This window comes from Neomonachus schauinslandi, chromosome 10 (genome assembly GCF_002201575.2).
Source record: "Neomonachus schauinslandi chromosome 10, ASM220157v2, whole genome shotgun sequence".
NCBI lineage: Eukaryota > Metazoa > Chordata > Mammalia > Carnivora > Phocidae > Neomonachus > Neomonachus schauinslandi.
In genome coordinates, this window is record NC_058412.1 from 110,914,837 (window position 1) to 110,985,662 (window position 70,826).

The following is a 70,826-nucleotide window of genomic DNA, read 5'->3' on the forward strand; positions in this document are numbered from 1 at the left end:
ATGCAAAGAGGTGGCATCCCAGAGCCTCTTTCAGGAAGAAACAAAATGCCAGGCTTGGACCAAGGCCAAGCACCTGAGACAACCTGGATGGTTCTCACTTGGCTGAGTGCCCAGGTTCAGTGTGGATGAGGCTCTGGGACCTGAGGAAGGCTCTACCAGCTGAGCATCAAGCTAATGCCTTCTAAATTCCCATCTTTGATGTTTTCTGAAGAAAATCAGATGGGAGTTGGCTGCTAATTGCTTCCTCCTCAGGCACTTAACTGACTGTATGACCTTGGGCAAGTTAGTTCACCTTTCTGCACCTCATTTCCCTATTTGCCCCCTGGAGGGGCGCTGTGAGAACTTACCCAGAGAATGGGTGGGAAACTGCTCTCCCAGCTATAAGGCACCATAAATCATGGGGGATGAAGAAAAAACAATGATAACTAAACTCTCAGAGCCCAAAGGAGGTCATAGATGTGTGGTGACTAGGACCAGAATCAATGTCCCAGGACTGGGTTTTGTCTTACTTATTTGTATCCTCTGGGCATAGCACAGTGCCTGGCACATAGCAACACACAACACACTATTAAAAAACATATATTATTGGGGCATCTGGGTGGCTCATTAATATATGGGGATTCTATTATATATATTCCATTATATATGATGCTCATTAAGCATCTGCCTTCGGCTCAGGTCATGATCCCAGGGTCCTGGGATCGAGCCCCACATCAGGCTCCCTGCTCAGCGGGAAGCCTGCTTCTCCCTCTCCCACTCCCCCTGCTTATGTTCCCTCTTTCACCTGTCTCTCTCTGTCAAATAAATAAATAAAATCTTTTAAAAAATATATATTATCAACATTCATATTTCACATTAGCAGATTTAGAAGCATAATATTCAATGTTGGCAAAAATAGATCACTTTTATCCCACTGCTGATGGGATGAAATTGGCACAAATTGTAAGGAAAATTAACATGATGACTAAGAACCATCTGAGTCAGCCCATTCCACTTCCAGGAATCAACTGTGAGAAAATAATGAGAGATGCTCCTAAAGATTTAGGCAGCAGTATGTTCATCCTGGCTTCGTTTACAATAGGGAAATATTGTGTCCAAAATTAGGAGAATGAATAGATAAACTAAGACCTGTCAGTAAGAAGGAATATTAAATGATGTTTTTGAAGAGCATCTAATGATATAGAGAAATGTTCATGAAAATATAATAAGGGGAAAGGTATATATTACTATCTATCAGGAAAACTTTCAATGCTCCATGGTGGTCACTGAGAAAGAGTCTCTTATACAATTAATTAGCAGAATGAAAAGGCAACTTACAGAAAATAATATTTGCAAATCATATCCAGTATATATAAAGAACTCCTACAATCAACAACAACAAAAAACCGGGGTGCCTGGGTGGCTCAGTCAGTTAAGTGTCTGCCTTTGGCTCAGGTCATGATCTCAGGGTCCTGGGATCAAGCCCTGCATTGGGCTCCCTGCTCAGTGGGGAGTCTGTTTCTCCCTCTGCCTCTGCCCCTCCCCCACTCATGCATATGCTCTCTCTCTCTCTCAAATAAAGAAATAAAATATTTAAAAACAACAAAAAAACCCAACTTGATTTAAAAAAAAATGGACAAAGGACTTGAATAGACATTTCTCCAAAGAAGATCTACAAATGGTGAATAAACACATGAAAAGAAGCTCAACACCATTAATCATTAGGGGAAATGCAGATCTAAACCACAATGAGATCCTACCTCACACCCATTAGGATGGCTATTTCCAGAAAACAGAAAATGACAAGTGTTGGTCAGGATGTGCAGAAAGTGGAATCCTTGTGCACTGTTTGTGGGAATGTAAAATGGTGCAATCACTGTGGAAAACAGTATGGTGGTTCCTCAAAATACTAAAAATAGAGTTATCATATGATCCAGAAATTCAACGCCTGGATATATACCCAAAAGAACTGAAAGCAGGGTCCCCAAAAGATATTTATTTGTATACTCATGTTCATAACAGTATTATTCATAATAGCTAAAAGGTAGGATCAACCCAAGAGTCCATTGGATGGATAAACAAAATGTGATATAAACATACAATGGACTATTACTCAGCTTTAAAAAGGAAGGAAATTAGGGGGACGTACCTGGTTCAGTCAGTAAAGCATGCGACTCTTGATCTCAGGGTTGTGAGTTCAAGCCCCAGGGTAGGCATAAAGCTTTAAAATAAGGAGGTAAGTGTGCCTGGGTGGCTCAGTCGGTTAAGCATCTGCCTTCAGCTCAGGTCATGATCCCAGGGCCCTGGGATAGAGTGCCTCATTGGGCTCCCTGCTCAGCAGGGAGTCTGATTCTCTCTCTACCCTTCCCTCCTGCTCACACTTTTTCTCTCTCAAATAAATAAATAAAATCTTTAAACAAAAAATATATAAAATAATTTAAAAATTAAAAAATAAGTAGGTAAGTAAATAAAAAAGAAGGAAATTCTGACACATGCTACAGCATTGATGAACCTTGAGGACATGATGCTAAGTGAGGTAAGACAGACATAAAATGGTAAGTACTGTATGATCCCAAGTATAGGAGGTACTTAAAGTAGTCAAAATACAGAGACAGACCATGGAGTGGTGGTTGCCAAGGGCTGGGGGGGAAGGGGTTATGGGGAGTTATTGTTCACTGGGTAGATAAGCTCTGGCACATCCAGACCATGGAACATTATTCAGCACTAAAAAGAAATGAGCTAGTAAGCCATGAAAAGACACGGAGGAAACTTATTACTAAGTGAAGAAGCCAAACTGAAAAGACTATGTACTATATGATTCCAACTGTATGACATTCTGGAAAAGGCAAAAGTATGGAGATGGTAAAAAGATCAGTGGTTTCCAGGAGTTGGGTACAGGAAGGGATGAATAGGCAGAAGCCAGAGGATTTTTAGGGCAGTGAAACTTCCCGGTATGATACCATAATGATGGATACATGTCATTATACATGTGTCCAAATGCACAGAATGTACAATATCAAGAGTCAACCTTACTGTAAACTTCTATGGTCTCTGGGTGATGATGATGTGTCAATGGAAGTTCATCAACTGCAACAAAGGTACAGCTCTGGTTGGGGAAGGCCACACATGTGGGGAGAGACAGAGTATGTGGGGAATCTCTGTACCTTCCCCTCAGTTTTGCTGTGATTCTAAAACTGCTCTAAAAGAATAAAGTCTCTAAAAAAAAATAACCTAAGTAGGTATTGTGATCTTAATGAAATCAGACATTAGCAATCCCACTATCCTGGTGCTGATGATTAGAGTTCCTGGGGTGGCCACCACCTGGAGGGTCATGAAGATCCATCAGGACAAGATTATTTCCCTTTCCTTTCCCTGAGCAGCAAGGCCATCTCTGGTACTGCTCACAACCAGACCCAGTCTCTGCGTCAAGTTGGCATCTGACATAGGGTAGCCAACCACCCATCAGGAAATGTTTACTTAAGGTGTGGTGTTTGCACTGAGCTAGGACTCTGGAAGTACAGGGAGTCTTGGATATACCAATTCTGTGTGGCCTTGGGCAAGTCGCTTTCCCTCTCTGAGCTTCAGTTCCTTCATCCACAACCTGGACGTGACTGCGGCCAGATGACCTCACAGAATTCCTACAGGAGAGTTGATAATGAAGTGCTATAGTCAAATGCTTCATTACTTAATGGCCAGATGGGAGAAGCATGGTGACTATTCTAAAGGGCAACTAAGGATTCCGTATGAGGACAGGGGAGCGCGGTGTAAAGGAAAATCACCAGATGTGGAGTGAGGTAGATCTGGATTTGGATCTCAGCTCTGTCATTGATGCTGTGGGGTCTTGGGCAAGACACTCAATCTCTCACAGCCAGCGAGTGTCAAACCCAAGGAGCATGGTGTGGCATCAAAGTTTATGAACTGGAGAGTCAGTCAGACCTGGACTCAAGACCCATCTCTGCCATTTATTAGCTATGTGGGATCTTTTGGCTCTTCCCAAAGAGCATCAGAAGGAAAGAAATTCAAAGACACATTTTTGACCAGTAGGAAAGTGGGATCAGGGATGAAATGAGAAAGAGCAGATGGAATGGGGAGACAGATAATCCACAGATACAAGGTGGTGGCCTATGGTAAGGAGACAAAGGGGAAGGCCACTGGGAGAGCTGAAAGTCCCAGAAGGGACATTTATGGAGCACTTACAATGAGTCAAGAACGTCAATCCTTACAATTCCCTAGTATGAAGGTACTATTACATCCCCACCCTACAGATGGACAAACTGGCCAAGGGGACATAGCTACCACCTGAGCCCGGAGCCCACACTTTCCTCTCTGCACACAGCCAAGTAGCCCAGTGCAGGCCCTTCACTCTCTCAAGTCCTCTGCAGAGAATGGGTGTGTCTCTAGAGCAGCAAGATTTAAAAAAAACATTCTACTCCCCCCCTTCCCCAGAGGCTCCCAGACTTCTGGACAGGAGACGCAAACTCTACTCTGATTTGGGGTAAGGCCTGTGGAAGCACATTCAGTGACTGGCAAACCATGATAATTCTGTTATCCCTGACCAACCCCTGCTGACCTGCCTGGCCCACACCTGTCGGATGGCTCCTCACCTCCTGGAGGAACAGGCCTGAGGCTTCTCCTGCCGACGTGGACCCACCTTGCTGTTGGCCGTGTTTCTCTTTTTTCTCTGACCTGGCTCCACGAGCTCACAGGCCTCTCTGTGCCTTTGTTCTAGGGGTTCTCCCCACCTGGAATGCCCTCTCCCCGGGATGCCCTCACACACACACAAACACACACACACACACACACACACACGGGCATGGCACATTTCTGTCCCTATCCATTCATCACCACCACCTGGACATAGGAATATGCTGCATGTTCTAGCACCTAAGAGGAAAATGTGAACAATTAAACAATTAAAATAATTAAATTACAATTACATTAAATTAAATTTAAACAGTTAAATTAAAATGAAAACAAAGTCCCCTAAACTTTGGAATGTACCTCAAAAACCCTTATCAAAAATCACCTTCACAGGCAGCGGGATCAGTGGATGGGATCAGTGGACGGGATCAGTGGACGGGAACCCACAGAGGCCCTCATAGTGTGTTTATTTATTGCATTTATTTAGCATTGCCTATTTATTTATCAGTATTTTTTCTTTGCTCCTTCCTCCCTCCCTCCCTCCCTCCTTTCTTCCTTCCCTCTCTCTCTTTTCTTCCTTTCCTTCCCTTTCCCTTTCTTTCTTTTCTTTCTTCCTTCCTTCCTCCCTCTCTCCCTCCCTCCCTCTTCCTTCCTTCCTTTCTTTCTTTTTTCTTTCTTTCTTTCTTTCTTTCCTCTTTTTTTTTTCTTCCTTCCTTCCTTCCTTCCTTCCTTCCTTTTTCTTTCTTTCTTTCTTCCTTCCTTCCTTTCTTTCTCTTTCTTTCTTTCCTTTCTACAGCACTGCATTTATTGGGCACTTCCTATCTGCCAGACACTGTGGTAAGTACCTTACAGTCTATCTTGTCACATATCTATCTCTTTAAGAAGCAGGACCTATTATTATCCCCATTTTACAGATGACAACTGAGGCTAGAGTGATTACCAAATGAATAAGGGGCAGAGCCACAAAGTCTGTTCTAACCCAACTTGAAAGCCCACAACTTTGGCCTTTTCTGGACTCACAAAGTGGTGGATCATAGGCAGCATCTGCCTGCAGTTATGTTTTATTTGGCCTACTCAACGTTTTATAATTAATTGCCAATATTTAAAAACCAGATTTCCCATATACATTGGGATATCCAGCTTCTCTTGAAATACCCAAGGACTTGACCACACTGGACCTGGGTTTCCACGTGGCGATCGTTAGCTAGAGGGAGTGAGAGTTGCCCCAGATACAACCAATGTGTGTGTTCCACTTGGTCATATGTTCCCCAGCCCCCACAGACCCACCTCATTCATTTTTATTGCCTGTCTGGTTCCCGGAAGTACTTGAGTTTATGACTCCTGGGTTCACACCTTCTAGTGGCCAGGTTTGCCTTGGGATATCATGAGCTCCCCATCACCAGAGGTGTGCAAACTGAGACTAGCTGGCTACTCGGTAGGGGTGTTGAAAAGGGATTTTAAGATCCACTTGGGGAATTGGGTCAAATAACATATAGTCCCTTGTGGCCCTGCAGTGCCAAATATTTACTTAAGACTTTGCAGCATATAGTGTTAAGAACTAACTTACCCCCTGGTCTCAACTTACTGTTTCAACTTTCCCTTCACCTTGGTTTCTGATTTATTTATATAATTTGATCATATGATTATGCTGTATGAATTCTTATAAGCTCCCTCAAACCCTTTTTGGAACAAGGCATGGGGAACAGATAAATCTAGAATAAATATTTACATAAAGGGCTTGGTTCCAGGAACAGAAAAGAAACAACAACAACAAAAAAGAATTGTAAGTTGTGTAACTTGTATAGCTTGTAAGCTGTAGGAGTTGTTAACCGCCAAGTTATCTCAGTTTCTCTGGAATTCTCGAGCTCAAGGTCATAAAGAACAGAAAGACCTAAGAGTCTGGATGCTATAGTTACGGGTTTGTGCCTAGGTCCTCCCAGGAAAGGGAGCCTCAGGAAAGGCAGCCTCAAAGTTTTATTTCCCTTTTTACCTGAAATAGATTTTAAAATTATAAAATGGAGGGGTGGGGCACCTGGGTGGCTCAGCTGGTTAAGTGTCCAACTCTTTTGTTTTTAAGATTTATTTTTTTATTGGACACAGAGAGAGACAGCGAGAGAGGGAACACAAACAGGGGGAGTGTGAGAGGGAGAAGCAGTCTTCCTGCTGAGCAGGGAGCCCGTCAGGGCTCATTCCCCCTGAGATCATGACCTGAGCTGAAGGCAGACGCTTAACAACTGAGCCACTCAGGTGCCCCAAGTGTCCAACTCTTGATTTCAGCTCAGGACATAATCTCAGGGTTGTAGAATCAAGCCCATGTTGGGCTCTGCACTCAGTGGGGAGTCTGCTTGGGATTCTCTCCCTCTCCCTCTGCCCCTCTCCTTACTTGCATGTGTGTACTCTCTCTCTCTCTCTGAAATAAATAAACAAATCTTTAAAATTATAAAACTAACTGTGGGGTTGCCTGAGCGGCTCAGTCACTGAACGTCTGCCTTCGGCTTGGGTCATGATCTCAGGGTCCTGGGATCAAGCCCTACGTCAGGCTCCCTGCTCATTGGGGAGCCTGCTTCTCCCTCTGCCACTCCCCCTGCTTGTGCTCTCTCTCTCTCTCAAATAAATAAATAAAATCTTTAAAAAATTAAAAAAAAAAACCTTAAAAAAATAACAAAACTAACTGTGGCAGGGTTTTTTTTGTTTTTGTTTTTGTTTTCCCACTGCATATTTGTTGACACTCCTCCTATTGAGAGGGGGAATCCATGTCCTCTTTCCTCAATTCTGAGTGAGCTCGGGGATGATTTAACCAATAGAGTATGGCAGAAGTTGCGCTATGTGACTTCTGAAATTGGGTCATAAAAGACACACAGCTTTGCCTGGTTCTCTCAGAATATCTTCTCTCCAGATGCTTCCTTCAAGGACACTTTCTCTTGGAGCACAGTTTCAATTCTGTGAGGAATCTCAAGCCACACTGAGAGGGCATCTGTAGGTATTCTGAACAGTGGCCCTATCTGAGCCCAGGTGCCCCAAATGAAGTCACCTCACACTGTCATAGTCTCCCAGCTTTGGAGCAGAAACAAACCAGTTCTGCTGTTTTTCCATCTCATAGGATCCGTGAGCAGAATACAAGAATTGTTGTTTTGTATCACTAAGTTTGGGGTGGTTTGCTCCCAGTTACAGAAAATTGGAATAGTAACCCAATGATCCAAACCATAAAGAAAAATATGTGTAAAAGTGGTAAGTTCCATTTCATGACATTTCTTTCATGTCACTCCCCAGAGGTAATGCTGTTAGCAGTTTTAAGTGTATCCTTCCAGACCTTTTTCTATCCATTTACATATGTATGTATAATAGAAATATATAGGTTTTGTGTTTCTTTTTTCTTTAAGTATGATTATATAAAAAGGTAACTTGCTTTTCTCTCAATAACAAAGTCTCAGTGATCTTTTTAAATTTACAAAAGAACCTGAATTGGTAGTGATCCATTCACATCCATTCACATGGAAGCCAGCTTCCAAGGTCACCCTCAATGACCTCCCCCACCCCACTATATGCAAATCTTTGTATACTCCCCTCCCATACTGAACTGCAATGGCTTGTACGACCAATAGAATATGGCAGAAATGTTGGTGTGCCGCTTCTAAGATTAGGTTCTCAAAGGCACTGCAGCTTTGGCTCAGTCTCTTATTCTCTCTCTTTTAGATCTTTTATTCTGGGGAAAACAACTGTCCTATCATGAGCAGCCCTGTGGAGAGGCCCACATGGGGAATAACTGAAGCCCCTTGCCAACAGCCACGCGGATGAGCTGTCTTGGAAGTAGGCCCTCCAGCCCCGGTCAAGCCTTCAGATGAGTGCAACCCTGGCTGATATCTTGGCTCAACCTCATGAAAGACCCTGAGCCAGAACCACCCAGCAAAGTTGATTCCAGATTCTTGACTCTCAGAAACTGCATGAAGTAATAAATGTTCATTGTTTTAAGCTACTGAATTTAGTCATTTACTGAGTAATTTATTTGTAACAATATACAACTATATGTGGTTCAAGTTTTTAAAAAATATAAAAAAGGATATAGCAAAAGTTCTTTGTCACTCTGACCTCTAAACTCTCACCTGGCCCACCATCCTCTCCCCCCACCCCTACTTAGCTTGGAGTAAGCCCTTAGGAAATATTAGATTTATTATCTTGGATATGGAAGCAGACATGCCCTTGGCCCCTCTCACAGATCATCTGACCCAAGAAAGGCTGCAGCAGTATGGCATTCCCTTTCAGCAGCTGTAAACTGTGCCCTTCTTCCTCCACAGGAACTGGGCCATTGGCCTTTTCGGCCTAGATGCCATTTTTCCCTGCTAAGGCCTCAGACACCCACATGCATCCCCACATCCTGTCTCAGGTCTGGGGGTGGGGGCTGCCTTTCTGTGCACACTAGTGGAAAACATTACCTGGCCTTTTTCTTCAACCCACAGAAATCAGAAACCAACCATTCACCTCCCAACTTGTAGTCCCAGCCTATTCTCCAGACTTCTCTCCCATAATGCTCCCCCTTCACCCTGCCTCAGTCCTGCAGCCTTCACCCCAGACTTGTGATCTGCTCTGAAACCCCTCTAAGACAGCGCTCACGCTGATCCCTCTGCCTTGCATGTTCTACCCCCCACCCACCCTTCTGAAAATAACCACTGATCTTTAAGACTCAAACGAGGGGTCATCTCTATGACTCTTCCCCTTTCAATCCCACAGGTCTCCTTGCTTCCAACCTAGCCCTGTGGGTCCATTGTGTGCTTGACAGCCTGAGGGATTGATGTGATGAAACCCAGGATCATGCTTCCAGTTCCAGGAAGATGGGTGAACAGTCTCCACCCTACCTCTGCTGCTGAAGGTAGCTCCAAATTCTGGTCAGAAGGCATGGAGCAGTTAGGTCAGGCCTCGAAAAGTCAACAGTAGCAGGCAGACCAGGGGGAAGTACCACCAGTCTGGCAGTGGGTTTACACTTGTTTTTCCCTCTGGTATTCCCTGGGCTGTGTCAGTGTAGCCTTGAACCTAGGACAGGGCATTGGCGCAAGTGGAGGGAATATCAGGAGATACCCTCTAGTTCTGGCTCCAGAAACAGGAATGAAGAATGAGGTCTCCTAACCTTCAGAGAGAGTGAAGAGATCCCCATTTATCCCCCCATTCTCTTTTATCCTAGCCCCCAGGCCTCCCAGGTGGTGGAGGTAGTGGTGAGTGCTTTCAGGAACCTGAAACTATGAGGAAGGAGAACCTTCCACTCTAACTGAAGAAGCTATGGTCCCAAGATGGTGGGATGAGTCCATATTGCTTTGGCCCCAGATGTGGGTGCAGCTGTGGGAAATGCACATAGAGTCTGCTAAATAAAGCCTCAGGGAACCACAAAGTTGCAGGCAGCTGGCAAGGAGAGAGGAGTTTGGGAAAGTGACCCCACAAAGTTATGTACGGATTTCTGGACTCACCCCTTAGGTGCGCATGAGTAGATCTATCCTAAACAGCTTACCACAGACTTTGAGAAGCTGAATCACAAAGGCCAATGCCTGAGTTCGGGCCAATGAGTGACACTCACAAGGGGCAGATGCACATGGCATCACACAGGATTTGAAAACAGGACTGACCCTGGAACCACAACCCAGAGAAGGTAGGCAGAGCTTGCAGCTTGAACCCACTTTGCCAATTACCTGTGAAGACAAAAATATCAATATTTTCTACAGGATTTAAACGTGGCCCAGAGCATTTAATATTAAATATTAATTAAAATTAATATTAACATAATATTAAAAAGGTCCAGGGCAAATTACTTGCAAGATAAAGAAGTAGGAAAATTTCAGCTAGCTTGAGGAAAGACAAGGAAAAGATGCCAATTCTAAGATGTTGGAATGATCTGAAAAAGCCCTTAAAGTAACTGCTGCAAAAATCCTCCAAGGAGAGCACGGGGAGTTAGTGCTTGACGGGGATGGAGTTTCAGTTTGGGAAGAAGAAAAAAGGGCTGGAGGTGGATGGTGGTGATGGTTGCACAACAGTGTGAATGCACTTACTGCCACTGAACTGTATATTTAAAATTGATGAAAATGGTAAATTTTAGGGGGGCCTAGCTGGCTCAGTCGGTACAGCATGCGACTCTTGATCTCGAGGTCATGAGTACAAGCCCTATTTGGGCCTGGAGCCTACGTCAAAAACAAAAACAAAAACAAAACTCCAAGAAATAAGGATGAAGACTCTGAGCTTTCTTCAGCTTTTTAGTAAATAGAAGATATATATTAAAATTTTCATTTTCACTTGGTATATATACCAAATATGTATTTGAAATTGAAAAATACAATAACCCAAACTGAAAAGCTCAGTGGATGGGCTAAACAGCAGAACGGAGATGTCACAGGAAAGAAAGAATCTATGAACTCCAAGCTGGGTCAGTAGAAATTACCCAATCTGAACAACAGAGGGAACAAAGGTTGAAAAAAAAAAAATAAACAGGGTCTATGGGACCTGTAGCACAATAGCTCAAGGTCCAACAGAGCTATCGTCAGAGTAACAGAAGGACGGGAGAAGGAGTCCAGTGCACAACTCAGATGAGTCTCAATGGCATCATGATTCCATTTATGTGACATTCTCCAAAAGACAAAACTATAGTGATAGATCAGTGGTTAACACAGGTTAAGGGTGGGGAGAGTGTGTCACTACAATGGGAAACACAAGGGTTTTTTGAGAGGTGATGGAACTGTTCTGTTTCCTGTTTGTGGTGGTGGTTACGCAAATGTACGTGTGTTAACATTCGTAGACCTACATACCGAAAAAAAAAAAAAAGAGTGAATTTTACTCTATGTTAATTGAAATAAACAAAAAAACTTGTGGTAGGGGCACCTGGGTGGCTCATTTGGTTAAGTGCTTACCTTCAGCTCAGGTCATGATCTCAGGGTCCTGGGATCGAGCCCTACACTGGGCTCCCTGCTCAGTGGAGAGTCTGCTTCTCCCTCTCCCTCTGCCCCTCCCCCTGCTCATGCTCTCTCTCTCTCTCTCATAATAAATAAAATCTTAAAAACAAACAAACAGGGCGCCTGGGTGGCTCAGTTGGTTAAGCGACTGCCTTCGGCTCAGGTCATGATCCTGGAGTCCCTGGATCGAGTCCCGCATCGGGCTCCCTGCTCGGCAGGGAGTCTGTTTCTTCCTCTGACCCTCCCCCCTCTCATGTGCTTGCTCTCTCTCATTCTCTCTCTCTCAAATAAATAAATAAAATCTTTAAAACAAACAAACAAATAAACCTGTGGTAGTCAGGCTCCAAGATGGCCCACAATGATCCTCACCTCCTCATATGTCTGCCGTTGTGTTGGAGAGGGCTGGTCTGTGTGACCAATAAAAGCGGCAGAAGTGATGGGTATGATTGAAGAGGCCAGGTCATAAAAGCCTTTGCAGCTTCTGTCTTGGTCTCCTGAATCACTCACTCTCGGGGAAGCCAGCCAGTATTGTGAGGACACCCAAACAATCCTGTGAAGACAAGCTGAGGCATCTCACCAACAAATTCCACTGCTGGAAACATATCCTACTGATGTATTTGCCCATGTGGGGGATGGCGCCTGCGCACTGCCGCTTTGTTTATGGTGACCGAAACATCACACTTAAATACCTCACAATAGGCTAAATGCATTATAGTCCATTCATGTTGTGGAATATTCGGAGGAGGGTAAAAAGAATGAAAAAGATCTGCATATCTGCTATTGAAAAAACTCTAATTGTGTTATGCGAAAAAAGCAAAAGCCAGACAGTATGATTTTGTGGGTTCTTTTTTTTTTTTTAGAGGATATACACATGGATGTATTTCTAGAGAGAGTATGAAAAATTTCTGGAAGACATACAGCGTTTGCCTCTGGGAACGTTCTGGGCTAGAGCAGGCACTCATTCTTCACTCTACAGGTATATTCTTTTGTACTTTTTTCAATGTTTTACCTTGAGCGTGAGTTTCTTTTCTTTTTTTTTTTTTTTAAAGATTTTATTTATTTATTTGAGACAGAGAGAATGAGAGAGAGCACATGAGAGGGGGGAGGGCCAGAGGGAGAAGCAGACTCCCTGCCGAGCAGGGAGCCCGATGCGGGACTCGATCCCGGGACTCCAGGATCATGACCTGAGCCGAAGGCTGTTGCTTAACCAACTGAGCCACCCAGGCGCCCGAGCGTGAGTTTATTTTCAATAAAATGTTTGAATAACTTACACAGTCAGAGCTCTGCCTTTGGCACTGCCCTCAAGGGGCACCACGGGGACCCTTCCCTCATAGAGGGCTCAGAGGAGCCCTGAAAAGCCCCTCCTTCCACCATCACCATCTGCCCTTGACCCAGAGATAAGATCTGATTAAAATCCGATCAGGGGTGCCTGGGTGGCTCAGTCAGTTAAGCGTCTGCATTCGGCTCGGGTCACGATCCCAGGGTCCTGGGATTGAGCCCCCTGTCGGGCTCCCTACTCAGCAGGGAGCCTGCTTCTCCCTCTGCCACTCCCCCTGCTTGTGATCTCTCTCTTTCTCTCTCTCTCTCTGTGTCAAATAAATAAATAAAATCTTAAAAAAAAAAAAATCAGATCAAACACTCTAGGTTTCAGAACCTTCTCTGGCTCCCCAAGAGAAAAGCCACACTTCTTAGTTTGGTATTTTAGGCCCTTCACACACACATGTGCAGCTCATCTCCGGTCTCCACCTCCCTGGATCCCCGCACGGCACTGCTCACTGCTCCCCACAGACTTAGCTCTCTTTCTGGTTTTCACTTTAAGTCTTCCCTCTCAGTTGTTCTAAACCCACAGTCACATCAACCGCCCCAACGCCCAGCTCTGCCAGTGCCACTTCCCTTGCATCTCTGGGTCCCTGACGCTCCCAGGAGTACAAGCTCTTCACTCTTGTCTTTGAGCACTGCCCCCCGCCATGTTCCAACAGCAAGAATTTTCCAAACTCTTCCCCCAATCCAACTAAACTAGACAAACTGTGGTCTCCTCTTTGTATCTTTGCTCACATGGTGTCCTCCATCCAGAATTTTTTCCTCTTCTGTGCATGCACCTGTTGATAACACAGCCGTCATTCAACTCAACGCCAACCTTCTCCATGAATCTTGCACGAGGTCAGAAGTCATCGCAGCTTCCCAGACCACTTTCTCTGCGTTTCAGTCATTCAACCCATATTCAGTGGGCACTCTTCAAAGCCGCGTACCAGGTCAGGTGCTGGTATAGGGAGATACATCAGGCATGGTCCCTGCTCTTGGGGAAGCTCCGGTCTAGCTGGGGAAACCAAGAAGCAAATGTCCTCAGATAAGTGACCCAAGAGGCAGCGCAGCTCGGGGGTTAAGTACATTGGCTCTTATCTCCTACTTCCAGCGTTCAAGTCCCAGCTCTGCCACTCACAAACTGCGTGACCTTGAGCTAGTTGCTTTACCTCTCTGTGCCTCGGTGCCCTTATCTGTAAAATGGAGATAATAGGAGGACCAACTTCACAGGATTATTCGGTGAGCTAGATGGTTTAGCTTATATAAAGTGCTTAAACACAGCCTGGCAAGTGGTAAACAATACATACTGGTTATTACCACAATTTCAAGGTGCTATGGCAGCTCAGGAGAGGAAAATTTCTTAGAGTAAGATCTAGAAACACTAATGAGTATGATATAAGCAGAGAGAAAGTCTAGACAATAGTGTGGAAATGTGAAGGGGAAGTGGCGTATGAATGCACAGTAGAGTTAATTTCAAGACTAGCTCCCCCCTCTGACTGCCTCCTGGGTCTTGTTCTGGGGGTCTTCAGGGCCTAGCAGAGAGATCTGCTCTCTCAGATTTCATCTTCATAATCCACACCACATCCTTTACTTAATAAACTAAATAAACTAAAATCAACTTGCTTTTTGTAAACTAAATTTCTTAGAAGGAAACTGTAAACCACATCTGTAAATGAAAAAAACGCAAATACAAAGCATCTCCAACAGAAATATAATGAAAGCAAAACAGTGTCACTAAATTCAAGCTGATGTCTGACTCTGAGGTCTGCTCTCTGTTACCAGGACAGATTATTAGCAAATGGTAGAGAAATTAATGACATGTTGGCATTGAACTGAGACTTTCTCTTTGGCATTGTTAGCAGGACTGAGAAAACAAAAAGATAATTCTCTCTTTTTTGCTAGTGCCCTAAAACATCACACGCATTGTTAGAAAGGGAAATATCCCCCCTCACAAGACAGTACGTGTGAAATGGTTTGGCGTGTTGCCAATTTTTTTTAAATGTTAGAGAGGCAGATTTTCAGAGAGGGATGGGGCATCCTCCCAGTCTCCCCCTCTGCCACCCTGGGTGGACACTGTTCCCCACTTCTGCTGAATCACTGTACTTGGGGAAGGAGGCAGTTTCTGGGGAATGCCTTTTGTCCCTCTCCATGTCCCTCTTGCTGTTTACCTGGTTGGGCTTGGTGTCCTGAGCTGATGATCAATAAAGGATTAGATGTAAAAAAAAACCAAACCTGCTTGTCCTTAAATAATGTTATTTCAGGGTAAACGTCTCAACCCTGAAATAAACCAGGTTTCAAGTAATATGAATTAATTCTGACAACATGATCCAGAGTGCAGGATTTGCCTTCCGGCTATGGTTTTTTGTTGTTTTTTTTTTCCTGTCAACTCCACTAATGAAAGAGAGAAAACGGAAGAGGAAAAGGGACCTTGATTTCGGGCCAGGGAAATCTTATTATTCACTAAGCTTTTTTGAAGTGATCGGAACACAGAAATGAGAGCTCACTTCTTCCTTCCTCCCTCTATCTCTTCTCTCCTTTCTTTTTTTTTTTCTTTCCCCCCACCTCTCCCCTCCGATGCGTGTTTCTGAAGGATCTATGATGTATCAGGATAGCGTTTCCCAGCCTTGGTTCCTTTGAATACCAGCTTCTCCATTTCTGCCTAATATATAACCCACCTCTACTGGTAGTTACTTCATTTTTTAAAAATGTAATTCCCATTGTTTTACTTATATAAAATTGGTCCCATCCTAAAACAGTGAAATCCATTAAATCAAATTCTGTCTAGTTCTACATTTCCCCCAACGCACAGTAAGAGAAAAAAAAAATGTTACAAACCAAACTGAACACTACCAGGTACCTAAAGCTACCCCACTGACTACGGTTGGAGGAACCTTCAAGGCTTGCCAGGGAGGGGCCTGGAGAGAAGGCCCTCCCTGAATGCTTGCTGGCTGATCACAGTGCATAGTGTTGCACAAACTTTAGGTCCTGGAGAGATTGTTAAAATATTCCTGGGCCTCATCCCAGGGTTTCTGACTCAGCAGGCCTGGGGTAGGGCCTGGGAGTCTGCCTTTCTAACAAGCTGCCCCAGGTGATGTTGATGCTGCTGGTCTGAGGAGTCCTACTGCTGGTCCTACTCCTACAAGATAAGTAGGTCTTGGGCCACTGGGCATCAAAATCACTTGTAGGTGCTTCTTAAAATGCAGATACCTGGGGTGCCTGGGGGGCTCAGCTTGTTAAGTGTCTGACTCTTGATTTCCGCTCAGGTCATGATCTCAGGGTTGTGAGATCGAGCCCACATGAGGCTCTGGGCTCGGCACAGAGTCTGCTTGTCCCTCTCCCTCTGCTACTCCCCCTGCTTGCTCTCTCTCTCAAATAAAATCTTACAAAAAAAAAAAAAAGATGCAGATACCTGGGCACTACCCACAAAATGTTCTGATTCTTCAGGAGGGTGGGTCCCTGGACTCTGCCTTGTCAACCAGCTCTCCAAGGAACATCTGAAGACCACCTCTGACACTCTTTGGACACCATTAGCATCTGGAGCTTGGAGGGAGGTGGCCCCACCTTCAAAGTCAGTCTGCAAATCAGGGACAACTTCCCATTGCTTGGGCCCTAAACCTTAGAGCATCCTGGACTTCCCGGTTTCCTTCCTAGAGCCTCCATTCAGTGGGTCAGCAAATTCTATTGGCTCTTCTTTCAAAACATATTCAGATTTTCTTTAAAAGACTCTAGTACATGGACTTGGGGATGGAATGGTAAATGAAACAAGACTGGTAAAATGCTGAGGATTGTTGAAATTGGGAGTTCACTTTATTACTCACAAATTTTATGCAGATTTGAGTTTTTCCATAATAAAAATTGTTATCTTTAAGTCTTTGATCTAAAATCCATTTCTGGGAATTTATCCTAATGAACATGTTAGATACAGAAAAAAAAGTGCAAATAAAAATATTATTCAAATAATAATAGTGAATAATTGGGAACATACTAAGTTCTCCTAATAGGACAATAAACTGTGGGACACTCCTCAATGCAATTTTGTCATTAAAAACATTTAGTCAGGCCATGTACCACCATGGAAAATGTGATATACTATTAAGTGAAAAACAAGACATTAAATTGTATATGTTGTATGATTAAAACTATACAAAGACTCCTGTCCTTAAAAAAGATTGAAATTTAATGGGGTGCCTGGCTGGCTGAGTCAGAACATCTGACTCTTGACCTCGGGGTTGTAGTTTGAACCCCACGTTGGGTATACAGATTACTTAAAAATAAAATCTTAAAAAAATAAAAAAGTTTGAACTTTAAAAATAATTTTATATATCCAGAATCTGCCCACTTCCCACTACCTTCAACGCTACGACCTTTGCCTGAGCCCCACCATCTGGCCTGCATCCCTGCATCAGCCCCGCACTGGTCTCCCTGCTTCTACCCCTCCCATCTTTTTTCCATGTGGCAGCTAGGGGGGTCCTTCAAACTATAAACAGATCATGACCCTCCTCCGTTCAGAATCCTGCAAAGGCTTCCCATTTCTCCAAATAAAAGTCTTGACATTACCACCACTACCCTCCAGGATATAGGACCTTGACTGCTCTGTTCCCTGCCTTGCTCTGGCTCCTCCAACCAAGCTGGCTTCCTTGCCATGCTTCACTCACTCACTCCAGCTTCAGGACCTTTGCATCTGCTGTTTCCTCTGCCTGGAATGTGCTGCCTCCAGGTATCTGAATGAATGGCCCCCTCCTTCCTCCTGGTGACTCTTCAGAGAGGTTTTACCTGAACTCCTCATCCAAAACAGCACTGCTCCCTCTCTCAACTCCCCCATACCCTTTATTTTTCTTCATAGCAGTTAGTCAATACCCTCCCTGATGCGTTTGTTCTTTGTGTCCTATACTTAATACAATGCAAATCCCTTGAGAACAAAGGCTTTCTGTCTGATTCTCTGCTGAATCCTCATACCTAGCACAGTGCCTGGCACACAGCAGGTGATTTGAATGAAAGAATGGTGGACTAAACACTCAAAAGAACTGTAAGTTTCATGTGGGCTTTCCTTCCTGGGTGATCTCTCCTTCTCCCAAACCTCCTGGCAGTGACAGACCCATACACAGCAGGAGCCCAGTGGGAACTAAAGTGGATGACGGGTCTCCCACCCGAGGCCTACACCCATACTCCGTGTAAAGTGCATCCTGTGAAGTGGTGGCAGTAGGGCGTGTGGCTAACGGTAATGGCTTTGGGAGGGCAGATGCTGGCTTAACACCACCAACTATGTGGCCTTGACAAAATGATGAGAATTTTCTGAGCGTTAGTTTTTCCCTGTGCAGAAGGAGAAGGATATTAACAGCTCCTACTCCCCAGGGCTGGAGTTAGGTCTCAAGTCCCATAAAGCACTTAATAAGCACAGTGCCTGGCACAGAGTAGGTGTGCGACAAGAGGCCATCAAATTAATCAACAGCCATATATATACGTGCCTTTGGCTCTTTTCAGTTTACAAAGTGCTCTTATGCCTGTTTTATCTAATGGGAGCCTTTCAACAACCCTGTCGGTTTTATCATCATTTTTATAGGTGAACACCTATAACCAACTGAGCCATCCAGGCACCCTAAGCTGAACACTCTTAAATGGTGCCCTACTGGGTCCATTTAAGAGTGGCAACTGGGTCAAAGGCAACTGGGTCAAAGAGGAGCAAAGTGCTTGCCTATGGAACACAACTGAATCTGACTACAACCCGGCACCCTCTTGTCCAGAAACACAGCTGTTATCACTGCCAATGCTAATCAAAGTGGTCTGGACAGCCCGTTAGAGCCCCAGACTCTAAAGCATGTGCCTAGTGTGAGCCTGTGATCAGCAAATGAATTCAGCCAACAAAATCAGCCAATGAGCCACACCTTCCCAACGACCCCACGGAGGCAGGGGTGCTCAGGCTCCCGTACCTCTGAATGAAGCTTGTGAACAAGTCCAGACAGACGAGCCATCTCTCAGAGTCCACCCAGGATTTAGAATATTTTAGTTTTCCCAAAAGGGAAAACACAAAAGTCCTTTCTCTAGTTTCTCTGCTTCAAGTCGGGCGACAGCTCTGAGCAGCAAATGCCACCTTTAGTGTTTGAGATCCTTGTCGTTCTGCCACCTCTGGCCCAGTCTGCCTCGACAGAGACAGTGTTTCTTCCCAAAGGTAATCCGAGGGGGAGGCCCTGCATGGAGCTCTGGGCCTGGCTCTCATCAGTTTCCTCTACCTTCCCAGGATTGAAGGCCAAGGGAAGTCGCATGGTAGGGAAGAGAACAGCAGGTGTTAGACATGAATTTTAGAACCACAAGGCCAAAACATCACAGACTCTTAGGAGTCATGGATTATCACAACTCTAGCATCTGAGAGACAGAGAAACTCACGATTTAATACCTTAAGCCTCATGGGGCTGGCAGAGATTCCACTGGATGGGAAGGGGCAGATTGGGAATCTGATGGCTTCTGGGTCAGAGGCTTAGCAAACATGCCCTGGTGAGAATATGGCCTGAGGGCTCCAGCCCCAGGAGGGAGGCTCGAGGGATAGGCCTTGGATAGCAACTTAATGGCAAAATTCTACAACCAGGCCCCTAGGGAGACAGGTAAAAGGGGAGAGGGCAGCCTTCAGAAGGATGCCACCAGGCCATCCAGCCAGGCCATCCAGCCCTGGGCCCTGGTGCTCCAAGATCTCGAGGGAGCCAGGTTTGTGGCAGGCTACCAACCACTAGGAGACTCTGACAGCGATACCATGATGGTCTGGCTTGATGGCACTTGCTCCTTGCTTGGAATGTGCTTTGTGAGCAGCACTCACTGTCTGCAGAGCATTGCACAGCATCCTGATCAATAACTTCCATTTGCACAGTGTTTATAATAGAGATGAGTGCTCATGCCCCAAACCCTGGAAATGGCCTCGGAAGACGGGCTGACAATGGCTCTGGCTAGGCAGTGGGGATGGCTCTGGCCTGCTCTAAGGGCTACTTTGGGTCATCTGGAAAAAGGGTCAATACAACCACTCTACCCCTGGCCTCATCCTCATTCAAGGTCACTTTAGGTATTTACGTTAATGAACTTCACTGATTTTTAAAAATGAGGGAGAGTTCTCGGATAATCATGATCTCATATCAAAACTATAAGAATCTCTGTTTCTCTCTCTATAAAAAAATCGCTGAAGAGATTAGCCCCCCAGGCTGCTCAGAGCAGGGCAGACCAAAAGACAGAGGTTGGACTGCTTTGCCAGTGTGCGAAATTCCCAGGAGAAACAGCAGGAGGCACACAGGGAGCAGAGATGCTCCGGCTCCAGGAGCCTGAAAGCCCTGTGCCCTGGGAGATGGAGTCCTTCTCCTCCAGAAGTCCCTGGTGCTTTTCTGTCTCTAGCGGGGGAGCAGAGGAGCTTGTACTCTTGGGAATCCATGCTGGGAGCACTGCTGGCTGCCAGGCCTGGCAAGTGGGACCAGCTCAGACTGGTGATGTGCTCCAGCCAGGATCAGAACTCATCCCGCAGCTGAGGGGGCTTGTCCATGCCGAAGAAAGAGGACAGCCTCCCCTGGAGGTCCCGTTCCCGCTTCACGAAGGCAGTGAAGGAGGAGACACAGTTGCCAATGAAGTGGTCAGCTTGGCCAAGGATGTACAGGTCGATCTGGGCCACTTCAGGCTTCAGGCTCACCACCTTCACCTGCATGAGGAAGGGAAGAATGTTTTCACCAGGGTGGTGACCAGTTCGGCCAAGGCCTGCAGCCATATCCTCAGCTCTCTTCCCTCGTGCAGAAGTGACAGACACAGAAGGTGGGGCAGACAGGATTAGGACATGGGGTCAGGCATTCTGGCAGCAGTATTGCCCAGCGGCTGCGGAGAGGCAGAGGGAGAGGGGGAAGCAGGCTCCCTGCTGAGCAGGGCTCGATCTCAGGACCCTGGGATCATGACCTGAGCCAAAGGCAGACACTTAACCAACTGAGCCATCCAGGCACCCTAAGCTGAACACTCTTAAATGGTGCCCTACTGCTCTTCAGAAAAAGATGACAAATCTTGAATGGGGCCTACAAAGCCCTGTTCAAGTCACCTCTCCACCTCTCCCCATCTCCCCTTGAGCTCCAGCCACTACCCACCAGGCTCCCTCCTGCCTCAGGACCTTTGCATGCACTCCCTCTGTTCGGGGTGCTCATCCTTTTGTCTGGTTAGTTCTTTTTTTTTGAAAAGATTTTATTTATTTATTTGAGAGAGAGAATGAGATAGAGAGAACATGAGGGGGGGAGGGTCAGAGGGAGAAGCAGACTCCCTGCTGAGCAGGGAGCCCGATACGGGACTCGATCCCGGGACTCCAGGATCATGACCTGAGCCGAAGGCAGTCGCCCAACCAACTGAGCCACCCAGGCACCCTGTCTGGTTAGTTCTTACTTAACCCTCACTCTGCAGCTCCAGTCTCACCTCTGTGGACCCCAATCTAGGCCAGAGTCCTCTGCTCTACATTCTCCCAAACCACATTCCTTTACTTTGCAGCACACACCTCAGTTTGTAGTTTCTACTCTGATTAATATCCGTCTCCTGAACCTGATGGGGTCAGGGCTGCGGCAGCCTTCTGATCACTGCTGGCTGGGGCCTGCCTCAATAAACATCTATTGACTGGACAAGCGAATGAGTGAGCCCCTGCCCCTACTCAAGCTCCTGGACCTCTCGTGCAGCATATATTAGAGTTCTGTGCAAAGTCTCTTTTCCTGAGTCTAGACTGGGAGCTTTACAGGGCAAGACCACATCTTATTTATCAGTATTCCCAGCTCAGCAGGGCCCCAGCTTAAATGAGGTGCAAGGGTGGGCTCTGAGCCCATGAGAAAGGGGCTGAGGAGTGGGGAAGGGCAAGAAGAGTGGCACAGGAACAGGAAATAGAAAATGGCAAGAGGCTCAAGGTGTAACAAATATATCAACTCTAAAAACTCACAAAAAAACTCCCTGGGACTCTCCAAATGCTTCAACTTAGTACAGAGGTGGGGGTGTGGGCAGAGCTGGGGCTGAAAGTGCTTTGCTGTCACACAGAGATTTCTGATGTAACAAAAATCATCATCTTGCTCTGTGGATGGTAGCAAAGAAATAATACTAGTTTAATCATGGCCAAAATCCCCGAGCAATTCCACCCACGCTCTGAAACTTACCCGCTCTGTGTCAGGCCCACTATAATTAGCTCTGAGACCTCTTGGGTAAATTCTATCCCTTCTTGGTTTCCTCAGCTATAAAATACAGGGGTTGGGTTAGAGGAGTCCCAAGGGCTCCCGGCTCTGATGGTCTTCTTTAGCGTGGGTGGGTGGGAGGGAGGCCAGGATGCTCGGCTTCAGCACCTTCTCTACACGTCAGGGCTTCCAGCCCGTGTCTGGAGTAAAAGGGAGAACGGGGCCCCTCACATAAAGCCAAGGGTTCTCACTGCTAGAAAGCCAACCTTTTAAGGTCTCTGCAAGCATTTAGGGCTTTCATTCATCCACGAAATCTTACTGAATGCTTACCATTAATTCAGTCATTTTATCGATACATACTTATTACCTACTCTCCACTGATAGAGTACCAAACACATCCACTCTTTATTCACACACTGAATATTTACTATTCACCACTTCCTTAAGCACTTACTAAGCACAAAAGAGCCTTCCCTTTATTCATCAATCACCTACTCCTACTACTGGTGACTGCTAACATTATTGAGGACTTGTTTTGTCCTGGAACTGTTTGTTTCTTCATATCTGATCTGCACTACCACCCAATGAGATAGGACCGCTCTCAGTCCCACTTTACAGAAGAGGAAACAAAAGCACAGAGAGCTAAAGTACCTTGCACAAGATAGCACAGCGAGTAGTGCTCACATTCTCCGGCCCCAGAGTCCAAGCCCTTAATCTCTCTGCTACACTGGATTTCTCCTGAGGGCCCACTCTTTACGTCCTTATTCGACAGTTACTGAGCATCTACTGTGTTAGGCACTGTCCTGGACATTGGTGATGGCAAGGCCCCCAGATGCTGAGGAACAGAACCCCAGATGCTGAGGAACAGAACAGTGAGTCAGCCTTGGACTCTGCCTTTAAGGAGCCATAACTCTTGGGAAATGGGCCGTGTCTCTGGCCTCATGCAGACTAGACAGTGCCTCCAGAGCAGATGTGATAAAATGCAGTGATGGCTTCAGTAGGAAGCTACAAGAGTGCAGGGAAATCTGGAGGGAATGTGCCAAGGTGTTTGGGCTGGGGTTTGAAGGAAGGATAGAAACTGGAGCAGAAGTGGACATCTAGGGGCGCCTGGGTGGCTCAGATGGTTAAGCGTCTGCCTTCGGCTCAGGTCATCATCTCAGGGTCCTGGGATCAAGCCCCGCATCGGGCTCCCTGCTTGGCGGGGAGCCTGCTTCTCCCTCTCCCTCTACTGTTCCCCCTGCTTGTGCGCTCTCACTCTCTCTGTCAAATAAATAAATAAAATCTTTAAAAAAAAAAAAAAGAAGTGGACATCTAAGTGTCGGGAGGACATGAAGCATGTAGAAGGAGCGGTGGGACCACCCTGGAGCTTTCTTGGATTCCCTTCCCCCTACACCCCCACTGAGACCATACACACCTTCCCTTTGAAGAGCTCTTGGATCTCGGGCATGTAACTCTCGGAATCCGTGGCGATGTAGACTGACTGGGCATTCAGCGCGTCCACCCAGAGCTTCACAGCCCGTCTGATTTCCTTCAGGTCAGGGAGGCACATAGTCAGGGTAAGAGGGGTGGCCGTGCTGCGGCTGTAGCCCACACACTGCGGGGAGGCCATGAAGTGGGAGCCTGCAGTCCCGTCCTTCAGCATGGCACAGGCATTCTTCTGCAGGGTCGTGGGGGGACAGGGTTAAAGACAGCAGCTGGCCCGGGGCCCCAGAAGCAAGAGCCACTAAGTGGAAAAAGGCTATATAGAAGCTCAACTATGTTTTTAAAAAAAAGTATTGAGGGAAGAGGGAAATGCATCAAGACAGTAACAGCGGCTGTTTCTGTAGAGTGGATACTGGCTTTTTACAAAATATGTTTTTCTTAGTCTTACTGGGTTATCTGGGACCTCCAGCAGAATTCTGAACCATGGTGGTGATAACGGGCAGCCTTATCTGATTTCTGACTTCAGTGGGAACACTTCTGGTAGCTCCCATGAAGTACATGTTTGCTGTGGGTTTCGGAGAGATAGCCTTTATCAAGTTAAGGTGGGTCCTTTCAATTCCCAGTTGGTTAAGAGGTTTTTGTTTTTAATCATGACTGAGTGTCGGCTTTTATCAAATGCTTTCTTGGCCTCTATTGAGATGATTATATGATTTTTCCTCTTTGGGTGCTAATATAGTGAATTTCATTGCATTCCTGGGATAAGGTTTACTTGTGTTGTATGCTCTTTAATATGTTATTGGAGTTTACTTGCTGATATTCTACTTAGGATCTGTACATTTATGTTTGTGAGAATGAGCTCTACTCTTCTGAATTGACCTTATCCGAGTTTGGTTTAGTGTTATGCTAGCTTTGTGAAAAATAGCATCTTATGTCTTTTTATGTTCTAAGCATGTATAGATGGAAACTGTTTCTTAAAGGTTTGGCTAAAACCACTCACAAGATATTCTGAGCCTGCAGTTGGTTAAGCGACTGCCTTCGGCTCAGGTCATGATCCTGGAGTCCCGGGATCAAGTCCCACATCAGGCTCCCTGCTCAGCAGGGAGTCTGCTTCTCCCTCTGACCCTCCTCCCTCTCATGCTCTCTGTCTCTCATTCTCTCTCTCTCAAATAAATAAATAAAATCTTTAAAAAAAAAAAGATATTCTGAGCCTGGTTCCTTTTCTTTATGGAAGGAGGGCAGGAAGGGAGTCAATGTGTGACTATAGTTGACCCTTGAACGACACAGGGCGTAGGGGCCGCCATCCCCACCCCGTATATAATTTTTGACTTCCCCCAAACTTAGCTACTAATAGCCTACTGTAGACCAAAAGCCTTACTGATAAAATAAACAGTTGATAAACACATATTTTGTATGTTATATGTATCACATACTGTATTCTTACAATAAAGGAAGCTAGAAACAAGAAAAAGTTACTAAGAAAGTCATAAGGAAAAGAAAACCCACGTACAACACCTCCCTGTAAAACCTCATCAGCATGTTAGGGAGCCCATGTGGTTTAAACCCATGTTGTTCAAGGGTCAACTGTACCTCCTCAATTGACTCTGAGTGAATTTTGATCTAATTTCTATCCTTTGCAGTATTTTTCAAGTCTTCAACAATGAGCATTTCTAACATACATACATACATATATCCTCTTATGTAAATTAAGGAGATGTCTACATTTCTCCTGTTATTTTTACACAGAAGATAATCTGATGAGGTTTCTGCACATTTAAGCAGCCTCCAAATTTGGAGGATGACATCTTCAGTTTTGAGAGCCCCACCCAATCTCCAGAGCCTGTTTTTCAACAAAGAGTCTACTGGCTAAACAATTAGCTGGACCACAAGACTCCTGGGCTCTGGGTGTCTCTCTGGCTTGCTGCCTGACTTGGAGTCTAGCTTGATGTTTATTTAACCATCTGCAAAATAAGGACAAAAATGGCTATTATTAAAATGAGTGCTGGCAAGCAAGCACTTTGCAGCCACATTTCTCATGTGTCTAAGGCAGGATCGTGGAACACAGCCCCGTGGACTTGGCTGAGTGAGACCTCTCTGCCCTGGATGGGACTCGGTGCAGTGGGTTCAGGGTTCAACATCCACAGGCATGGGCCCTAATCAGGGACATGTCCAAGCCAGCCCTGAGAGGAAGGGAGAAATTACCCAGTCAGAGCCAATGCGCAGGTGAATGCCCACGTAGGGCCGGATGAGGTGGGTGCGGATGTGGGCCTCTCCCGTCCTCACCATCTCGTCTGACCATACCACGTACTTCTGGAGTGGCCTGTGTTCCTCCAGGACGGGGAACTGGGCCGGAGCCCCTGGCAGGGCAAGCACTGGATGTTCCTTTGGAGAAAATCTAGGCATGAGACCGAATGAGGGGAAGTTAGACAGAGGACACACAGCCTGGCCGCCTCCCCCACAGGACAAAGGATGGTGTTGCGCCATGCCCCAGAGACCCTGCAAAGGGGCCCCGCTAACATGCAAGAAGCACGAGAGGCTGAGAAACCCCAATAGGCTGATAAGGAACCGTGGCAGCGACAACAGGCACAATATACAATACTGTCCCGCCGCACAGAATTTACAACCCTCTTTGCTTGCTTAACAATTAAAAATTTACAGTAGAGCATTCCAACCTTTTGTATGTCATGCTGGCTTCCAGTCTGTGGTGTGGTAATTCACTCCGGGGTGGGGTGTCTGGACTGCGCCTCTGCCCTTTTACCCACATGGCGGGACTGGGACATGCAGTGGCTTCCAGAGGGCCGTGGACAGGTCAGGCTCACAGGCAATGTGTACACTGGGTGAGGCCATTCGTGCAACATTTAACATGTATTTGTTGACTGCCTACTACGTGCTGGGGCCCAGGGGAGAACAAGACAAGCATGATCCCTGCCCTTGTGAAAAGCACCTGCCATCTACAGATGCCCTCGTCGTACCGTCCTGGAGGCTCTCCTTCCTCCTTGTACACAACGCACCTTGTAATTACTTCACCCTCTCTTTTCTACTAGACACAGACTTCTGAAGGCATGCCTCCATGTGACTAGGACGGTGTCTGGCACATGTAAGAGCTCAGTGAATATTTGTTGACTGAATGAGTGAGGAGAGAACCCATGCTCCCTCTTCAGCTAAATCCAGAGTCTGTCCTAGCAACACGAAACATCCTGATAGTTCCATCAACTCGAATGCACTTTCAAGCTCCAGATCTCTGCATGCTTCTTGCCTTGACCTGGACTGCCTTCCCTCTGTCAGCCAAAAGCCTTTTCTTAAAATTCTGAAATTGGCATAGCCACTCTGGCAAACAGTTTGGCAGTTTCTTGTAAAACTAGAATGCAGTTACCATATGCCCCAGCAATTATAGTCTTGGGCATTTATCCCAAAGAAATGAAAACCTATATTCACACATGAACCAGTATACGAATGTTTAGAGCAGCTTTGTTCATAACAGCCCAAACTGGAAACAGCTCTACTGTCCAAGTGACTAGCTAACCAAACCATGGTGCATCCCACCACGGAATCCGACAGCAATAGCAAGGAACAAACTACCGAGACAGGCGACAACGTGGGATGGATCTCAAGGGAGCCATGCAGCACGAGAGAAGCCAAGCCCTCAATCTTGCATACTGTGATTGCATTTATGTAACATTTTTGAAATGACGTAACGGAGCAGAGAACAGAAATGGAGAAGAGATTAGTGGTTGTCAGGGGCTAGGGTGTGTGTGCGTGTGTGTGTGTGTGTGTGCGTGCGTGCACGCGCGTGCGCACACATGCATGGTTAAGGACATGGGTGTAGTCATATACTGGTCACAGAGGATCCTTGTGAAGTTAGAACTGTTCGGGTATTTTGACTGTGGTGGTGGTTACAACCTACATGTGTGTAAAATCGAACAGACCTAAATACACACACACACATGTGCACATACAGAAGTGAGTACAAGTAAAACTAGGACAATCTGAATACGATGGGTGGATTGTATCAATGTCAACATCCTGGTTGTGATACTGCACTATAGTTTTGCAAAATGCCAGCAATGAGTGAACTGGGTAAAGGGTATCTGGGACCTCTTTGTACTCTCTTTTTTCTTTTCTTTTCTTTTCTTTCCTTCCTTTCTTCCTTCCTTGTCTTTGTATTATTTCTTACAACATGTGAATCTACAATTACCTCAATAAAAATTTCAATGAAAAGTTATTAAATATTTCAAAGCATAACAGGAAAATACAGAAAATAACTTTACAACCCACATACACATGACCCAAATTAGCAGATATTAATACTTCACTGCGTTTCAGATTTGTTATTTTTTTATTCTTTTTTAAGATTTTATTTATTTGACACAGAGAGAGAGAGACAGCGAGAGAGGGAACACAAGCAGGGGGAGTGGGAGAGGGAGAAGCAGGCTTCCCACTGGGCAGGGAGCCTGATGTGGGACTCGATCCCAGCACCCTGGGATCATGACCGGAGCCGAAGGCAGACGCTTAACGACTGAGCCACCCAGGCGCCCCTCAGATTTTTTAAAAAAGAGACACTGGTCTATCCCATCATCTTTCCCTCCTTTACTTCCTCTTCCCAGAAGATACAGTGGCTTTATGCATGACTACACTTTTACTATTTGTGCATAAAGGTATTATTCTGTGTGCTTTTCACACAATGTAATGGTAAAGGTCCAGGCTGTCGAGCCAGACGGCCTTGTGCTAATGTTGACTATGCCACCTACTAACTTGGGTAGGTGACTTACCCATTCTGTGCAGCAGTTCCCTTATTTGTATAATAGAGCTAATAATAGCTCCTGACTCGTAGGGCTCTTGAGAAGATTAAATGGATTAATATAAGCAAAGCATTTAGAATAGTACTCGGCACATAGAAAGCTCTTAAGAAATCCTGACTATTACCATCACCATCATTGTCCTATTGCATGAAACCCACTGCAACTTTTTAGAAATTCAACTTTATGTTTTAGAGACTTGGCCACGTTGACCGTGTTAGCTTCTCTCGAAGTTTTCCATTTTGCATGAATAAGCACAGCAGGGCTGCAGTGGGCACGCCCCTTTCTTCACACCCAACCCAAACACCTCAGTCTACAAACACCTCCCAACCCTCCAAGACCAGCTGCCACTCCCAAGCCTCAGCTCCTACGGGAGGGCTCCCTGTCCCACTTCTCCTTTGCTGCCGTCTGCACACTGACGTGCTCGACAGCCATCTTCCCTGCTGCAGCGTCAGCCCACGAGGGTAGGGGCCTGGGCTATTCCGCTCCCCACAGTTCCCACACACACTGGCCCAGGGCTTGTGTCACAGAAGCTGACATCCTGGCTCTACATGACATTTGTTTCATTATAATAATCTTATATGTACATGTATGTGAATCACGGATCGAGCCTTATTATGTGACAGGCAACGTTCTACTTGCTTTATGTGTATGAACTCATTTGGTTCTCACAAGAGCCCTGTGAGGTAAGCACTATTGTTATTCTCCTTTTACAGATGAGGAAATCGAGGCATAGAAAGCTTAAGTAACACGCCCATGGTCATGCAACCAGGAAATGGTGGAGCTGGGATTTGAATCCAAGGTAGTCTGCTCCAGAACCTGGTTTCTTAACTATGCACCTCACTCCCAGCTCCCCCAATGCCATCAGTGAGACCCTCAAAAGCGGAGTCTGCGCCCTCTGTTTCTGATCTGTAGTCCCTAGCACAGGCCTCAACGCACAATGGGTACATCAATATTTTTAGAATGAATGATTGAAGGAATGAGGATTCAGGGGTCTTACCAGAAAAACCAGGCCAGGTTGTCAGGGGTTAGAGGAAGAAGAAGTGCATATGAGCTGAACACCTACTACCATCCGGCCCTCAGCCAAACTCCTTTCTGAAGTCACCTCCAAAGATTTCAAAAGTAGAAAGAGTTTGTGATCTCCCAGGCAGTGGAACAGTAGGAGAAATCAGGAACTGTGTGCTCTCTGACCTCTTGGAGAGAATCTGCAGCTGACCCTTGGTGAATTCTAGATTTGGAATGTCCATCCCCTCTCCCTAGATCTGGATCGGCACATGGCTGCCCCACTGGGACATCAGCTCTGACCTGATGAGCATCAGGAGGCCCAGACTGATGTGCTTATTTACTCCCAATGAGAGAGGAGAGTGTTGTTTGGAAAGAAAGGGAGTGCTAAGGGTGTTGTTTGGAAAGAAAGCTTGACCAGCTCCATCTGCCCCTGAGCGCCCTAGGTCCGGCCCTTAGCCTGGTCACTGTCCAGCTGAAAAAGGCATATTCTCTTGCTGCTGGGTGCAGTGAACCTCTGGGGTTCTTCCCCACCACCCCTCCACTACTTAGATTCCTCCACCCAGCTGGAGTTTCTCTATACACAGCACCCACTGATGTGCCCGGAGTACATATGTGGGACAGTAGATGAGCACCATACTGAGTGCGAAGGATGAAGGGACATGAAGGAGGCAGGGCCTTGCTCTCAACGTCCCTGTCAGGAAGGACTACCTTTCTCTCCCACTCTTTGCAGGGATGGCTCCTCATCCTTCGGGTCTCAGTCTGGTCCCAGCCCTGCCAATTACATGTCACCTGTTTACGGCCTCTGAGGAAGGCTGCAGCCTGGGAGCACACTCACAATAAGGGCTGATGGTGGAGCAGGGGAGACGGCTGTCGAGCACGTCAGAGTGCAGACGGCAGCAAAGGAGAAGTGGGACAGGGAGACCTCCCGTAGGAGCTGAGGCTTGGGAGTGGCAGCTGGTCTTGGAGGGTTGGGAGGTGTTTGTAGACTGAGGTGTTTGGGTTGGGTGTGAAGAAAGGGGCGTGCCCACTGCAGCCCTGCTGTGCTTATTCAGGCAAAATGGAAAACTTCGAGAGAAGCTAACACGGTCAACGTGGCCAAGTCTCTAAAACATAAAGTTGAATTTCTAAAAAGTTGCAGTGGGTTTCATGCAATAGGACAATGATGGTGATGGTGATAGTCAGGATTTCCTAGGAGTTCCAAATACCTGTTACCTTCATGCCACGAGAATGGTTCAGCATGATGGTCCATGGTCTTTCAACATTTGATGTGCAATAAATATCTGTTGAATTAAACCTCTGCCAGGGTATTCACAGACTCAGAAGCAGCAGAGCTAGAAGGATTCTCAGAAATCACCTAGTGGGGAAGAAATACCTCTTACCCCTTCTCCTCGAATTAGCTGGACACATGGCAGCCCCAAATAAAGAGATTTCTCTGTACTTCTTGCAGCTAAGATATGGCCATGTGTCTAAGAACTAGCCAATGAGATGCAAGAGGGCTATATGAGACTTCTAGAAAGGTTCCTTAAAAAGGTGAGGCTGTGCCCCCCTTCTGCACTTTTTTCCTTCCAGCTGCCTGAGGCAAGGTTGTAATGGCTAAAGCTTCATCAGCTCTGTGAGGGGACACTGAGGATAAAAGCCGGTACTGGGTCAGCTGGGCGGAGTTGGCAGCCTGAGTCCTGACAACACAATGGAGCTGCCATCGAGTGGTGAGTTGCATACCTCAGTACTCCTCTTACTTAAGAAAGCAATACATTTCTATCTTCTTAATCTGCTGTTATTTGGGGTTTTCTGTAACATGTGGCTTAAATTAAGCCTGGTATACCTAGACCTGTGGCCATCCAAGCTTTTAGTTGATATACAAGAGGATTACTGGTTAAAGGTGGTGGTGGGAGGGACCTGAGTCCCTCCAGGTTGGCCCTGCATTGCCAGCCTCATGGCACTAGAGGCCCTTCTCAAGAACTCTGAGGAACAGTACAGAAACCACAGACCTTCTCACCCCCTTCATTTTACAGATGGAATGGTGGCCAGAGAAGGGAAGCAATCTACCTCGTCACACAGTGAGCCAGGGAAAAGCCTGACCCTTTCCAATGCCATTCTCCCTACACCCCTACCCCCGCCCCCAAAGGACAACTTTCTACAGCAAGCAAGTGTCCATTATTTTAGAAAATGTTTAGAATATATACACTCTTCAGCTCACTCCTACAAAGCACTCAGGCTGCTTATCAGCCTGCTTTGCCAGGGCCTATAAAGCCCTGTGCAATCTGACCCCTGCCCACTTCTTCTCCAAGCTCCTTGCCTGTATGGCAGATTAATTCTTCAAATCTCCTCTCGTTAGGTGGACTCTGTGTCCCCTCCCAACGGCATGAAGCAGAAGTGACACTGTCCCAGTCACCAGGCCCAGGCTTTAGGAGCCAGCAGCTTCTATTTCCCATCTCTTGAAACATTCACTCCCTGGTTGTATCCTCTCAGAACTTGGCTGATATGCCATCAGAAGTCCAAGCCACATGGAGAGGCCTTGTGTACTCACACCAGCCAACTGCCCCAGCTGAGCTCCCCGATGACAGCCTGCATTACTGGCTAGCCATGAGCGAGCCCTCTTGGACATGCAGCCCAGCCGGGCTTCCAGACTCCAGCCCCAGCTGACAGCTGACTTCAACCACAGGAGACCAAAAGCAAGAAGTGACCGGCTAACCCAAGCGTCCATCAACAGATGAACAGATAAAATGTGATCCGTGCACATAATGAACTATTCAGCCTTAAAAGGACTAAAATTTTGGGGCACCTGGGTGGCTCAGTTGGTTAAGCAACTGCCTTCGGCTCAGGTCATGATCCCAGGGTCCTGGGATCGAGCCCCACATCGGGCTCCCTGCTCAGTGGGAAGCCTGCTTCTCCCTCTCCCACTCCCCCCGCTTGTGTTCCCTCTCTCGCCGTGTCTCTCTCTTTCTCTCCATCAATTAAATAAAATCTTAAAAAAAAAAAGAACTAAAATTTTGATGTATACCACAACGCAGATGAGACCTGAAGACATTATGCTAAGTGAAATAAGCTAGAAACAAAAAGACTAATATCATATCATTCTACTTATAAGAGACCTAGAATAGGCAAATTCAGAGACAGAAAAGTTGAATAGAGGGATAGGGCAGGGGGCATGGAAGAATGGGAAGAAGTTGTTTAATGGGTACAGAGGTTCTGTCTGGGGTGATGAAAACGTTCTGGAGATGGATGGTGGTGGTGGCTGCATACAACAGGGCAAAGTACTTAATGCTACTGAATGTATACTTAAAAACGTGGTTACAAAATAACTAAATAACACACACACACACACACACACACACACACTCTCCATTGGCACAAATACACATATACATCCCCGTAACCATTTTTTGAAATCTCGTGTTTGTTTATGTTTAGAACTGATCCTGCTAGCAATATTTACTAACCTGGTAAATAATGATATCAATCCCTCCTCAGAAAAGGCAGTTGAGCAATACTTGATCACAAACTACACACAGTAGTTTCATTTTAAGCTAACCTGTGTAGGTATATAGGTGTGTATAAAAGTACCGGAGGATGGAAGTATATACATCAAGCTGCTAAGAGTGTTTTTTGAAGGGAGTGGTGGATTATGAGCAAATGTAATTCTCTTCTTTATTAAAAATTTAAAAATCTCCCACCCAATCTGTGATGGGTTCTAAAGGATATTTATAGCAAGAAGTTAGATGTTTAACATGGATTGAAACTTTATACAGTTGGGATTCTAGAAAGATGGAAAACCAAAAACCAGAACTGCCTCGCTGACCCCTGTCAACCCACAGAACTCTGAGAAATAATTACCCACTGCTGGGGAACCATTCCAAAACTGGTTTATTATTCAGTAACAAATGATGGAACAGTCCCCATTCTCCTCCTCACTCACTCCAAGAAGCCACACTGGCTGTCTGCCCCTCCACCACACCAAGCCTGTTCCTGCCTCAGAGCCTCTGTGCTCCATGTCCCCACCATGAAGAACTACTTTTCCCTCCAGCTTTTTCCATGGATGGCTCCTTCCCTTCAGGTCTCTCATGGCCTGAATGTTTGTGCGCCACCACCCCCCCCCCCCTCTCCGATTCATAGTTGAGGTCCCCACCCCCCATGTGATGATATTAGGAGGCAGGGCATTTGGGAGCCAAAAAAGTTTAGTTGAGGTCATAAGAATAGAGCCCCCATGATGAGATTAGTGCCTTGTAAGTGAGCCTGCTCTCTAACATGTGAGGACACAGCAAAAAGGTAGCAAGCAAAGATCAGTGGAACCCAACCATGCTAGCTAGCACCCTGATCTTGGACTTCCCAGCCTCCAGAACCATGAGAAATAGCGTGTTGTTTTAGCCTCCAGGCTGTGCTATTTTGTTATAGCAGCCCGAGCTGACTGAGATAAGGTCTTGGCCCTAAAACCACACATCACCTGTTTATGTCTTTCGTGGCACTATATCTTCTGGAAACAAGGAGGTGATCAAATGGAAATACCCTGAGATCAACCATGAGGGAGGAGTAGAACCTGCCATGACTGAGTATCCTCAGTAGCTCCTGAATTAGCTCAGAAATCCCAAATGGGAATTGGCAGCTGTTACAGGCACAGCTATTCTCCACGGTGATTAAGAATGGGTGCTCTGGGAGCGCCTGGGTGGCTCAGCTGTTAAGCATCTGCCTTTGGCTCAGGTCATGATCCCAGGGTGCTGGGATCGAGCCCCGCATCGGGCTCCCTGCTCAGCGGGAGGCCTGCTTCTCCTTCTCCCACTCCCCCTGCTTGTGTTCCCTCTCTCACTGTGTCTCTCTGTGTGTTAAATAAATAAATAAAATCTTTAAAAAAAAAAAAAAAATGGGTGCTCTGGAATCAGACTGCCTGGGTTCAAATCCCAGCTTTGCCACTTTAAGCTGTGTGACCTTGGGCAAGAGACTTCACTCCTCTTTGCTTCAACTTCCCTATGTGTAAAGCACAGAAGACAGTAACTCCTGTCGCACAGACTTGTGGAAGGATCCAATGAGTTATCACCTTAGAAGACTTAGGTAGTGAAATGAAAACTTAGAATGGTGTTTGGCACGCAGTAGGCACTAAATAAATAGCAGCTTTATTATGTATTAAAGAGTTACATTCGGCCTGCAGCTGCCCTCTCAAAAGCTGGGTTACCCTGGGCAAGCTATCTTACTTCACTGAGCTGTTTCCTTATCTGCCAAATGAAAATCAATCATTAAACCCACTTCATAGAGTTTCCCAAAGTTTCTCTTTATATGAAATAAAGCATGTGAATAATATTAACTGCTAATACTGGCTGGCCCCCTACAATGAACCACGCGCTCTATGCCCTCGGATGCAGATGCCACAGGGCTCCTTCCGTTCAACCACGAGGATATTCAGGCTGGAGAGCTGGAGAGGCTGCTCAGGGGCTCCTGAGAAAGAGGCAGGGCTGAGTCCGAGCCCAGGTCTGTCTGATCCTGAGCGCAGACTCCTTTCTCTACATCAGTGCATCCTTGGTCTACAGAATGCCGAGGGCTATGACCATGTATGACTTCACATGTTCCTCACAGCCCTGAACCCAAGTCTGACTTTTAAGCTCACGTTCCTTCTTGCCATGCTATAGCATCAAGGCAAGTGCTGTTTGTTAGCATCATTATAACTGGTATGCGGCTCCCTGAAGGCTGAGGCTGGGTCTTCCTCATTTTTATATATCACCTCTGGCCTTTGAGCACTATGTCTCCTACGTGACAGACGCCTATAAATATTTCACAGCCTGTGCCTGTGCCCTGCTAACCTATTTTTTTTAATAGGGCCTACTGGAATGCAATTAATAAAGCACATCCAATTATTATCAGGATGACATCATTTCTCAGTCTGCACCTGCAGTTGCTTTTCTCTAGAAGCTGCTTCCAATTCTCACCTTGTGAAGAGGAAGGTAACAGGGGAGTGATTCTCACGCCTAGAGGAGGAAATCAAGACCCATGTGACTGCACAATACTCTTTTTATGACATCCTTTATCGGCCGATAAACTCTTGCTCAACCTTGTGGCAGGTCAACGTCCCACCGTGTCAGGCGTTGAGATGGGAACACATCACACAGGATCCCAAGTTCAACAGACAGAAGGGCCGCACCTTTGGTCTCAAACATCAGGGTGTGGTACAGCGGGGAGAGGGTCAGGAAAGTGCTGCATTCTCAGGGGCCCCATGCCCTTCCCCTAAACCCAGCAACACTGCCCCCTCCAAGTACCTCTGGATCCACTGGTCTTTGTAGGAGGCGCTGAAGGAAATGCCTGAAAAAAGTTCAGACTTGTTGAAACTCACATGAAACTGATCCCAAAATGGGCCAAAGGGATTTCCTTCCTGCAGAAAGAGAGATCAAAGACTTACTGAGGAGGGAAAGCCCTCTGGGTATGGGGCCAAGGAACTGTGGGTGGGGGAACCCTGGTAGACTAGACTTAGGTTGAAACCCCTCATAGGATGGCCAATAGGAATGTCACTTTGTAAATCCTGAGCTGGGGACTGAGGAGAGCAACTCGGCCTCCAGTCTGGTTTCCAGCAGACGTTTACCACAGTGTCTAAAGGAGTCTTACCCACTGACATGCCACATCCCACTGACCCTGCAGCTCTAGTGGGGGTAGAGGAAGGAAGTGGATCTTGAATTTGGGCTTTAGATCTTGGACTAGAGCTTTCAGAGACTTTCAGACCAGCTAACACAATGCCCTTATTTTCAAGATGGAAACCAGGGCCCAGACAGCGTAAGACCCTTGTCCAAGGTCACACAGCAAGTAAGGGCAGTGTTGTGGCTATAAGCCAAGCCTCCTTTCTCAAATTTCATGGCTCTTTCAACTACCCTCCCTAGACTTTAGCATAAGCACTGAAAGACATACTGGGGATTGTCTTATTCCCAAAGTACCAGAAAATTACAAATTTCTCCTGATGAAATATGACTGTTTCTTATTTACCTGCTGAAAGGCAGGAATGCATACAAGATAAGAGGGTGGATAATGGAGCCAAATTACCTGGAGTTGAATCCCAGCTTATTTGCTATGTGACCTTGGGCAAAATATCGAAACTCTGTATTGCACTCAGTGTCCTCTCTATAAAACGGGGATATTAATAGTACTTCCCTCATGGAGCAGTTGGAAGATTAAGTGGGTTAATATGTGTAAAGCTCTTATGGTACCCGGCTTGTAGTAAGTGCCATAGAAATATTAGAGGGGCGCCTGGGTGGCTCAGTTGGTTGAGCGACTGCCTTCAGCTCAGGTCATGATCCTGGAGTCCCTGGATCGAGTCCCGCATCGGGCTCCCTGCTCGGCAGGGAGTCTGCTTCTCCCTCTGACCCTCCCCCCTCTCATGTGCTCTCTCTCATTCTCTCTCAAATAAATAAATAAAATCTTTAAAAAAAAAAAAAAAAAAAAAAAAGAAATATTAGATATTATTTGGGGCACCTGGGTGGCTCAGTTGGCTAAGCGTCTGACTCAATTTCGGCTCAGGTCATGATCTCAGGGTTGTGAGATCGAGCCCCCAGTCATCAGGCTAATGGAGCCTGCTTAGGATTCCCTCTCCCTTCCCTTTCCCTGTGCCTCTCCCCCTACTCTCTCTCTCGGTCTGAAAAAAAAAATATATATATATATTAGTTATTATTACTCATGTGGCACTTTACAGTTTATAAGCACTCGTGCACCTGGCCCTGTGTCATTATTGAGTGAGACAGAGCAGGGATAAAGACTCAGAGGAATCAAGGTCCTCTGCCCAAAGTGACACTGCTGACGGACGTCAGAAATGGGACTTAAGGGCGCCTGGGTGGCTCAGTTGGTTAAGCGACTGCCTTCGGCTCAGGTCATGATCCTGGAGTCCCTGGATCAAGTCCCGCATCGGGCTCCCTGCTCGGCAGGGAGTCTGCTTCTCCCTCTCCCACTCCCCGTTTGTGTTCCCTCTCTCGCTATGTCTTTCTCTGTCAAATAAATAAATAAAATCTTTAAAAGAAATGGGACTTAAATCTCCATCTTTCTACGCTAACCCTTCTAGTGCCTTTCCCCACATATTGTTGTCACAGTGTCTCAGGGGCCTAGAGGACATGGAACAGGCAGAAAGGGTCCCCCAGACCCACCTTCATGGGGCACGTCTTCTTATCAGGGCTTCGCTGGGCTGCCACCTCAAAGCAGTATGCCACCCGCCTCTCGGGGGGCCAGTGAGTGGGTGCCAGCTTTTCCATGAAGTTCTCCAGGCTGATAACTCGATGGTAGGCCTGGAGGGGCTCCAGCTTGAAGTACTTCTGGTAGGACACATGGAGCTAGAGGAAAAGGTGCAGAAGGAGAGGCAGAGATCCCTCCTCAGTATCCTAGTGGCTCTTTTAATAAGACATTCATTAAAACCATACACTCCAAGACCCAGACAGCTCAGACTATAAGCCAATTAAAAACTTTCGGAAAAGGACACCAAAGCTAGAAGAGAAAAAGACTGGGAGAATTTATCTGCAAACTAACGAAGAAACAGTAACATCTTTTGTGTTCAGAAATGCTTGCTGATCTAGATGAAAAAAGACAAATTATGTAAGGGAAAATGTGAGCAAAGGACAGAAGTGAACAACTCACAGCAAAGAAAACCCACATAGCCAATACACTCAAAAGATGTACAAACTCACAAGTAACTAGAAAAAAGCAAGTCACAGTTACAAGGCCACTTCTCACTTATTAGACCAGCAAAAATTTAAAAGCTTAACTTTAATTGTTGGAAGGGAAGTGGGGAAATAGGGGCTGCTGTATATGGCTGGTAGTCGAAATGTACATTCTGGAACAACTACTTTAGAATGTAATCTTGCAGCATCTACTAGAATTTAAAATGTTCCTTCCACCTCTCTGTATTTTCCCTAGAGAAGCTTTTCCACTTTGCATGGGAGATGGGTACAGGTATGCTCAGTGCCACAGCAAAAGTACAAGAAAGACCTCAGAAGGAGTCACACTGAAGACATTACGTCCACGACAGTGGCTGCCTCTGGGGCTAGGAGGAGGGAGTGAGACTAGCCTCGGGAGCCACGGGAGACTTCATCTTTCAACAGCTTCATCTGTAATATTATATTTCTTTTATTTAAAAAAGAAAGATGAAGCAAAGAGAAAATGTTAAATAATGATCACTTCTAGAGGTGGGTACATGGACGGTGATTATATTAATCTCTGTAGTTTTCTAGATTTTAAAAAAATTTCTTAGAACACCATGGAATAAAAATTTAGACTTTATCCTATAGGTCAGGGTTCCCAAGCATGTTCCACTAGTTCATGGGGATAATCTGCAATCAAAAGGCTCCAGAGTTAAATAGACCTGGGAAATGCTGTGTTAAGCTGATTTCTTTACTATAGGACTTCTCAGTATGGTAATGTGTATTTTGAATCTCCAGTTTTGGAGGATGGGGAATTGAGAATATAATTTCCCAAACTGATTTCCTTCATGAGCCATTGGCATTTCAACAAACAATTTGGGATATTTAACTATTAGCAACAAGGTCTTGCTGAAGGATTTTATTTTTTTGAAGATTTATTTACTTTTTAAAGACTGTATTTATTTATTTATTTGACAGAGAGACAGCGAGAGAGGAAACACAAGCAGGGGGAGTGGGAGAGGAAGAAGCAATGCGGGACTCGATCCCAGGATCCTGAGATCATGACCTGAGCCGAAGGCAGATGCTTAACAACTGAGCCACCCAAAGGTGTCCCAGATTTATTTATCTACTTTTTAGAGAGAGAGAGAGAACATGAGCGGGAGGGGCAGAGGAAGAATCTCAAGCAGACTCCAAGTTGAGCACAGAGCCTTACACGGGGCTCAATCTCATAACCTGAGATCACAACCTGAGCTGAAACCAAGAGTCGGATGCTTAACCGACTGTGCCACTCAGGTGCCCCTTGCTGAAGGATTTCGAACAGAAGTAATAAGAGATTTGCCTTTTAGAAAGATCACTCTGGTGGCAGAGGAGAGAACATATGGATGGTAAGATTAGGGTAGGAAGAGGAATAAGGAGGTTACTACAACGGTCCTTTTATTTGTTCAAGTACTCACTCAACATGTATTTTTGAGCATTAAGTCCAAGTGAAGATGGAGGGCATGGACAGCTTAGGAGAGGTAAAGGAAGGTGGAGTAGAAGGTAAAAGGAGGCATTTAGGATGACTTCTAGGTTCCTGGCTTGGTATGCAGGTGAATGGAGGTAACATAAACTAAGGCTGGGAATATAGGAAGTGACACAGGTTTGAGAGGGAAAGATGCCAAGTTCAGCTCTGTCTCTGAACTTGAGGTATCTTTGGGACATCCAAGCAGACTCAAGGGCTTAGGAATTAGAAACACAGGCTTATGATCAGAGGAGAGTCTGGGCCACAGATAAGATTGGGAGGTACGTGGAGAATAGTGAAAGCCACAAGACTCAACAGAAATTTATAGCAAAGCAAATGATGGTAATAATAGCAACTAATATTTATTGAGTGCTGACTTAGTGCCAGGTGCTGTACTCATCACATTTCATGGACTTGCTCATCTAATTCTAAGAGGTAGAAATACAACCATCTCCAGTTTACTTATGAAGAAACCCAGGCAGACAGACTCTTGATAACTCATCTGAGGTCACATAGCTAATAACGGAAAGAGGAGACATACCAACATTTATTTTTTATTTTTGTTTTATTTTATTTTTTTGAGAGAGAGAGAGCGTGCATGCACGGGAGAGGGTGGGGGTAGTAGGAGGGGCAGAGGGAGAGAGAGAGAGAGAATCTTTTTTTTTTTTTTTGAGAGAGAGAGAGAACGAGTGTGCACAAGCAGGGGGAGGAACAGGCAGAGGGAGAGGGAGAAGCAAGCTCCCCGATGAGCAGGAAGTCCGACACAGGGCTCAATCCCAGGACCCTGGGATCAGGACCTGAGCCAAAGGCAGAGCCACCCAGGCGCTCCGAGAGAGAATCTTAAGCAGGCTCCACGCCTAGCACAGAGCCCAACTCAGGGCTCAATCTCACAACCATGAGATCATGATCTGAGCCGAAATCAAGAGCTGAACGCTTAACTGAGTGAGCCACCCAGGCACCCCAAGGCACACCAACATTTAAACAGTGAGTGGAGAGAGAGAAGCCCCCCATACAGCACAAAGAGAAAAATGCTGAGAAGTCAGGCTAAAGCAGGAACAGACTATGTCTTAGAAGACAGGAGAATAGGGATGAGAGGCTCACAGTTCCAGGTGCCACCCAAGAGGATAGCTGGAAGACTAAGAAATGACCCCTAGATTTGGCAATTCTGAGGTCCCTGGTGGCCTCTGTGAGAACAGTCCCAGTGGGGAAGGGGAGCCTAATGGGATGGGTTGAGTAACCCATAGAAAGTAGAGACTCAGAAAGATTCTTGGCTGAGAAGGCAAGGCGAGAGAAAGAAAACAAGGCAGAGGGAGACAGACAATGTCTAAACTATAACAGTGAGTGCAAAAAATCAGCACATCAGTGGCTCCCAGTTACTGAGGACTTCCTATGTCCTAAGCACTTTTCACTGATGAACTATTGATTCTAAGAGAGAGGCATACAATATTCAAGGCATGCTACAATCACTAACTCATTATGGGAGGTAATCACTGTTACTACCGGCCTCTTTTAAAGATGAGAAAACTGAGGCACAAAGAAATCAAGTACTCTGTCCAGGCTACACAGTTAGTTAAGTAGTAAAGCCAAACTACGATCTCAGGTCCGTTGGCTTTTTTTTTTTTTTTTAAGATTTTATTTATTTATTTGACACAGAACGAGAGAGAGAGTGCACAAGCAGGGGGAGTGGCAGGCAGGCAGAGGGAGAGGGAGAAGCAGGCCCCTGCGGAGCAGGGAGCCCAACGCGGGACTCGATCCCAGGACCCTGGGATTATGACCTGAGCTGAAGGCAGACGCTTAACCAAATGCGCCACCCAGGCACCCCAGGTCCTCTGGCTTTTAACCTCTAACGATAAAAACCTCTCTTAATATAGACATGCAAAATAATAATAATAATAAAAACCTATGCAGAGAAAAGGCTGTAAGAATGATATGCATTTTGTACATACAAATATAATTTTTTAAAGTTTATTAAAAACTTTTAGAGTCAATTCATTAGATTAATTCAGTTCCTACTGCCAGGCCCCTGGGGATACAGTGTGAACAAAGACAGACATAGGATCAGTGGAAGACACAAAGAAAAAGCAAGGAATTAGAGGATGTCGAGTATCACCATGATGGGGTGAGACAGCTCTGGAGCCAGACTGCCTGGGTTTGTGGCCTTGAACACAATATTAACTAACCTGTGCCTCAGTTTCTCCTTCAAACTGACAATAGCATCCATCACCCTTTGACTAATGGGATGAGCAGAGGGTGGGACCAACCAGGGGTGGAAATGGAGCTTTAGGTTCAGATCATAGGCTCTGGAGTCAGACAGACATGGGCTTGAGTACCAGCTCTACTATTCACAAGCTGTGTGACCTTGAGGAAGTTACCTAACCTCTTGAAGCCCATTTTCTCATAGGAATGTGATGAGGGAGAAAAGAGCTAGTCCTAATGCAGTGCTCAGAACAGTGCCTGGCAGACAGAAGGCACTGGATAAGTGTTAGTCAGTTAGCCAGGTAAGACAGTTTGGGGTGGGGACTGGGGAAGGCTCAGAGGAGCAGGAGGTAAAGCCCAGAGAAGGACTTGGTGTCAAGAGGGGGTAAGCAGGACTGGGGTACGATGCATAAGGGGAGGTACTCACATTGGTGAAGGGAGGCCTGTGATGCTGGTACTCAATCCAAGGGGGTACAGCCAAGGTGCGGTTCAACAGCTTTGCAAAAGCCAGGGAGCCCAAGAAGTGATCAGCCTGGTTCCCGAAGCGCCCTGGATGGTATATGGTGGTTGAGGTGAGGCCTGGGACACCGAGGGCATGGGGCATGCAGGATTTGGAAAGGATGCAGGGCCAGGGGTGGGGAGGGCCAGGACACCAAGGAGAGCCAGGGGAGCTGGCAGCATAGGATCAAGTCTGGACTCGTGGGTCTAACACTCAAGGCCCTCAAGTCGTACCTTTCTGCCTCAGTCGCTCTAGGTTCCTTGCCACCTCTCATCCTGACCCCATGCCTTTGCTCCTGTTTTCTTTCATCCAAGGGTGCCCTTCCACCTCTATCTCGATTCATCTGTGCATGAAGGGGCAACTCCAACACCTCATTCACTGGAATCCTTTCATCAACCCCCTGCTATACTCAATCCCCTCCTCTGCCTCCCACTTTGGATTGGAACTATTTATGGTTCTTCGCTTTTCCTCAAATGTCCTTTCCCACTTCCTGGCCTTTGTACTGGCTGTTTCTTCAGCCTGTGAATACCTCAGGAGCAAGGACCCTGTCTGATTCTTTTCGTTAGCCCCCGCATGACATCCATTCATTCATTCCACAAATACTGAGAGGCCACAATGTGCCAGGCTCTCTGTTTGGTGCTGGAATACAGGATTCAGCAAGAAAGATAAGGTCTCTGCCTTCGAGGCACTCACAGGCCAGCTAGAGAGACAAGTATATAGTGGTAAACGAGTATATAGTGGTAAATTCTGATAATTTCAAGGAAGAAATGGAAAAAGTTTGGTGATAGAGAACAGTTAGGTGGAGATTATTTGTGTTGAGGTCATCAAAGCCCTTTCTGGTGACATTTAAGCTGAGACCTAAGAATGGGAAGGAGTTGACCTGGCAGAAGTGAAGAGGAAGGTTTTCCAGTCAGAGGGGATAGCACAGGTTTCAGAACCTGAAAATGTGTGAGGAACAGAGAGGGAATAAGAGTGGCTACAGCTGGAGGATCTGGGGAGAAGGGAGTGGTAGTAATGATGGGCAGAGGGCCAAATCATCAGGGTCTGGAGTCTGGAGGGTTTTAAAAAGGAATGACTTTTACAATGACAATCCACCATCCCATTTAAATTGCAGCTTTTAGATTCTCCATTACTCTTCTCTATTTTATTTTCCCATAGTGTTCATCCTCTTCTAAGATACTATGTATAATTATTCATTTTTTTATCTTTTATTGTCCGTACCTTTTGTCTATTGTGTGTATCTTTTGTCTGTCTTTCCTAGCTAAAATGAAAGTTCTACAAAGGCGTGGCATTTTCTGTCTTACCACTGCTGTATCCCCAGAACAGAAAACAGTCCCGGGCACAGAGTAGGGGTCCTATAAGTACTTGTTGAACGATGAAAGAATCGTCCAGAGCCAACGTTGAGTCAGTGACATCAAGTCCTGCCCCGCTAACTCCATTTACTGAACTCTGGGCTGGCTTAGACCTTGCACAAGACACATAACCTCTCCTGGTCTCAGTTTCCTCATCTGCCAAATGGAAGGTTGGACACAGAGGCCCCTCGGGGCCGTTGCAACTGAGGCAGAGAGGCGAGGAGCAGGCCATGCCCCGCGCTGGGGTTCTCTCCTGGACATGTCAAGGTATCTCTGGGCGCCTCAGAAGAGGGTCTTCTCCTCTCTGGGCCTCAGTTTCCCCATTCGAGCAGAAGGCTCGGGAGGCCTTACCCATGCATGGGCAGTAGAGCAGGTAACCCGCCGGGTCCCAGGAGCCCGCGGGCAGCCCCAGGAGCGGCAGAATCCGCAGCAAGAGAGACACACGCAGCGGCAAGGGGGACGATGCCCACGCGGCGGCGCCCATGACGGCTCCGGAGCCCGAGCGCGCCGCGGTGCGGAGGCGGGGAGAAGAGGGACGCGAGCGTCCGCCCCGCTCCCGGCGGTCCCCGCGCGCTGCCCGCGCGCCGCCCCGGCCGCTCTAGCCGGCAGGCGGGCGGGACCATAGAGAGCCCGCGGCACCGCCCCCTCCACGGCCCGAGCGCCCGCTCGCGCGGCTCCCACAATGCACCGCACAATGGCCCGACCGCCGCCACTACCGGGGCCTGAACGGGCCTGGCGGAGCCCGAGCGCGGCCCGGCCCGCAGCGCGGGGCCCCGAGCGCGGTGAGTGCCGGCGAGGGCCCCGGGGGACGGCGGGGAGCGGGGCGGGAGGCCGTCTCGCTGCGCCCGCGCGCCCGGCACCCGGAGCGGCGGCGCCTCTCATCTCGGGCCCCACGGCTAGGTCGCCCACACCCCCAACCGGGGGCCCCCTCCACGCCAGTTCGGGCCCCGATAGGCCCCAGGGTGACGAAATCTCTCCGCGGACCCGATACCTGGGTCGGGGGACCGGAAGAAACCCCACTGGTCCCCTCCCTACCGAGACCCGGAGACTCAGCCCTGAGGGTCCCCTACTCTTGACCCCTAGGTTCCCTGGAGACCCAGATAACGCGCTGCTGGCCTTACCAGGGACCCGGGTCTGGGGGACGCAGATAAGCTGCACCTGCTCCCTCCCCTCAGACACGCCTACCCGGACCCACATAACCCCCTTTCCTGCTCCAAATACTCCGTTTTTTACTGTTTCATTTTCCAGAATCACATAATCTATTTTGAGGCTTCCGTCAAATATCTGGTTCTGGGGAACCCCAGTAAGCTCTACCTATAATTTCCTCCTCAGTGAGTATACTCCCAAACCTTAGATATCATCCATCTGGTTACCCTTTTGAGACCATTGAAATTCAGAGAATTCACTTCTGACTATCTTCAACCCCTGGAATCCTCCAGCCTTTATAATCCACCATCTCTTTCTTTTTTGGGGGGGAGGGAAGGGGGAGGTCCCTTAGAGACTCAGCTAACTTGCTAATGATTTTTTATCATACTTTCCCTTCCTTTCCATCCCTGAGACCTCCTCCAGACTTCTCCCTGAATTTCTGTCCCTTCTCTGGCAGGCGTCCACTCCCATCTCTCCTGTCTCTTCCAGCTCCAGGGGAATTGAACCTCTCCCACCACACAGTGGTGTGGTCTAGAAGCTGCCCGAGGAGCCTGGTTATTCCCTGTAAATCCAGTCCCAGGCTCCCGCTCCAGCTTGGTGGGGGAAAGGGACCTGTAAGGTGGAAGATAAGGGGACAACTAGTGTGTGGGGGGTGGTTGTTGGTGCTTTCACCAGCAAGAGTAGCCTGTCTCCTGGCTTGTATGCTTTTCCACCTGTTTGGGACTGTAATAGTCTGGCCTTGGATTTCTAACCCTGCTCCCCACAATGAGGCCACTCCATTGTTGGGGGGAATCCTTGGGGGTGTCTAGCCAGGTTTCCTCGTAATGAAAATGGGGCTGTAGTGAGTTGCAGCCATTTGCTCAAGGCCTCCTCAGGAGTGAGAGGCAGCGGGAATGGGAGGAAAGAGTGAATCAAAGGGACTGCAAAGAGGGCCCATCTACAGTGACAGAAGAACTAGCAGCCCGAGAGTAAATCCAACCCCTGTTAATCCTGTTTGATGTCTCTTGGAATGATGCAAGTCATTGAAACTCTCTGGCCTCCCTGTAATTTAATTCTCCCACCACTCTGGAGTGTGTGTGAGGGAGGGAGGGAGGGGGGCGGCTCTTCCCATTCCCCCCTTTCCTTCTCACTGTTTTCCAGCCAGTGTGTCATTTGGATTTGTTTCTGGTGCTCAGGTCAAGACCTGGGTTTTTTGGGTTTTTTTGTTTTTCTTTTTTCTCTCAGTCTATTTATAATTTCCCAGTTACTATTTTGGGTTCTGCTTAAGGGAAGATTCTGTCCACCCTAAGGAACGTTCCAGGGTGTGTTCCCGGGTGTGTTTCCTCCTCCGCAGGTGTTGAATTGAGTTCTTCAGATCCCCAAGTAGCTCTTGGGCTGGAGGGATAAAAGCTATTTTAGGGTAGTCCCTGAAGTGGAGCTGTTAATCCTCTATGGGTCTCTCTAGTTAAGAACACTTAGAGATTAACCCTTTCCTTGCTGCGGCGGCTGGGGAGGCAGGGGTGCTGGCGGGGGCTCCTTCTCCACAGTTTTGGGAGGGTTGGGAGAATTTCCTGCCACAGCAGAAGGTGGGATAGAAACGTGCAACTGAATACAAAGACAAAGATAATAGCTGCCTTTTGTTGGGTACTTAGAGCAAGCCAAGCCCTATGCTGTGCCCTTTGCATACCTGACTAAAATAATCCTCACAACAAGTCTGTGAGGTAAGTATTTTTAGCTTTACAGATGAGGAAACAGGCTAATAATGGAGAAAGAACGCAGTTTCTATAGAGATGATGTAACACCATACAAACTATGGTTTCGTCAGAGGGCAGCAGGCATCATGGCACACAGCAGGACAGACTAGGGAGCAGTTTGTCTCCTTTCAGCTTCCAGAGAGGGCCTTCGAGAGTTTTTAGAAAGCATTTGTGTTTGGGGTACAGAGCCTTAGTAATAGAAGAGATTCCTGAGGTGAGAGAACGGTGGCCCAGGATGTGGTGGTGGAGGAGGGGAGCGCAGGGGGTACTGGTTAGAGGGGATGTGCTGTGGGTTGCCTGTGAGGGAAAAGGGGAAGGCTGCATTCTGGGGAGATGTTGTGAAGGGAAGGAAACTCACTCAGAGGCCTGAGAAGTAACATTAAAGGGGGGAAAAAAAGAAGTACTACTCAGGCCCCGTGCGGAAAAGAGGCAGACACAGTGTAGACCTCGGAGACGGCACTGCATGTACTCACACACTTTATATCAGATACTTCATCCTCCATGAGACTATTATCGGTAAGGAGAATAAATCTTTAGTTTAGAAATTGAGGAAAAGGAGATTCGGAGAAACAAAGTAACCTGCCCATGGTTTCACAGCCAGTAAGTGGCAGCTCTCCTGATAGCAAGTCCAAGGTTCTTTCCACGCTGCCTCCCTCTTCAGATCAGGCGCCAGAAGGAATCTTTGGATGAAAATATACCGAGTTATACCAGTAACTGGGAGGGATTGATTGTGTTTGTTTTATGGGAACAGGTTCCATGAGCTACTCTACAGTTGTTAAGGTTAGAGTGTGAGACCAGAAGAGCAGCTTTGAAAGAGAAGCAGAATTCTTTCAGTTTTGCCGAGGAAGAAGTCTGAAGGAGAGAGGCCCAGGAATTTTCCTGGAGGAGAGGAGTTTGCAGACAAAGGACAGAGGGAGAGAGAGTAGATTCCCCAAAGGGTTCCTAAGGTAACACTGGCAGCTTTGGTTATCCAGCAGGCTGTTGGTGAGTATAGGTAAGGACTTCCACTGTGCCTTTTTAAAAGGGGAGAATAGGATGAGGGTGCTGGCTGTTTCCTTTTAAAGTCGTAGCCCCATTAAATGCAGATCAAGGCAAGCACATGGCTGCCTCCATCCTTTGGTTCTGTCAGTACAACCTCGTGAGCTCTCCTTAGCCACCACTGGCCTCTTTCCTAGAAGCCCATTACTCACGCTTTCAGAAGCAGCGTACTAAACTGCTGTGTCTTGTTTGTGCTTGTTCAGGAGAACAGAAGAGGTGGACGTGTGGGAGGTGGGGGACGTACTGTTCTCTTTCTGAGTTTTTGTGGAATTTCCAGGGCTAGGCTCCCCTCTCACATCGGCCAAAGTGATACAACTTGCTTTCCTCTGGCTGCCATTCCCAACTTTCCAGGGGCTGAGGTGCATGATTTTGGGTAGCAGGGGGGAACAGAATTTGACTTTGAGGGTAGGGGAAATTCCCTCCAAACTAGATGTTTAAACTTGTGCTTGCTCTCTACCCAATTCCAAGGTGCGTAGTAATCACTGGCATTATAAACAGGTAATTCCACCCTTGAGAAGAAGGAAGGACTTAAACCATGAAAGGCAGACGTCAGAGGCCTTTGAGATTTATAGTGAAGCAGGCAAATACGCCACGATGACTTACTTGAAGGCTCAAGTGGGACTAGTTTTTAGTGCTGCCTACCCCTTCCCAGCACATGACTTATGCAAAATGCAGCCACCTTTGTGCCGATCTTTCTAGGCAGATCTCCACTCGTGATGGGGAAATGTTTATCATATTACACTGCAATGTTTCTTCAACAAGAGGAATGGTTCCTGAACAGGACTTAGCTCATGTTAATGATGAGCAAAGCTCTCTGGGGCATGAACCCGCTGATCCCATCATCTCGTTCACGGCCAGTCTGTTGGATGAATGGTCACTGTAAGCAGCAGGTGCTAACGAGCTGAGCAAGCATTCTGTGGCCCACAGCTGTTTGTGCGGTTGGAGCCATCCCCAGATTCTCGTGGACAATCCCCAGATACCCCCTTTGCTCCCTTCACATGGAAAAGCCTCATGACCAGATTTTGGCATGACCTCTTCAAAAGGAATCCCCCTGTTGTAGCAAGTTGCTTTGCAGTTGGTAATCTGTGAGGAGTTTGTGAGTGATAGGGGTCTGTTGTCCCCCTTTTGAGAGTCCGTACAATAACTCCCATCCTCTCCCTTTGAGTTGATGTCAGGAAAAAAGCTCTGTCATCTTTGCTGCAGTTTTCCCCCTTCTCACACCCTCCCCCAGCCTCAACAAGAGAAAGGATCAGACTTCAAGATATTGGCTCCCCACTTTGGAAGGGCTGTGATGCCAGTTTAAATTAGAACTTTCTGAGCACAAGTTAGCCTTGCATTAACTTGCATTCAATGACTAATTTACCCATCTAAAAGAAAGTTGAGAGTCCTTTTCTAGATGCTAAACGTGTGGAAATGAAAGAACTGTGAAACGACCCTTCAAATAGTCAGTTTGGTGAGGAGTTCTAATGCAAGTATGCTACCCGCTCATAATGGAGAAATGCATATGTGCTATGAGGGTCTGCTGGGGGGGACGTGGCACTCAGCACCTGGGGTGTTGGACAGGCTTTGCTAAAGAAGCATGGCCTGGGACACACAGAGAGGTGGTGGTGGGTAGGATGGGACCAGTACTGGTTTAGGGGAAATGCTGAATCTGCTGTTGCCTCCTTAGGCAGAACCTCTTATTGATGCTCTGCTGAGAAACACATCTGGCTCCAGGGCTGACTTTCCAGGGTGTAAATTCCTAAGCAAAGTCTTCTTCCTTCCCTGTTGCCTTTTGGGCATTTTATTGCTCTTTAGCACCTCCATGAGGAGGAGAATTGTGGAAAGTAGTGGGTGAGGGGGGAGGTAGGATAAAGAGGAGGAGAAGCTGCTAGCTCTAAATTTAGTGGAAAGAATATAAAAGTGGAGTTGGAAGAGAATAGTTGGAGTTTAGGGGTTTTACTTCCTCAGATTATCTTGCGTACTATTAGCCTAGGTAGTACTTATAATAATAGTTACCATTAAGCGCTTACTAGGTGCCTAGCCTTCTGCTGAATACTCTCTGTTCATCTCATTCAATCCTCAAACTATTCTTATGATTTAGGAGATTATTAAGCCCATTTTGTAAATAAGGAGGTAGCTCAGGGAAGTAAGTCAGTGGCTGAAATTCACATGGCTTTTAAGTGGAAGGGCTGGGATTGGAACGGGATCTGTCTGCCTCCAGAGCCCATGTTTTCATGGCATTGGGCTCCCTAACACCAGGTGTTCTGATGTTTCAGGTGAAGAGATTGTTTTCTGAAGGCTGCGTTGGAGGCCGTGACAGAGCAGAGAGCCCGTGTGGAGCTGATGGGGAGGCTTTCTGAATAACATGGCCCTTCGCCATTAGTCTTGCCATGACCACATTTTTCACCAGCGTCCCCCCCTGGATTCAAGATGCAAAGCAGGAGGAGGAAGTGGGCTGGAAACTAGTTCCCAGGCCTCGGGGCCGGGAGGCGGAGAGTCAAGTGAAGTGCCAATGTGAAATCTCGGGGACGCCCTTCTCAAATGGGGAGAAGCTGAGGCCTCACAGCCTCCCTCATCCAGAGCAGAGACCGTATAGCTGCCCTCAGCTGCACTGTGGCAAGGCTTTTGCCTCCAAGTACAAGCTATATAGGTAGGTGACACTCCCATACCTCTTCCTGCCCTGGGGGTCCCAGAGGTCAAAGCCAGAGGGACTTCACTGAGTATGAGGCTTTATCTGTGATAGAAGAGTAGAGGTTAATTGGCCCATAAGTGTACCCTGGACACCAACCATTTGAACTTACTCAGTAAAAGCTAATACTGGTATTTATATGCAGACACTAGACTCTGATGGGGAAATATCAGACAGTCATAAACAAACCAGATTGAACAATTTTGTCATTACTACCTTCCCCACCTTTGTCAGGTAATGGTGAGACTCTTAGCCAGAAATGATGAATTAGTCTTAGAACTTTAGAAGGAAAAGGAGACCCTCTGGTCCAATCTGTAAATTTTAAAGTAGAGGCTCAGAGTGGCAGTGCCTCTTCTTCTGAACCAGCCTGCTACTCACATGATTACTTCTGTCTCTAGAATCCCTGGTGTCCTCTGGGTCAGCGGCTGTTCTGCAACTTGTAAGCCCAGGAGCCCTACATAAAGTGAAATGGAATGTGAAAGTCCTGGTATAACGTAGATACAGCAGAGCAGCTTGGAAGGTGGGGGTGGGGGGGCGCTGCTCAGATTTTATCCTTGCCTTTCCATCAGAGGAACAGGAACATGCCCTTTACAAATGAGATAGACTACCCGATGCACACCCCTTCATCCATTCATCTAGCCAGCTATGATTTATTGAGCTCCTGCTACATACTAGGCACAGTGTTCAGTGCCAGGGACGCAGTAGTGAGCCAGACGGATGGGGGTGCTGGCCCTCCTTGAGTTCACTATCTTAACAGTGGGGACAGACAGCAAACAAGTAAATTCATGAACAAGATGACCACAGAACGCCTTAGTTCTTTGTCTGGAAAACAGTTGATAGGAACTAAAACAGGTAACAGGGTAGTGGGTGACCAGGATTGTCCTCATGACAGTTCTGTAGTTCTCAGGAATGCTTTGATTCTGTGTGCTTCTGTGTCTTAGGTGGACTCCAGTTGGGTCATCCTCTCAGACTTTCTTAGTACGATCTGGGTGTCCATGGGAGGCTGCAGGAAGGATCCTGTTCTGGGGGGCACGAGCCCTGACTCCAGCTGTAGTCACTGTGTGAGCTTAGGCGAGGTACCAAACTGCTTAGGGCCTCAGGTTCCTCACTTGTAAAATGAAGGAAATGGACTGGGGCTCACTCATCACACCTCCCTATCATTTGTTATCCTGTCTGTTATGTCCCAGGAGGCTCGCAGTAACCCTCAGGCGTGGGCATTCACGTAGCATGAGTGTAATGGCTATGTTTGATACCTTCCAGGTTGGAAGGATCACTGGGTGCTGTAGTGAAGGCAGTGGTAGCATACCTAAGGGAAATCAGGTTTCAGGAAGGATTGTGTTCAAATTCAGCCTCTGCCACTTACTGACTGGTGGGTGGAGCTGTCCTGTGCTTTGGCCTCTTGTGGAGAACAAGCTTAATGACAGCTCACGCAGGGCCTGGTAAGTATGGGTTCCTGAAGTCTTACTGAGGTGATTCTGAATGTCCTGTGGAGCTCTGGATTGTAACTCCTGGACTCTGAGCTGCTGTCCCTCCAGAAGGGAGCAGGTAAACCATGGGAACACTTTTTTAAGTGTTGCTGGCTTATATGGCAAACACTTTAAATGGTACAAATGGGCACTCAGTGAAAAATGAATTGTCCTCATGCTGAAAGCTACCATTTTCCTCCCCAGAGGTGTCCAGTGGGGTCAGTTTCTTGTGTATCCTTGCTAAGACATTGAAACATGTACTCCCTTCCCTTTTTATTTTCACAAGGGATTGTATTACACACACTATACTGAACTTCCTTTTTTGACTTAACCCCTTACATTTTGGGATTGTTCTAGATCGGGAAGTTTAGATATATTTCATTTTCCTTTTATTGTGTCATTTAAAAAAAAAAATTTTTTTTTAAGATTTTACTTATTTGACAGAGAGAGACACAGCGAGAGAGGGAACACAAGCAGGGGGAGTGGGAGAGGGAGAAGCAGGCTTCCCACTGAGCAGGGAGCCTGATGTGGGGCTCGATCCCAGGACCCTGAGACCATGACCTGAGCCGGAAGGCAGACGCTTAATGACTGAGCCACCCAGGTGCCCCTTAAATATAATTTTTTGAAAAGGAAATACATGCACATAAAACAAAATTCACAAGGTACCAAAAGCTATACGATGGAAATTCTCCATCACACCCATAAGCTTCCTATCTCTTCTCCCCATGGGCAACCAGTGTTGTTAGTTTCTTGTATATCCTTCCAGAGATATTTTTTGAGTGCATATAAGCAAACATACATCATTTTCCCTCTTTTTCCTATGCATAGTACCATCCTGCCTGCACTGTTCTGTCCCATTGCTTTTTACCACTTCATATATCCTAAGAGCTTGTTCCCTGAGGGTACATATAAAGCTGCCTTGTTTTTTTCTTTTTAAAAGTTGAGTCTTCTTGAACTAACCATAATTTATTTCACCAGTTCCCTATTGATGGACATTTAAAAAAAAATTTTTTTTTAAGATTTTATTTATTTATTTGATAGAGACAGACACAGCGAGAGAGGGAACACAAGCAGGGGGAGTGGGAGAGGGAGAAGCAGGCTTCCCGCGGAGCAGGGAGCCCGATGCGGGGCTCGATCCCAGGACCCTGGGATCATGACCTGAGCCAAAGGCAGACGCCACCCAGGCCACCCAGGCACCCCCCCCTACCGATGGACATTTAAATTGTTCCTGACTTTTTACTACTACAAACAGTGCTACAAAGACTAGGAGTATGTATGTGATTTTGCAGGTGGGCGAGGATATCTATAGAGTTTAGACACTGACTGGCACAGTATCCCATTGCATTCCATCACGTGGCTTGACCATAATTTTTGTATCTAGTTCCGTCAGTGGACAGCTTTGTTGTCTGGCCAGCCCTTGTGATCTCCCTTCTTTCTTTCTCCTCTATCCTCCATCCCTACCCCCAGGCACATGGCCACCCACTCAGCCCAGAAACCCCACCAGTGTATGTACTGTGATAAGATGTTTCACCGCAAGGACCATCTGCGGAACCACCTGCAGACCCATGACCCCAACAAAGAGGCCCTTCACTGTTCTGAGTGCGGTAAGAATTACAATACGAAGCTAGGCTACCGGCGCCACCTGGCTATGCATGCCGCCAGCAGCGGTGACCTCAGCTGTAAGGTGTGCCTGCAGACCTTTGAGAGTACCCAGGCCCTGCTAGAGCACCTGAAGGCCCACTCACGCCGAGTAGCAGGTGGTGCCAAGGAGAAGAAGCACCCCTGTGACCACTGCGACCGGCGGTTCTACACTCGCAAGGATGTGCGGCGGCACCTCGTGGTGCACACAGGCCGGAAGGACTTCCTATGCCAGTACTGTGCCCAGCGGTTTGGCCGCAAGGACCACCTGACGCGTCATGTCAAGAAGAGCCACTCGCAGGAGCTGCTCAAAATCAAGACAGAGCCAGTGGACATGTTAGGCCTACTCAGCTGCAGCTCCACAGTCAGTGTGAAGGAAGAGCTGAGCCCTGTGCTGTGCATGGCCTCTCGGGACGTGATGGGGGCCAAGGCCTTCCCTGGCATGTTGCCCATGGGCATGTATGGCGCCCACATCCCTACCATGCCCAGCACGGGCATGCCACACTCCCTGGTGCACAACACGCTGCCCATGGGTATGAGCTACCCTCTGGAATCCTCACCTATCTCTTCCCCAGCTCAGCTTCCTCCAAAATACCAGCTTGGATCTACCTCATACTTGCCTGACAAATTGCCCAAAGTGGAGGTGGATAGTTTTCTGGCGGAGCTTCCTGGAAGCCTGTCTCTCTCGTCCGCTGAACCCCAGCCCGCCTCACCTCAGCCGGCGGCAGCTGCGGCCCTCCTAGATGAAGCACTGCTCACCAAGAGCCCCGCCAACCTCTCCGAGGCCCTCTGCGCTGCTAATGTGGACTTCTCCCACTTACTGGGCTTTCTTCCACTCAACCTCCCCCCGTGTAACCCGCCTGGGGCCACAGGAGGCCTGGTCATGGGCTACTCCCAGGCCGAGGCGCAGCCCTTGCTCACCACTTTGCAAGCTCAGCCTCAAGATTCCCCAGGAGCTGGGGGACCACTGAACTTTGGACCTCTGCACTCCTTGCCTCCTGTCTTCACCTCTGGCCTGAGCACCACCACCCTGCCTCGTTTCCACCAGGCATTCCAGTAGCCCCCAAGGAGGCCCTCAGTCCAGTCTTAGGCTCTGTCAGGGAGCCTCTGTACCCACCCTATCTGCATCCCCCATGAAGGCAGCTGAGCTTTCAGAGCTGGGTTCAAAAAGAAAAAATTCCAGTATCTGTATGGAGCACTTGGTTTGGGGGTTCAGGCTCCAGGATCAGTTCCAGGAGGAGCCCTGAGCCCCAGCCTCATGAAAAGATCTCATACCATAGAACTTCAGGTATTTTTACTTTTACTTTTTTGATCTGAATCGGGAGCCACACTTAGCTAACCTCTCCCCCTCCAAAGCGTCAGAACCTCCTTCTCTTTGGAGAAGGAGGCGGTCTCTTGGAGAGACAGAGGGGTTTCACTTTGGATGACCTTGAGAGAAATAGCCCAAGAAGCCTGCCTCCTGGTCCCAACCTGCAGACCCCACAGCAGTTGGTCAGGCCCTGCTGCAGAGAGAGGGTCACTTGGCTCCATCGCCTGCTTCCAGCCAGTGGGCAGGAGAGAGGGCCTCTTCTTCCCGCCATCCCCGTCCCTCCTATACCGACACCTCCATTTCCAGTCAGTGTTGTCCAGCAGCGGTACCGTTTACACAGTCGTCTCAGACACCCCATTCACCTCCCTTGCCAAGCTGTTAGCCTTAGAGTGATTGCAGTGAACATTGTTTACACGCCGTGAATCCATTCCCACCAGTCCATTCCAGTTGGCACCAGCCGGAACCATTTGGTACCTGGTGTTAACTGGAGCCCTGTTTACAAGGCGGAGTCGGGTCTTGCTGACTTCTCTTCACTTGAGGTCACATTTTTCCCCTGTGGGGAAATAAACTGACTTTGGACTGCTTCAGTCTCTGCCATCTTCCATGACTGTGTCTGTTCCTGCCTTCCTCGGCAGTGTCCGCGAGACAGGCAAGAAGACTGGAGCCGTTTTCTCCCAGGTCTGCAATTCTGTTCTTCTCCAAGTACATCATGACCCCCCCCCCCTTGAACTGGAGAGGGGAAGACATGAAAGGCATGCCCGCTTCCATCGCCCCCACTCCCCAACCCCTACCCCAGACATCATGAACTGTTATCATTAGTCTCAGTAGGAGGGACTCGGGTTCTAAGCTGGTGTGGATAGCAAAGGGGAGGGTGTGAAACCCTGATTCATCTCTCTCCTACTTGTCCCTTTTCCAGAAAGTTGTAGAATTGTTGGAAGAAGAGTTTTCAGGAAGTTAGGGCTGGGCAGACAGTTGAGTCCTAACCTGTGGGTACGTCATTGGCTCCCGTACTAACCTTTTCTCTTCTCCACTGTGTCCCCTCTCTCTCCACCTCTTTACAGTTACCATGGACTCAGGGTCACTGTGCCTAGGCCTCTCTGCTCTCCATCAAAGGAATTCCACCTTTTGCTTGTGCTCCCCCACCCCGCAGTTTGCCCCCAACACTTAATAGGGTTTCTTGCAACAAATGATTGGTTCTCTTCTGGCTTGTTGGCCTCCCTGCCACAGACCACACAGCCCTTGCCCAGCCGAACCCCATCCCTGCTTCATTTCTCAGTTCTGCATGGGCTTCGCTCTTCCCACTCATGGGAGGGAGGCAGCTCAGGGACCACCAGTGTGGGACCCTCATGAGACACCTCCACTCTGATTCAGAAACACACTTCTACCTCTTTACTGTTAACTCCTACAGATGCGGTCAGTCGTGTGTGGGCACCTCTCCGCAGGGCCTCGTGCTGGCTTCTCCACTAGGGTTTCAGGACAAACTACCAAGGAACTGCCTCAGCTTCGTCCCAGTCCTCCTGTTCCCCCTTCCTTCTAGAAATCACTTTGCTTTATCATCAGGAACTGAGCAGGTTCAAGACCCAGGCTTCTGCTTCAGCCCAGGCCAGTACTCTTTGAGGTGAAAGCCTTAAAATGTATCTCCCTGGCCCTTGATTGGAAGCAATGTGGAGTGAATAAGCATGTTTTGATTTAGGCAGGGTAGCTTGGGATACCTTTAAAAAAAAAAAAACAAAACTAGATATAAAAATGTCTGGCAAGGTTAGAATCAGACTAGGTGATTTGCTTCTGAAAACTAGTTTCACTGAGTCCCAGGGACTAATTAAGGTTTATTTTTAAAAGCGTCCCCCCTTGGTACGCAGCCACCTCCTGCATGCTGTGCATGTTACTGGGACTCGTATTACAGGAAATGGTGCGTGAGGGTCCAAGCAGGACTCGGTGCTGCCATTCTCCTTATCGTCTCTGGTCTTCATCACTAGACCCAGCAGCCCTTCACCTGCTCTCTGCCACCTTCCCTGCACCCCTAGTTTATAGGGGCAGGTGGGCCTCTGGCCACAGAATAGAAAGTCTCGGGCTTAGAGGAGTCCACTCTTCCCTGCCTGTCCTTTCCTGTCCCTTCCTTGAATTCTCTCCCCCATTAGTGATGTTGGGAAACTCCTAGAACAGGCAGAGCAACTATTTAAAGCCTTGTAACTGGGGCCTTGCCCCTCCCTCCCCCTCCATCCTGCCACCCTCCTTTCCTCTTCAGTGCCCTCACCACACAAGGAATTTCTCTATCACTGTGAACTTTGCTGGTACATAGGAACATCTGCCTTCACCTTTTCTTGGACCATAGCCACCCAGCTGTTTCTTAATCTTCCCTTCCCCAAATTTAAAGGAAAAAAAAAAAAAGCCTTATTGGCCTGGTTGTTTGAAGGATAAGAATAGCTTTATCCTGCACTCAGTACCAAACCCACTTCAGTACCTTTACTGAGGCCATGAGAGCCTGAGGGGTGTCTGCCCAGGACAGGAGCCATGGCATGTGGCAGAGACCAAACAGGGACCAGGAAAAAGGGGCGATGCCCCCTTTCCCAACCACCTCCTCCAGCTTCAGCGATGAGCCACCCTGAACAACGGGGCAGGCACCTCCCATCCTGCATATAGCTGGTCAAGGCTGAGTGCAGTCCTGGGGGCCAGGGGATGATCTACCCAGCTGTGTCAGCTCCAAGGATCTGTGCACATCTTAAAGAGGGAAGAGGTGGGAAAAGGAGCACCAATGAGTTTACCCCCCAATCTTTTACAAATGGCATTTAATGGAAATCTGGGAAGCAGGTGTGATTACTTTTTTGCTCGTAGATATTGTCCTAAGTTGAGATTCTTCCACTGCCCTAAACTTCCCCTAGTAGTCTGAATCCCTGCCCCACCTTCTTTTTGGTAGCTGTTTTCCCCATTCCCTCTACCTCCCCTCTTATCTAGGAGCTGTTTTTAAGCACGATTTTTTTTTAACAGTTTATATTGTACAGGATCAATATTTTGCTTTTTAACAAGGATATTTATGTAATAAGAAACTTTGCCTTAGGCAGGTGTTGGCCAGAAAAGTCCAGATTCCTCTGGGACCCCACCCTGGCCTCTCCTGGAGCTCTGAACCTGCTGTGGAAGGAATTGGCTATGACCTTCACCACTGGAGTAGGGTCTGCAGCAAGGGAAGGGGTGTTCTGGTTCTAACAGGAGAAGGATTCACCATGATGATGTAGTGCCTCTGTGGAGGGGTTTGGAAGAAGTATCCCAGCCCAGTTTCTTCAGATGCACGCTCACTTCCGTAGGTGCCCCCTCCACCTCTGACTACTTGGCACCAGAACTCCTGAAACACCACTTCTCATTCGCCTCCCTCCCTCCCAGTGATCAAGGCTTTGGGGCCACTCTTTCATAATGCCAGATTATTTAAAGAGAGAAAAATACAAGACAAAAGCCTTCTAGCACTTTGTAAACACAGTGAATAACCTCTTGGAGTATTTTTGGCTTTATATAAAACAAGGTTTTTAATTGTAAAGTATAAGTGCCATTAGAAAATGCACAGGGCGTATCTTTGTTAAAGTAGATTTTTCAATGTTTTACAGAATTACATTTTCAAAAAAAGTTTTTATAATGAAGTTGTTTATTAAAAACTTCTGAATGATGTGTTTGGAAGTTGTGAACCTGTCTGATTGGGAAGGGGTTGGAGAGAGCCTGGGGAACCAGAAACTCCAGACATCTCTAGCCTCCAAGGGGATGGTGAGTGTAGGGTAGACAGTAACAACCCTTCACATTAGCACCTACAAACTTTGTACTTTAAAATTAAAGATCTTAATGGGATGTGTTTGAGGTAAGCGGCATCATACTATCACTTAAACTTGGATGCAAGGGTCAGAAAGATCAAATTGGCTTAATGAAATTTCACATAACTAAAAATGCCAGATGTAGCACAGTTTTTAGAATTGGTTCAGCCACTCAGACATGGTTGGCCTTAGCATTCCTGTGTGTCTTGGCCCTATCTTCTGTAGCTGTGACTTATCCTCAGGCCCTACAAAGTGGCTCGTCCCTTTGTGTAGAAGTAGATTGCTGCCATGATTCCATCCCTGTCATCCTCACACAGTGCTGACCAGGAAGAGAAAGGAGAGAGGAGTTCTTGTATTCACAAAGCCCCACGAGGCATCTCCTGTCTCACTGGCCTTGATAGGGCTCTGTGCCCTCCCCCAAACCAGCCAGCGATGACAAGGCTGAGTGAAACAGAAGGAGTGGTTTCTCAAAGGAAACGGGCTACAGTTAGGGTGGGGAACAAATGCTGGTTGTCCAAGAAAAGACATGCCATCCATTGCCCAGGGGACACAGCTGGGAAGTGACAGCTAGGACCTCACCTTGCTCACACTTGGGCCTACCCACTGGGTTCAAACAAACTGTTGGGAGACTGACATAGCTTCTGACTTTGCCACTTGGCCAGTCTCTAACAAAGGTAGTCATCACCATCCTGGGCCCTGTAGCTCTTCCTGAGATCCTCCCGCCCAGGGCTAAGACTGAGTTTGCTTTTCTGTGGTCTAGAGCCAGTGTCCATAGCCACGCAGTCTAAGTCACTCCTGAGTCCAGTCCAGGAGTCCGTGGGACAGTAACAAGTGTTAATGTGTGTATAACAGGTGTTTTGTGTACAAAGGCAATGTGCTGGCCCTTCATCTCTTTGGCCTTCCATCTACTTCATAAATGTTCAGTGTTGACCGCAGTGTGTTCAGATCCCTGGCCCGGGCCCCAAGGGAACCCACCTCACAGTGAGTCCAAGAGCTCAGAGCGATCTTGTTCATTGGGCAGGAGTAAGCTGAAGGCTCTCTGGAGGAGGTGGCCGGGACTTCCAGGCAGAGGGGGTATTAGGTGTGCTGACCTCCATAGGCCACAAGTTTGGGAGCCAAGACCACAGGAGCACAGATGCATTTGCAGGGCTGCATGGCTGGTTCATCCAGGCTCATCCTATCCAAGCACATTCCCTGTAATTCAGACTGGAGTTCACATTGGTGAAATGTCTGGTATAGAGCAAAGGTAGCCTGGGCCTAGGACAAGGAGGAAGTGTCCACCTTTCTGTCTACAAGCCCAGGAGGATACAGTTCCTACATACCCGTGGCAGTTTGCTCCAGGTTCACAGCGTTTGAGACATTCCCTTGCCCAAGATCCTTATACTCCAAGTTTGTTTCTTCCTTTCTCTGTATAAATACTTCCAGCACCTCCATGTGCCAATCAACTACGATCATCTGCGGCTCCCAGTTTGAGTCTGGTTAGCCTGTTCTGCATATGCTGGAGTAGTTGATCCTGTGCAAAGCTACTAGTTTCCGACAGCCACCCCCCCCCAAACCACAGTCGAGTGCGGGCGCCCAGCGGCCCCCACTGCCCACTGCAGATGGGGGGAAGAGTAATCGCTTGGTGTGGTGGCTGTGATGGAAAGTTCTATCTGTCCGTGACCGGAGTTACGCCTGATCCTTGGTGCCCGCTCTGAGCTGCTTCCTGCTTGGTACACCCCTGCACTTCACCCCACTTCCACCTCCAGCGCCCTCCTAATCTGGGGCCAGTTCTGTCTGGCGCTCGCGGTCGCATTCCCACCAGGCAGCCCCTTGCCACTCCGCCAGGCTGGCAGGCCCCTCGTCCCCCGCAGCCTGAGCACCCCTGCGAATCACACGCCGAAATGGGGCGCGAGGGGCGGAGCGCGCCCCTAGGAGACCGCGCCTCTCCACCTCGCGCCGCGCCGCCCCTCTGGCGGGACCCGCAGTGTCGCCCATGCACCCTGAGACCCTCCAGGCCAGAGGCTCCCGCGGGTGATGGCGGCCGGGGGGGCGGGGGGGGGGTGTGCCTGGAGCCGCCACGCGCCCGCCACCAGACCTCGCCGCTGGGGTCCGCGAAGGCGCGGCACGCGGGCGCCCCCCCACCCCGAGACCGCCCCGCCTGTTCCGGGGCGCCGGGCAGCGGCCTGGCCCGGGCCGGGGCCCCAGAGACCTGCGGCTCCAGGGGGCGGGGGGCGCGGGCGGGAGGTGGCGGGAAGGCCGAGGAAGTGACGACTGGGCAGGGCGCCATCTTCATGGAAGAGGCGGAGGGGTGGAGAAGCCGCAGCTCGGGGAGGAGTTGGAGGGGGGAGCTGGGGGGTGTGTGGGAGGAGGAAGAGCTGGAGGTGGGAGCAGCGGCGCAGCAGGGCCCGGGGCCCCTAAACCTGGATGGGCCAGCGGTGGACCCGCTGGAGGCCATCCAGTGGGAGCTGGAGGCTGGGAGTGCCCAGGCAGACAGGGCCTACCTGCGGCTGCAGCGCAGGTTTGGGCGCATCCGCCGTCTGCACCTGGCCCCTAGGAGTTTCGTCGTCCAGAATATTCCTGGCTTCTGGGTCACCGCCTTTCTGAACCACCCGCAGCTGTTAGCCATGATCATAACTCGTGATGAAGACATGCTCTGCCACCCCATACATTTGGAGGTGAGGGAGCTCAGGAACGCCAGGGCCCAATGCAAGTTCAAGTTCCGCTTTTGGAACAACCCCTGCTTCCGGAACAAGGTGCTCATGAAGGAGTATGAGTGCAGATCCTTAGGACCGGTGGTGTCAGTTGGAACTCGAATCCGAGGGCACCCGGGCCAGGAACGCCCCGTTCTGGTACAACGGGACACTGTCTGCAGCTTCTTCACCTGGTTCTCGCAGCACAGCCTCCCAGAGGCTGACAAGGTTGCCCAGATTATTAAGGACTTGTGGCCCAAACCCCTGCAGTACCACCTGCTGGAGGATAGGCCCCACAGAGCCAGGAGAGGCCTGGCAAGGTGGCCCACAGAGCCCCCTCCTAGGCTCTACAAGTTCCAGTTTGGCTAAGTCCCTCGCTAGGACCTGGCCCCTACATAAGACTCCCTTCTACCTGTGCTTAGGCCGATGACATAACCCTCTGTCTGCTTGCACTTTCATGCATCCTGGCCCCTCTGAACATTCAGTGGACTCTGATCCAAGATTGTGGCCTCCATGGCCAAGCTCTTCGGTTTCCATGTGGCCTTCATGCATCACATGCCACAGTGTCTACCAAGCACCCAGTGCTATGGATGGATACTGCCATCAATTTCGTGGTCCAGGCCTACCTCTGATCCTGGCCTTCCTTCCCACTCATTTTTTTTTTTTTTTTAAGTAAGCTCTATGCCTATCGTGGGGCTTGAACTCACGATTCTGAGATCAAGAGTCTCAAACTCTACCGACTGAGCCAGCCAGACACCCCCTTCCCACCCATTTTTGACATGGGCACCCGCAAGTCATTGCTAGAAGGACCAGTGCCTCTTTGAGGCCTACTACTTCAAGGCCACAACATGTTGGGCTCCATATTTATGAGTGTGGAATATTGGTTGTGGCAAACTGAGTCTCATCACCCAAGAAGAAGTAGGTGCGTTTGGTGCTGGCTGTCAGTCGGCCTTGGACACTCCATTCTCAGGGCCTCAGGACTGCAGGACCACAGGCCCAGCTTCCCCAGGCTCCTGGCTCCTGGTCAGCTGGTAGAATGGTCACACAGCCAGTAGACAACTACTGGGCATGGCTGAGGTCAAGGGCCGGAAGCAGTGGGCAAGGCATTCTTTTTTTTTTTTTTTAAAGATTCTATTTATTTATTTGAGAGAGAGAGAACGAGAGACAGAGAGCAGGAGAGGGAGGAGGGTCAGAGGGAGGAGAAGGAGACTCCCCGCCGAGCAGGGAGCCCGATGTGGGACTCGATCCCGGGACTCCAGGACCATGACCCGAGCCGAAGGCAGTCGCTTAACCAACTGAGCCATCCAGGCGCCCCCAGGCATTCTTTATAATCACACTGCTCTTCTTACCCGTGTTGGTACTACCGCACAGCCTGCTATCTGCTTCTCAAGATCTGTGGTACGGTGCCAGTGCCTGAGTTCTGCGGGGGCTGCCACCAACATTGTTGCCTGCTCCCAGGTCTGTAAGAACCTCAACAACCACCTGCCAAGGCACAAGAAAGCCCCCAGCTTCCTAGGAACTCTGGCACGCTGACATAACTGGGCATGTGCTTCAGGCAGGGGCCATGATGGGGGGCCCTCCCAGAAGCCTACCTTCCTGAGCCCCAGTCACTGGGCTCACACAGAATCCAGCCCCCCACCGCCACGCCCAGTCTCTGCCTGTTTTTAGGCTGCCAGGCTGCAGGTACAGGAGGGGTGTTTCTAGTCATGGGGCCTGCCCAGATCGCACATCTTTCTTTTCATTTTCTTTAGAATTACAGCTCAGAAACAAATAATTGAAGAAGCAAAGTTTTAAAACAGCTAAGGAGGCCGTCTTTCTTATTGAATTTGCCCCTCTTTGACCGGCTCTAGAGAAGGAGGGTCGTACCGTAGACTGCTGCGCTGGGTCTTCGCAGCCTCTTTCCCGTGCCCCGCCCCCTTTAGCAAGCACCGCCGCCCCCCCTCCCGCCGGCGGGGCTAGTTCTTTGTTTTGTTCTGTGCTGTGTTCTTTTAGACCAACTCCTTTCTTCTCCTTCCACCAGGTCCAACCCCCACTGTGGGATTGTGTAGGTGGAAGAGTTTAGCTGCCTCCCGAAGTCCTCCTTCCGGTAGAAGGCCTTGTCTTTTGCTTCCCAGGACCTGGGGAGGCCTTGACACAAAACATGGTGGCAGATGCTCTCCGCAGGGGAATGCAATGGAAGCAGAGGCAGCTGGGAAGGTTCGGGTGGCTGAGAGACCATGGGGTGCAGGGAGCAGAGTCCCCTGGTTCTTCTAAACTTTTCTGATTCACCAAAATGTTTTTTAAATGAGAATTATTAACCGACCACTGAAACTTGAGAGGTTCTCTTGGTCCAGGTGTGACCTGTGAATGTGGAAAGTGAATGCTATTTTTCATTTCACTGCTTTTAAGTAAGACCCTATGCATCTCCTTCCCCGTTTCTGCCCAGTGGAGACATTGAGCTGTCTAGGACTGCTTATTGCTTTTAGTTGAGAACATTTATAAGAATGTCCATGTAATTTCTCCATGCCACGCCATTTGGAGACTTAGGTGGCTATTCGTGGTGGTGATCAAGTTGTTGTGGCCTGTTAATACAGCCCAGTACTCAGAAGTAGTATGAATAAGGTGGTTCTGTAGGACTTAAAACTGGGAACTGTTAACATGTTCTGTTAACATGTTTCTGTCCAGAAAGAAATCTGTAAGGTCCTGATGACTGTGTGCCCTGGTCGCCATGATGTAATGGGCATTGCTGTAACTGGTGTCTCTGCTTCTAAACAGAGAAATGTTCATGGGATGGCTTTGTCCAATCAGAAGAGGATTCATGGCACTTTTGTCTTCTATCTGCATGGTTAAAAAATAAAAACCTTTCAGTCTGGGGAAAAAATAACTCAGATCATGTTACTCCCCCCTCCAGAATCCTCCATTGGCAGAAAAAAAAAAAAAGTCCTAATTCCTTAACAGGGCTGACAAAGCCCAGCACTGTCTGGCTCCTGCCGACATCTCCCATTGATCTCCTCTTCACTCACCCCTGCACTCGCCTCTCTGCTGCTTCTTACGGAGTACATTCCGGCCTCAGGGGTTTTGCACTTGTCTTTCTCTCTCCGGAATTTTCTTCCTACAGATATTGTCCTCTCTGGCTCCCTCCATTCTTTCAGGCCTCAGTCAAATGCCACTTCTCCGGAGGCCGTCCCGGCCTTGCCTGTCTGAAGTCATTCTCTACCTCCTTCCATCCCTTCTTCTCGCCCCTTAGTGATTTTCTCCACATCATTGTAACTCTCTGAAATGGTCTTGTTTTCCTCTCTTCTCCTTCCTCCTCTGATGGGGCAGGAGAACAGCGACACTGACGGGTCGCCATGTGATGTGTTGTGCAACTGGAGCGTATCTGGGAGTGAAAGGGCCACTACTAACAACGACTCCGGGACAAGAAGCCTGACTGGTACAGGACCGTCACCCCAAAGAGACAGAGAGACAGGAGCCTCCCCTGACGGACACAGGAGCTGGGCCGGCACTGCCCAGCTGAAAATCTTCGGGCAGGAACAATGCCTTGTTCTTTGCTCGGCCGGGGCCCGGGACAATACTCTGACACATCTGGATAAAGTCCAGCTTGGCATACAGCTTACCCCAAATGTGTGTGATGGGGGATCGGAGGGTGGAGACTCCCCTGATGTTGGGACACGGGAGCTGGGCCTTGAGGCAAAGGCAGCAGTTTAGGTAAGGTGGGGCTGGATAGGGAATTCCTGAGGGAGCCAACGGCATGACCAAAGGCACGGGGATAGGAGATGCCCGATGTGTTCAGGTACCACAGCGGGTACCCTGGGTGCGGCTGCTTGGAAGAGACAATGCTGGATGGGTAGGGTAAGGCCATTTTCTGGAAACTCAAACTCTGAATGCAAAGCCAAGACGTTAGCCCATGGATAGTGGGGAAGGGTATCAGAGGTGGTTCAGAGGAGGAGAGCTCACAGGGCAGCTGGAGGCAAGGGGAGGGGAGTGTCTGCAACTCCAGCTCTCTAGTATCTTCAGTTTGACCTTAGGCTGCAGCTCTTCCAGGAAGCCCTCCAAGATTGCCCTTGCCTGCAACAATCTCTGCCACCTCCCAAGTGGCAGCCTTGAACCCAAACTTTGGATACTACTGCCTGGCTGGGCTACCTCCTCTGGGTTTCTCTTTTGTGTCGGACACATGTTTGTGATGCTCCCAAGGGTATCAGAGTGAGCCTCTATGCATTCTGGTGATCCTGGAAACTGGTGCCCCAAGTCATTTGCCTGCCCTGCACCTGGTGGTTGGCAGGTGCACTTTGGCTCTTAGAGGCCACATTTGGGCCCAGTCACATGCTGCACATCCTTAGGCCCTAGACAATGGTGCTTACCAAAACGGGCATTTACCTGATCTTTCTGCTGCATGGCCAGTGGTACGCTTCTTTCACTCTGTGACTGATCTCAGCAAGGGGCCATGCCAGCCGTGTGTCCCAGCCACCCATCTGGGCCAGGAGTCTTGTCCTCAGAACCCACTTCTGCTTGCTCCCTCATTCAGATCCTGAGTCACTCATTTGTTTATCCACATATTTTAGCAACCACTCAATAATGGGCCCTGGGGCACAAGAGGACTATTCTGATCTCTGCCCTCAGTGACCTCAAGAGCCCAATGGTGAGGCCGAAAGCAGTGATACTAACCACTGACGTTTAGTCAGCACCTACTACGTGCCAGGGGCTTCCATGGACACAGCAGCCAGAGTGGCTTTCTAGACCCAAGTCAGGCCATGTCCTTCCTCTGCTCCAAACCCTCCAAAGGCTCCAATCACATGCAAGAGGAAAAACCAACGTGCTCCTCACGACCTGCAAAAGCCTCATGACCTGACCTCTTGTCACCTCTCTAACTTCATCTCCTCTGGCTCACCACCTCCTGCTAGTCTTCAAACCTGGCTCAGAAACTTGCTTGCTCTGCCCTGTGCCTGGAACCTTCTTTTCCAGATACAAGTATGCAAGGCTGGCTCTTCTATTCCTTAAGGTTTCTCAGCTCATCTGTTACAATTTCATCTCTTCGGGAAGCCCTCCCTGATGACCCCTTCTCAAAACTGCCCTGTTGGGATGTCTGGGGTAACTCCGTCGATTAAGTGTCTGATTCGTGATTTTGGCTCAGGGTCGTGACCTCAGGATCATAAGATAGAGCCCTGTGACAGGCTCCGCACTCAGAATGGGGAGTCTGCTGGAGAATCTCTCTCTCTCTCTCCTTCTCCCTCTGCCCCTCCCCTCATGTTCGCTCTTTCTCTTTCTAAAATAAATAAATTGCCCTGTCGCTCTCCCTCCCTTTCTGTGGTTTGAATTTTGTTAGAGCACTCACAACCACCTGACATTATATTCATTTATTCACTTACATACCTGCTTTTTTTTCTCCCCTTGTGGGGACTTTGTTTTATTCACTGCTGAATACCCCTCACCTAGATAGCCCCCGGCACATGTGGGGGTTCAGAAACTCTTTGTGGAATCAGTGAGTACTTTACACACTCAAGGTTTAGGAGGGTCTTCCGGGTGGGCAAGGGGAAGATTATCTCTAGGAATAGGAACCCTGTGCGGCTAGTGTAGCCTTTTTCCAGGGAGTGTCTGTGCCCATTCCTGGTCCCTCCTCCAGAGAGATGGCTGCCTGCCTTACACCTGCTCTAAGAGGGGAGGAGGGGTTTCCTGCTCTGGGGTGGAGAGCAACACGAGCCTCTGACCCCAGGGCTTTGCTCACCTCTGCTCTCAGGAGTCCGCCCTGTTCTGTTGGCCTGGGAAGGAACTTTGGACAATTTTTACAATCAGAAAAATCTGTCCCGAAACTATAGTAATTAGTTCTTACCTGTAACTGCCCTGATTACACTTTGGGGGACTTTGATTTTTTTCCTCCAAGGACATGATTTCAGCACAGAAATTCAAGGAAGTCTCTGGTATCTGTTTGCCCTCGCTCAGCAGAACTGAACACTGACTTGGGTCGGTGAACTTTGAGGCCCCCACCCCATTGCCCCCGCCATCAATGCTGACTCAGGATCTCAAGGCCATGGGGCTGTGGTGGAGCAGGCACCAACTGGAAGCCTGGTAGGCCTGCGTGTTCTTGATTCCCCACTGTGTGGCTTTGGGCATGGCTTTCTGCAGTTCTCAGCCTGTTTCTCGTCTAAAGGAGAACTTGGAATTCCTTAGCAGAGGGAGAAATTCCCTGCAAGGTGCCCTACCTCCATTTACACCTCCAGCCTGCCAGGTGGCTGGCTCAGCAATAATGCTTCTGGTTGCATCTAAAAGAAACTCTAACTTTAATTGACTTAAACTCTCTTTTTTTCCTTACGTGAACATCCACAGGTGAGATGGGCTTTGGGGCTGTTTGATTCAGCAGCTTTAAGGACTTAGACCTTCTCTGATCTGCCGTCCTTCCTGTTGGTTCCATCCTCAGCTTGTTGCCAAGATGGTGGCACTAGCTCCAGGAGTCACTTTAGGAAGTGGCAACTCCAAAGAAGGCTGATTGTGTCTTCCCATGGCTTCCTTAAAATGGAAAAAACCTTTCACAGTAACTACTGTAGACTTTCTAGATCCTTTATCTAATTGGCCAGAACTGGGTAACATGTCCACTCTTGAATGCGTTATCAGCAAGGGGGAGCACAAAGCCATGACTTGCTTGGAACAAGCATCAGGGGTGAAATGGATATCTGCCCACAATGTCCAGTAACTTAACTGTCACAGAACAAAGCTCAAGAGTATTTGTAGGATTACAAAAATATCCAGCACCTAACAAGGTAAAAATCACAATGTCTGGCATCCAATCAAAGATTAGCAGGCCGGGGCTCCTGGGTGGCTCAGTCGTTAAGCATCTGCCTTCGGCTCAGGTCATGGTTCCAGGGTCCTGGGATTGAGCCCCACATCGGGCTCCCTGCTCCGCAGGAAGCCTGCTTCTCCCTCTCCCACTCCCCCTGCTGGTGTTCCCTCTCTCGCTGTGTCTCTCTCTGTCAAATAAATAAATAAAAATCTTAAAAAAAAAAAAAAAAGATTAGCAGGCCTATGAAGTGGCAGGCAACATGATCCATATGGAGGAAAACAAGCAATCAAAACCAATCCACAACAGAAACAGATGTCAAAATGAGCAGATTAAGGACATTAAGTTATAGCTGTATTTCATACATTAAAAAAGTTAAATAGGGGCGCCTGGGTGGCTCAGTTGGTTAAGCGTCTGCCTTCGGCTCAGGTCCTGATCCCAGGGTCCTGGGATTGAGCCCCGCATCGGGCTCCCTGCTCGGCAGGAAGCCTGCTTCTCCCTCTCCCACTCCCCCTGCTTGTGTTCCCTCTCTCGCTCTCTCTCCCTCTGTCAAATAAATAAATTAAATCTTTAAAAAAAAAAATTAAAAAAATTAAAAAGTTAAATATATTCTCACACACACAGTCAAATGACCCTGAGATCAAGACCTGAGCTGAGATCAAGAGTTGGACGCTTAACCAATTCAGCTGCCCAGGGGCCCCTATGGTCAAAGGATTTTTTTACAAAGGTGCCAACCATTCAATTGGGGAGGGACAGTATTTTCAACAAATGGTGTTGGGAAAAGTGGGTATCTACATGCAAAAGAATAAAGTTGGACCCTTACCTTATACCATATACAGAAATTAAACTCAAAATAGTTCACAGACTCAACTGTAAGACCTAAAACTATGAAGCTCTTAGAAGGAAACATAGGGGAAAATCTTCATGACATTGGATTTGGAAATGATTTCTCAGATGTCACAACAAAAGCACAGGCAACAAAACAAATAGATAAAATGGGCTTCATTAAAATTGAACTTTTGTGCATCAAAGGACATTATCAACAGAAGGGACAGAGAACCCAGAGTATGGGAGAAAATATTTTGAAAATCACATATCTAACAAGGGATTAATATCCAGAATATTTAAAGAACTTCTTTAACTAAACTAAAAAAATGGGCAAAGGACATGAATAGACATTTCTCCAAAGACATACAAATGACCAATAAGCACATGAAAAGATGGGCAATATCACTTATCATTAGATAAATACAAATCAAAAACACGAGACATCACTTCACACCCACAAGGATGGGTATTATAAAAAAACAGAAAAATAAGTGTTGGCGAGGATGTGGAGAAATTGGAATTTTCATAATGAGAATGTAAAATGGTGTGGCCACTGTAGAAAACAGTATGGTGGTTCCTCAAAAAATTTAACATAGAATTACCACATGATCCAGCAATTCTACTCCTAGGTATATATCTCCAAAGAATTGGAAAGCGGGGATTTGAACAGATATTTGTATACCAATGTTCATAGCACCATTATCCACAATAGCCAAAAGATGGAAGAACCCAAATGTCCACTGGTGGACAAATTGATAAACAAAGTGTGGTATATACATACAATGGAGTATTACTAAGCCTTAAAATGGAGTGAAATTCTGATACATGCTACAATGTATATGAACCCTGAAGACATGCTAAGTAAAATAAGCCAGACACAAAGGGACAGATATTGTATGATTCCACTAAAGTAGTCAAATTCAGAGATAGAAAGTAGAATAGTGGTCACCAGGGGCTGCAGTGGGAAGAGAATGAAGAGTCAGTGTTTAATGAGTACAGAGTTTCAGTTTGGGAAGATGAGGAAGTTCTGGAGATGGCTAGTGGTGATGGTTGCACAATATTATGAATGTACTTAATGCCACTGAATTGTACACTTTAAAATGGTTAAAATGGTAAATTATTGTATGTTACACATATTTTACACAAAAAGTTAAGTAGACATATGGAAGATATAAAAAAAACCCCACTTAAATCAAGTTTCTAAATATTAAAAAGGCAATGTCTGAGATGAAGACCATACTGGACGGGATTAATGGCAGAGCAGACATGACAGAAGATTAGTGAATTTAAAGGCACAGCAAAAGAAACTATCTAAAATGAAACACAGAAAAAAGAATTAAAAAAAAAAAGAAAAGAAAAGAGGCTCAATGGGCGGGTATTAGTGGTGAGACAACTTCAAGCAGCCTAACATATGGGCAATTAGAATTGCTGAAGGAGAGACAAAGGGGACAGAAAAAATATTCAAAGATATAATGGTATAAAACTTTCTGAACTTACTGAAAATAAACACACAGTTCTAAGAAGCTCAATGTACCCTAAGCATAAGAAATATGAAAACTCACCAACGCATCCGTAATTGAATAGCTCAAAACCAGTGACATAGAAAAAGCAGTCAGAGAAAAGAGACTTGTTACATACAGAGGGGACAAAGATAAGGACATCAGATCTGTTGTTGGAAGCAAGGCAAGCAATAAAAGACAGTGGAGTAACATCTTTAAAGTACTAGGAAAGGGGGAAAAAATTTGTCAACCTAGAATTCTATACCCCGCAAAAATATCTTTCAATAACAAAGGTAAAATTGAGATGTTTTAGACATATAAAAGCTAAAATAATTAATCATCAGCAAATCTTCACTATGAGAATTGTTGAAGGATGTCTTTCAGGCAGATGGAAAATGATACCAGATGAAAATCTGGATCTATACAACAGAATGAAGACCACTGGAAATGGTACCTACCTGGGTACTTACCTAAGATTTATTATTATTCAAATTCTTTAAAGACAACTGCTTAAATAAAAATAGCAACAGTATACTGTGGGATTTATAAAGTAAAAAGGAATGATAACCATAACATGAAGGCTAGGAAGGGAGAAATGTAAGTATACTATTTTAAGGTTCTTATACTATATGTAAAGTGGTTTAATATTACTTGAAGGTAGACTGTGATAAGTTAAAGATATATATACAAGCCCTAAAGTAATCATTAAAATATCAAAACAAGAGGGTATAGTCAGTAAGCCAATGAAGGAGATTAAAATACAGTAGGGGTGCCTGGCTGGCTCAGTTGGTAGAACATGTGACTCTTGATCTTGGGATCGTGAGTTCAAGCCCCATGATGGGCGTAAAGCTTACTTAAAAAAACAAACAAACAAACAGTATTCCCCCTTTATCTGTGGGGGATACATTCCAAGGCCCCCACTGGATACCTGAAACCC

The 70,826-nt window shown here is 47.6% G+C and overlaps 3 protein-coding genes across 4 annotated transcripts; 2 read left to right on the plus strand and 1 right to left on the minus strand.

The window, feature by feature from the left end:
* Positions 1–19,969: 19,969 nt before the first annotated feature.
* On the minus strand, positions 19,970–43,857 carry POFUT1 (protein O-fucosyltransferase 1). Of its 2 annotated transcripts, XM_021689028.1 has the most exons (7): positions 43,702–43,857; positions 41,927–42,048; positions 37,317–37,499; positions 35,454–35,566; positions 25,616–25,808; positions 23,409–23,651; positions 19,970–20,511 (listed from the first exon to the last, which is right to left on the minus strand). In XM_021689028.1, exons 1-7 carry the CDS (start codon positions 43,832–43,834, stop codon positions 20,323–20,325), a joined length of 1,176 nt encoding a protein of 391 aa, XP_021544703.1. In that variant the 5' UTR covers positions 43,835–43,857; the 3' UTR covers positions 19,970–20,322. The 2 variants fall into 2 exon arrangements, with proteins under 2 accessions (XP_021544703.1, XP_044774577.1); XM_044918642.1 differs by lacking the exons at positions 19,970–20,511; positions 23,409–23,651; positions 25,616–25,808 and adding an exon at positions 35,123–35,165.
* A 130-nt stretch (positions 43,858–43,987) lies between these two features.
* On the plus strand, positions 43,988–54,968 carry PLAGL2 (PLAG1 like zinc finger 2). Its single transcript, XM_021689010.1, has 3 exons — positions 43,988–44,132; positions 49,526–49,899; positions 52,872–54,968. The coding sequence occupies exons 2-3, from the start codon at positions 49,640–49,642 to the stop codon at positions 54,100–54,102; spliced, it is 1,491 nt and encodes a 496-aa protein (XP_021544685.1). The 5' UTR covers positions 43,988–44,132; positions 49,526–49,639; the 3' UTR covers positions 54,103–54,968.
* A 5,057-nt stretch (positions 54,969–60,025) lies between these two features.
* On the plus strand, positions 60,026–61,183 carry LOC110579666 (putative testis-specific Y-encoded-like protein 3). The gene has a single exon (XM_021689322.2). The coding sequence runs from the start codon at positions 60,026–60,028 to the stop codon at positions 61,181–61,183; it is 1,158 nt and encodes a 385-aa protein (XP_021544997.2).
* Positions 61,184–70,826: the final 9,643 nt, after the last annotated feature.

Coding starts and splice junctions, on each gene's coding strand:
- LOC110579666 (XM_021689322.2), top strand. CDS start 60,026: ATGGGGCGCGAGGGGCGGAGCGCGCCCCTAGGAGACCGCGCCTCTCCA.
- PLAGL2 (XM_021689010.1), top strand. CDS start 49,640: ATGACCACATTTTTCACCAGCGTCCCCCCCTGGATTCAAGATGCAAAG. Junction 49,900..52,871: donor TCCAAGTACAAGCTATATAG/GTAGGTGACACT, acceptor CCCTACCCCCAG/GCACATGGCCACCCACTCAG.
- POFUT1 (XM_021689028.1), bottom strand. CDS start 43,834: ATGGGCGCCGCCGCGTGGGCATCGTCCCCCTTGCCGCTGCGTGTGTCT. Junction 42,049..43,701: donor GCTCTACTGCCCATGCATGG/GTAAGGCCTCCC, acceptor TATACCATCCAG/GGCGCTTCGGGAACCAGGCT. Junction 37,500..41,926: donor ACAGGCCTCCCTTCACCAAT/GTGAGTACCTCC, acceptor CTTTTCCTCTAG/CTCCATGTGTCCTACCAGAA.